This window comes from Hippoglossus hippoglossus, chromosome 1 (genome assembly GCF_009819705.1).
Source record: "Hippoglossus hippoglossus isolate fHipHip1 chromosome 1, fHipHip1.pri, whole genome shotgun sequence".
In the NCBI taxonomy this organism is placed as follows: domain Eukaryota; kingdom Metazoa; phylum Chordata; class Actinopteri; order Pleuronectiformes; family Pleuronectidae; genus Hippoglossus; species Hippoglossus hippoglossus.
The window spans coordinates 25,439,213-25,507,775 of NC_047151.1; the positions used below are offsets into that span (position 1 = coordinate 25,439,213).

The 68,563-nt window shown below is 43.5% G+C and overlaps 6 protein-coding genes and 2 long non-coding RNA genes across 18 annotated transcripts in view; 4 read left to right on the forward strand and 4 right to left on the reverse strand.

The window, feature by feature from the left end:
- The first annotated feature begins 2,513 nt into the window (after positions 1-2,513).
- Positions 2,514-9,231, forward strand: LOC117760873 (ubinuclein-1-like). Of its 4 annotated transcripts, none has more exons than XM_034584283.1 (13): positions 2,514-2,817; positions 3,585-3,689; positions 3,784-3,897; positions 4,152-4,280; positions 4,441-4,532; positions 5,153-5,720; positions 5,820-5,890; positions 6,266-6,395; positions 6,483-6,604; positions 7,053-7,160; positions 7,236-7,379; positions 7,476-7,526; positions 8,191-9,231. In XM_034584283.1, exons 1-13 carry the CDS (start codon positions 2,563-2,565, stop codon positions 8,276-8,278), a joined length of 1,977 nt encoding a protein of 658 aa, XP_034440174.1. In that variant the 5' UTR covers positions 2,514-2,562; the 3' UTR covers positions 8,279-9,231. The 4 variants fall into 4 exon arrangements, with proteins under 4 accessions (XP_034440174.1, XP_034440173.1, XP_034440182.1 ...); XM_034584282.1 differs by having other exon boundaries at positions 2,515-2,817; positions 6,480-6,604; XM_034584291.1 differs by having other exon boundaries at positions 2,515-2,817; positions 3,808-3,897.
- A 495-nt stretch (positions 9,232-9,726) lies between these two features.
- Positions 9,727-14,722, reverse strand: LOC117760945 (hemicentin-1-like). 2 transcript variants are annotated; one of them, XM_034584395.1, is made up of 8 exons: positions 14,581-14,722; positions 12,671-12,872; positions 12,356-12,446; positions 12,035-12,170; positions 10,792-11,121; positions 10,608-10,631; positions 10,401-10,492; positions 9,727-10,049 (listed from the first exon to the last, which is right to left on the reverse strand). In XM_034584395.1, exons 1-8 carry the CDS (start codon positions 14,636-14,638, stop codon positions 10,032-10,034), a joined length of 951 nt encoding a protein of 316 aa, XP_034440286.1. In that variant the 5' UTR covers positions 14,639-14,722; the 3' UTR covers positions 9,727-10,031. The 2 variants fall into 2 exon arrangements, with proteins under 2 accessions (XP_034440286.1, XP_034440275.1); XM_034584384.1 differs by having other exon boundaries at positions 10,401-10,631.
- Positions 14,723-19,801: 5,079 nt separating this feature from the next.
- LOC117760904 (protein GPR108-like) lies at positions 19,802-27,842 on the forward strand. 2 transcript variants are annotated; one of them, XM_034584305.1, is made up of 18 exons: positions 19,802-20,236; positions 20,543-20,665; positions 21,650-21,700; positions 21,847-21,941; positions 22,084-22,154; positions 22,269-22,561; positions 22,720-22,782; positions 22,865-22,966; positions 23,044-23,177; positions 23,506-23,581; positions 23,728-23,801; positions 23,879-23,996; positions 24,086-24,216; positions 24,363-24,406; positions 24,496-24,545; positions 24,795-24,878; positions 25,442-25,563; positions 26,271-27,842. In XM_034584305.1, the coding sequence occupies exons 1-18, from the start codon at positions 20,141-20,143 to the stop codon at positions 26,356-26,358; spliced, it is 1,815 nt and encodes a 604-aa protein (XP_034440196.1). In that variant the 5' UTR covers positions 19,802-20,140; the 3' UTR covers positions 26,359-27,842. The 2 variants fall into 2 exon arrangements, with proteins under 2 accessions (XP_034440196.1, XP_034440204.1); XM_034584313.1 differs by lacking the exons at positions 19,802-20,236; positions 20,543-20,665; positions 21,650-21,700 and having other exon boundaries at positions 21,877-21,941; positions 22,084-22,164; positions 22,274-22,561.
- A 1,071-nt stretch (positions 27,843-28,913) lies between these two features.
- soul5l (heme-binding protein soul5, like) lies at positions 28,914-34,897 on the forward strand. 2 transcript variants are annotated; one of them, XM_034584371.1, is made up of 8 exons: positions 28,914-29,272; positions 30,672-30,731; positions 31,547-31,628; positions 31,750-31,870; positions 31,970-32,109; positions 33,144-33,307; positions 33,486-33,765; positions 33,889-34,596. In XM_034584371.1, coding segments are annotated over exons 1-8 (1,050 nt in total). In that variant the 5' UTR covers positions 28,914-29,270; the 3' UTR covers positions 34,090-34,596. The 2 variants fall into 2 exon arrangements, with proteins under 2 accessions (XP_034440262.1, XP_034440254.1); XM_034584363.1 differs by having other exon boundaries at positions 33,486-34,897.
- Positions 34,898-35,824: 927 nt separating this feature from the next.
- Positions 35,825-54,589, reverse strand: LOC117760793 (calmodulin-regulated spectrin-associated protein 3-like). Of its 2 annotated transcripts, XM_034584099.1 has the most exons (19): positions 54,351-54,589; positions 47,876-48,153; positions 47,652-47,792; positions 46,925-47,011; positions 46,742-46,777; positions 46,188-46,235; positions 44,121-44,259; positions 43,476-43,615; positions 42,784-42,877; positions 42,641-42,692; positions 42,389-42,450; positions 42,266-42,296; positions 39,648-42,090; positions 39,439-39,560; positions 39,062-39,348; positions 38,869-38,968; positions 38,114-38,226; positions 37,908-38,026; positions 35,825-37,760 (listed from the first exon to the last, which is right to left on the reverse strand). In XM_034584099.1, the coding sequence occupies exons 1-19, from the start codon at positions 54,484-54,486 to the stop codon at positions 37,431-37,433; spliced, it is 4,758 nt and encodes a 1,585-aa protein (XP_034439990.1). In that variant the 5' UTR covers positions 54,487-54,589; the 3' UTR covers positions 35,825-37,430. The 2 variants fall into 2 exon arrangements, with proteins under 2 accessions (XP_034439990.1, XP_034440001.1); XM_034584110.1 differs by lacking the exon at positions 46,188-46,235 and having other exon boundaries at positions 36,084-37,760.
- A 1,384-nt stretch (positions 54,590-55,973) lies between these two features.
- Positions 55,974-57,790, forward strand: LOC117760981. Its single transcript, XR_004613770.1, has 2 exons — positions 55,974-56,055; positions 56,495-57,790. It is a non-coding gene; the product is annotated as an uncharacterized LOC117760981 (long non-coding RNA).
- lpar2b (lysophosphatidic acid receptor 2b) overlaps positions 57,068-68,563 on the reverse strand; it is an 18,280-nt gene continuing 6,784 nt past the window's right edge. Inside the window, exons 3-6 of one of the 3 annotated variants that reach the window (XM_034584417.1) lie at positions 66,882-67,376; positions 63,654-63,913; positions 59,881-60,010; positions 57,068-59,850 (exon numbers count right to left, since the gene is read on the reverse strand). In XM_034584417.1, coding sequence (XP_034440308.1) covers positions 59,906-60,010; positions 63,654-63,913; positions 66,882-67,376 — 860 coding nt within the window. In that variant the 3' untranslated portion in view covers positions 57,068-59,850; positions 59,881-59,905. Of the gene's footprint in view, positions 60,011-63,653; positions 63,914-66,881; positions 67,377-68,563 lie in introns of all 3 variants that reach the window. The other 2 variants (XM_034584427.1, XM_034584409.1) reach the window with 2 other exon arrangements.
- LOC117760975 overlaps positions 57,068-68,563 on the reverse strand; it is a 15,185-nt gene continuing 3,689 nt past the window's right edge. For both annotated transcript variants that reach the window (XR_004613769.1, XR_004613768.1), the window contains exon 2: positions 57,068-59,443. This is a non-coding gene — a long non-coding RNA (uncharacterized LOC117760975). The remainder of the gene's footprint in view (positions 59,444-68,563) is intronic.

The following is a 68,563-nucleotide window of genomic DNA, read 5'->3' on the forward strand; positions in this document are numbered from 1 at the left end:
CACTTGTAAACTTAGTTTCGCTCTCAACAGTTACAGCCTGGTAATCAGGCCTGGAGTAAAAGAACCTGAAAATGAACTAATAAGTATAAACACATGTACTGAGTTACTTTCCACCACAGATGATGATGATTTAAGTGCTGCTGGTTATTATTCTTCTTTACCTCGATGTAAAAGTACATCGCATTCAAAATACGTAAAATGTCCTTATCATCGTATCATAAAGTAAAATACTCATAATGCAGATTAACCCCTTTTCAAAGTGTTGTTGATATACTATATAAATACATTAATATCTTGTTTTGTGTGGAACAAAGTGACGAATGTTGTCAAATAAATGAGTGTAAAGTAAATTATTTGCCTCTGAATTGCAGCACAGTAGAAATACAAAGCAGCAGAACATGGATTTAAAGACTTGAACTACTCGAGAGCAAATGCTTTAATTATTATTTATCATTTATCAATTGAAAAGCTTTAAAAAAACACACTCAGATACACAATGACACCAGGTTTAACACCCCCCCCCACCCACCCTGAGGCCTGTCACCTCTGATTTTAAAGCCTTCACATCCAAGAAGCGTCATGGCCGATGGACAACAAAGCACCGGGCTTCTCGGGGGCGTCTCGGGCACGAGGAACGAGTTAATTAATATTGGCTCCTGTTTGGTGAAGTTAATGAATGAGTGAATTATGCACCTCTGGGACGCCGCCTCCCCAATCGCTTCAAATTATCCCCCAACACCCCTCTCTCGCCATTGTCCTCCAATTTCCCCTCTCTGATCCTGCACTGATGGGGACCCTGTCAGCAAGCAGGCCTCCACACACACACGCACACACACACACACACACACACGCACACACACACACACACACACACACACACACACACACACACACACACACACACACACACACACACACACACACACACACACTGAGGCTCCATCTGTCCGTCTTCGTCCTGCTCATGTGTATTTTACTTCATTGTCTCCAGCACATTTATTGACGCCTCTTTTTTCTTCTTTTTTTTTTTGATTCAATGCTTCTGTTCAACCTCACATTGAAAAAACCTCAGGGTGGCAAATAACTTCCATCCCATTAACTCATTTGAGAGAGGGGAGGCTACTCAAACAAAGCTTGGCTGCAATCTGATCCTCTCTCACACACACACACACACACACACACACACACACACACACACACACACACACACACACACACACACACACACACACACACACAGTCCTGTCAGTGAGAGAGGGAGGGGGGGATCCATATTATTTGCATTAAAAGCCTCATACCGTGAAATTCATTTCTAATTACAAAGCGGGGTGCTGTGTGTGTTATGCAGATCTGGAACATGTGTGTGTGTGTGTGTGTGTGTGTGTGTGTGTGTGTGTGTGTGTGTGTGTGTGTGTGTGTGGACTGTCTCACGCTCGAATTGGTTATTTTGTGATATGCTAACGCGGATGCATGGTGACAGATTGCAATTATCCCGTTATTGTAATTGTCAAAGTCAATTCAGTGCCGGCTGAGTGCAGGCGACATGTAAAAGATCAGGGTTTACACGTGACTCCGTGGATTCAATTGTCTCCTTGACCCCTCGGAGGGAAACGTTAATAAACACGCTGCTTGTCGAGCTGTCACCTCAGATGACAGCACCAGACCTGAGGATGGGGCCTCGACCACAGACCTGAGGATGGGGCCTCGACCACAGACCTGAGGATGGGGCCTCGACCACAGACCTGAGGATGGGGCCTCGACCACAGACCTGATCATCAAAGATATGTTGGGAATATATTCGATCTATTATAAACTGAGCGTAAAGTTTATATCGATCACATCCTCTGAGTCACTGTCGGAGCAAATATACCGAGTAGCCTGTCTATGTGTGAATTTAAGGTAAACTGTCTATTTATATTTCCACTTAGAGTAAGCTGTGCTAGTCCCCATGGATCTCCAGCGCCCCCTTGTGTTGAAGAAGACACTTTTCTTTACATCTCTACTTGTAGGCATCTGCAATCATGGAAAAAGCTCAATTATTAATTAGAAACAAATGAGGTTTTCACTCAAAACATTATTATTTGATTTATAGAAATTACATGTTTTATAATAATGATGGTGACTGTGTTAGTTTATTTTTTGATTATCTTGCTCACATGACCAAAACGACTAAAACACATTTTAAACAACATTTAACATTTGTTGCTTGAACAGATTTTTAACATTAATCTTATCTAATTCATAGTAAAAGTCCTGTTGACTCGATTTTGTCAGAACAGGAAATAAACAGACTGAAGCTGAAATGTCCCACGTGACCTGAACTCACCCGATTGACAGACATTTAAAGCGATGTATTAGTTGGACAAATAAACAGCAGAGTTTTATTTTCTATATTATAAACATGATATATATTATATACATGATCTATATCATATGTATTATATACATGTTGTATCCCCGGTGTTTAATTGGCTGGGCCCAGCACACCTGTATCTGGTTGCACTTGATGAAGGCCTCCATGTTTAAACCAAACCTCTCAGTCCTTCTCTGTCAGCTGCTGTCATGGCGGAGTCCCGGAGAGTTGAGTTCACCACTTTATCCTGTGATTCACCTTCTTCCTCCTCTTCCTCCTCCTCCTCCACCTCCTCCTCTTCCTCCTCCTCAGACCTTCAGGTCCAGAAGTCTCCCTCAGGTTCGGTCCTGCAGGCGGATGGAACCCGTCCGGACAGAACCACGGTTCGTCTGGTCCTCAGCTTGTTTGAGTCCGATGAGAGCAGGTTCCCAGAGTTCAGCTTCACTCAGCTCACACAGAACAAGGTGGGTTTAGTTCTGTCACTTTCACGTCCGACTGCTCCGCTTGGACTTCAGCTCGAAGTGTCACAAGTTTCATCCAACACCCTGTGTAGGTTTCAGGACATTGTACAAGTTCAGTGAGGAGGTGAAGGAAAGAAATGATCTGCCTCGGATTTGTAAAATGTTTTGCAGTTTTTCATTCTCTGCTTTTTAAGAAGAGTTTAAAACCACAAACTTCACTCAAACTTAAAATAAATGATCACGTTGAGCCTTGATTGTGATAATTATCAATATATACTGATCTGAAATGTTTTATCTTGATATAATTAAGCTACAATCTAAATATCCTGCATGTTTAGGAAAATCCAAACTGTTTGGAACCTGGCAGTGTAAATATGATGTTGGTCATTAGCTACTGGACTGTTTATTTTTTTACTGATCAGGAAATAGAATGAGGCTATTTTAAAAACATTTTAAGATTTGCTAATTGCAGTTGTAAAACATGCCGAGATGCATTTTTCTTTCCTGTACATCTACAGCAGAGTATTTGGACCAGACTTGAGGATATAGATTAGATCCCTTTCTTACTAACACCACTGTACAAGTCACATCAATATCATAGTGGTCGCTGTAAAGTTATTTTACTTTTAATTTAAATTTAAAACGTATTCCTGCCATTTAATTTATTCCTTGTGCTGTTTTAAACCTTTTTCTTCCAAAATCCCAGTTTTGTTTTGCACTATGTATAAATGTAGATAAACATGTGATGATGAATATTTATTGTTTTTTAGCTCAAACGCTCCAAAGTTGAAGGTCCACTCTTCACATCGGAACAGAAAGAAAAGAGAGAGACTGATGACGTCGCTGCCATTGCAAGAAAACTTGAGGAAAAATATGTGAGTTGAGTTTTTACAAAACTGAATCACTTGTAAATAGAAAAGTTATTTTTTCCACTGAGCAAAAAGTCTTCATAACATGCAAAAACAAAAGCTGTATTTTCTTTATTCTCCAAAGCCAAACAAAAAGGAGGATCGTATTCAGGACCTGATTGATATTGGATTCGGTTACGATGACGAAGATTCTTTCATCGACAACTCGGAGGCTGTGAGTCCAGTAGTCAATCACACATTTAAAATTCACCAGAATTCTTTTCATATTCATATCTCTCTACAATTTTATATCTGCATATTTGACTAACTACAAACGTTTGCGGGGGGGTCTGATCAAATTTACTTTCACTCTGATTCAGTTTCCCTTCAAGTATGATCTGGATTTTGACATTTAGTGAGCGACAACCTTCTACATGCTTTCTTTGAATTAACCTTATTGATTTAAAAACTATTTTGATTTGTCTGCAGTACGATGAATTTGTTCCAGCCTCCATCACAACAAAGTTTGGTGGATTCTATGTGAATTCGGGGGTGCTGCAGTTCCGCCCGGCCTCTGACACCGAGACCATCGACCTCACGACAGAGGACACCTCAAAGGTAAGAGAGCGCATCAACGTGGAGCGCTACAACACAGATTTCAATTTAAGTAGATATTCTTTAACACTGTTTCTAAAGTGAATTCTGAATTCTAAAACTGTCCTTTGCACTTAAAGTTTTCAATATTAATATGAATTACAACGTCTTATGACATTTGTAGAAACGTAAACTCCATGGCGGACAGGATAAGCCGAAGAAGAAGCCGTGTAGAGAAGACGGAGAGATGAAAAGTAACGTGGACTCCAAGTCGAGGTGGGAAAGTTAATTTACCTCTTGTTTCACACGGACGATGTTTACATGAACACCAATATTCTGACTATTGACCTTATTCAGAATAAGACGTTATGATGATTACATGAGAGGCTGATTGAATATTCAGTTTTCTGATTATGATTCATGGCGACATTACATCCACTACTTCCACCCAAAGGGCGGGGGGGAGGAACTGTCGATGTCGCAAAATGCTGTGAAATCTCAAATAGGACATTTTCCTAATTCCTTATTCAGGTTGAGGTAATCAGAAAATACAGTTTTCATGCCGTCTCTTAAAAGGTTTTACATCTAAGTTGATTAGTTTCAGAATTTTCTGTTTAGTCTGAACTAAAGTACCAGGTGTGAACGGTTCCTCAGACCAGGGTTCACACCAACAGACAAAATTTAGACCAAACGAGACGGCATTAAAAGAAGGGAATTATATTAGAGCGGCAACGAAATGAATGAAGTGAACCAATCAATTCAAACATGCTATTTTTTTTTATTCTATGCACTTCTGTCCTAATCAGGTTAATATCGGAATATTGCTTGTCCTGGAAACGTGTCTAATGATGCTGGAACATTTAATTTCATTTGGTTCTCTCTCTAACGTCTTGCAGCACTTTATCTGAAATTGGACCCGACAACGAGATGAAGCAGAGAAAGAAGAAAAAGGGCGTCTGCACTTTGAGCGTCACAAGCATGCTGAAGAAGTTTCAGAGGGAGAAGGAGAAGAAACGACAGAAACTGGTGAAGGGGAAACAGAGGGCAGCAGGGGTCACGGGTTTACCCACGATCCCTCGGTGCCCGGCAGATGCGGCCGGCGGTGGAGGCTCCGGACTCGCGGATCCCCTCCTCAGTTTAATCGGATCCACCAACGACCACGTCCTCATCCAAGCAGCCAGCACCGTGGACTTTGATATAGATTTGGTTTCTCTATTAGACAGTGAGGAGACTTTGTCTTCGGTTCCTCAACCGGCCACAGAAACGCAGCTTTTCCAACCCACAATAAACGATCATACCCAGTTCACTGTCCCTCAACCTCCAAACACAAAGACTCATTTTCAGCCAAAGACTCATCCAGAGCAAATCCAGCTCCTGTCAGAGGCCGGTTCATCACAGCTGTGCCCCCCCCTGCCGGAGGGGCTCCCCCCCGCACTGGAGGACAGTGTTAGGACACTCATGACGGTGAGGTTCAGTGTGTGTGTGGCATGGGCTGTCGGATGTAAATTTGAGTTCAGGATTGGCTCCACAGGTGATGGTCATTTTTTTTATTTTTATATCCAGGTTGTCAAGATCTCCGAGGGAGAATCGAAACTCAAGTTCTTCACTCCAGAGATCAACTCCATCCTGCTCGAGTGAGTAGAACAAGAACCTCACTGAGTAGAGCACAGATCTCCGCCGAGGCCCGACAGTCTCCTTTTTAATTAAACTGCACCAGATTACACATCATGATCTGTTTTGTCACATTTGTCATGAGTTTTAAAAGGAGACTGGCAGGAAAAGTTCTGCAAAATGTCAAATCAATGTCAAACAATCAATGGAAACAAAATGGAAAAACTTCAATACATTCACAAAAGGCCCCTCTGGTGCGTTCATACTTCAGTGAATCTGACCTGCTCGTTAGACGTGTTCTGCCCAAGGGCACTTGGGTAATAATCCAGCTGAGTGGTTGTGTTCTTTGTGTGAACAGTGATGTTGAACATGGTGTTAAACTCTCTGTCCTGGTCCAGGATTGAGCTGCAGTGCCGGGGACAGACCGGCCAGCTGCGTTCCAGGTTTGTACACACACCTGTCGTCTTCCTGCCCTGCAGCAGAGAAACGCTCCTCAAACGTGTGAAGAAACTGCTGCTCGCACACATGGTGAGTGCGTTTCCATGTTTGAGTTGTAACTTCAACTGTATTTTATATGAATGTAGTTAACTTCTGGAATCTTTCACTGACGAGGAGGAACCCCCTGACATGGACGATCCCCTCCAGAAACTGAAGGAGGCCATCGCCAAAGCTATGCCTGAGCAGATTGCCAGCTACCGCACGAACTGCCAAGCGTACGAACAAGTCAAGACGTCAAAGTCAGTTCATTAACATGTTGTCTTGTGTGATGCATGAAGGGGGAGTTCTTTAAAGATTATAAATATCATGAGTTTAAACAATTCCTCCTTTTTAAAACCAACAAACAATGCAGGGAAATAGTCAGCTCCAAACCTAAAGTGATGGTCGTAAAGGAAATTCTTAATTTAAAGGAGACATATTATTCTCATATTCAGGTTCATCCAGAACTAAAAGGAAAAGCAGCTAAAAATCTAAAAGCATCGTATGTCTCCTTTACACTTACTGACACAAAATGGCTGCTTATTAATGGCGACACTTATTCTTGTGATTTTTTTTTTTTTTTATTTGAAACTAAACTTCGCCCTGTGTGAAGTTAAGTACAGTAAATAACTGAAGATGTTTGTTTAATAATTAGAAATAAATCTGTTCTAATAGGAAATATTTGTTTGTGTTGCATGTGGATGTCAGGACAACAGAGGACGGGAGTGAGGTCAATCAGAGCGTTCACGTGGCCCCAGAGGACAGTGTGAAGAGAGGAGGTCCGAAGAAACTGTTCAAATGGAACGAGGAGATCAGGTCAGAAATAATAATCAGTCAATGTGAAGAATGAAGCTGGAAAAGATGAAGTAACAAATGTATTATTTTCTTGCAGGAGTGTCTGTGTCATGTGTTGAGGCTGAAAATGGACAGATATGAAAAGGAGAGGAACGGGAACCAGGAGGTGGAGGAGTTCCTCAAGACACTGCTGGACAATGAGGTGAAACCGCTCTGGCCGAAGGGTTGGATGCAAACTAGGTACGAGATATCGGAGCAAATTCACCTTTTTTATTCCTAAATGTCTTTCACCTGATTCCACATGCAGACATAACCGTCCTGTACATGTTGTTTCAGGGCACTGATACGGGAGAGCAGGAAACTATTGGGCTTCTTTCCCTCATTGCCGTAAGTTGAATAAATCTGTGGAGTTCCAGCTGCAAGTTTAATTTTTGTAAGGGACGCTGCACACTAGAGGATAATCAGGCCAAGTTTTGGGATTACAAAATAATCTTTATACTACAGATTGAAAAGGAGCCTCCCTGATCTCGAATGTTTGATATATATATATATATATATATATATATGATAATTGGCTCCGACAGAAACCCACAATAGCCAATGAGAGCGAGCTGATCGAGAAGCGTCACCAACCAGGTGTTGCGTACTTGAACAGCTGCGACTTAAAAAAAAAATACCTTTGCAACTCGTTTCCTGCTCAAGCGAGCTGATGACCTTGAGTCACTCGTCGAGTCTTTCTCCTGAAGTCACGTTAATTACCCAAGTCTTACCTCACATCCAGTTCAGAGGTGTTCTAAAAGTAGTTTGAAGAATCGCGTGTTTCTCTAAGATCACAAGTCTAAGAAAATGTAGTCTTGCGGTTCTGGCAAATCGTCTGTGTTGCGTTCTGACGATTAGAAAATTAGAAATCGGTTAAATCTGTCATATCTGAGGTCTCTCGTTTTTTTAAATCGTTAAGAGTTGAAATCCTCCAGCGTGCCACCAGGCCTAAATATAAATATGAATTTCCAAACAAATGTCACAAAATAAAAAGTTTATTCTAACTGCCCAGAGGAAAGAAGACCAGACCAGATAAGAAGCAGTCGTCCACGGCGGTGCCTCCACAGTGTCGGACGTTCTCCAGGGAGCTCCATCACTGAAGAACTTCCCCAAGACCCGGAGGTCTTTCCTGTCGCCTCAAATATTTCCAACTCTATCCCACTTGATGTTGGGAAGAAGGAAGCTGCTCCCTTGAAAAGTATGGAGGCTAAAAAAGGAGGAGGGGTGTGACTGTGGTTGCTGGTTCCTCTACACCTGCAGAGTTCGGCGAACCTCTGGTCAGCGCCGCCTCTGCTGCTCCGGCTCAGTCGCTTCTGGATCTCCTTGCCGATCAGGCCTTGGCTCGAGAGCAGCTCTCGCGATCTCCCAGGAGAATCCTGGCAGCGGCCATCGCAAAATACCAACGCTCGGGTCAGCACTGGAGCTACGCCGTGGACACCAAGAGACCGCCTCCACCCCCCCAGTCCAGCCCGGTGAATTTCCCGTGTGAGCAGGGTGTGTCAGGTGGTTCTGCCCCAGCCAGGAGACTTCACAGGAATTTGGATGTGCAGATAATTTCCGATGATTCTTGCATCACCATACAATGACTCCTCCCACTGCTGATTTACTCACAGTAAGTTAAGTCATTTTCAATCTGTAGTTCTCAGTTGAAGAGTTGTCGTCGTGTTGTATTTAAATTGTGTTTTGGAATAAAATAATAATCATGTTTTTTTTTTTTTTTTCTTACCTTAAAGAGATTAGTTGCACTTTTACCAGTAAAAACACAAATGAACTCTAAAGACTTGATGTTTGCTCAGTGAACCTCTGACGGTAAATCAGCCGTAACTCTGACTTGTGTTTGAAATGTAAATGATTTACTTTGAAATAATAATAAAGAGATGCATATATAACTACATTAAGCCTGATTGTGTTAACATGAGGTAAGGAAATTTTCAACAATAAGTTTAAATATTGGGCAGAATGTGGTGCAGCAAGGAAGGTTCTTGGTTCAGTTCCTGGTCTTTCTGTGCGACCTCTCCAGCATGTACCCACCTCATCCCCCCCCCCCCCCCCCCCCCCCCCCCCCCCCCCCCCCCCATGACCCATAAAGAATAAGAGATATAGATATTTGATGGGTGGCAGTTTGAGAATTCATGCACGATACCCAAAAGTATTTTTTTTTATTTTTATTTTTTTATTAAAAGTGATGAATTGTGAATGTTTGCTAAACCTTACGTGAGTATTGTCCACATTTTATTCTCTATTTCTGAAGAGCAACTTGTTAAATGAAGGTTGTGTTTTGGTGTGAGCTCCGTCCAACAGCACCAAGTTTCAGTCGTATACTTTTTACACATTTATACAAGATTCTCACACACGTGGAGCTAAGGGAAAAGATCATGTTTGTTAATTCTAAAGCAAGAACGCAGGCCCAGCGCTGCTCTGCATTGGATAGTTCATTTTAATGCACAGCAGAGAAGTAAGACCTGTGGACACTAACATTTAGCAAATGTGGAAACTGAACTGTCTGTGATTTGTGATGAAGTTGTACACGACAAGAAAGTGAGTCTTTCTGCATGACTTGAAATGTAGCTGTTGTGCGTGATATGGAGGCTTCAGTGTAATAACAGAAGAAAATGTACCTTGAACATAAAGAAGCATAAAAAGACATGAATTTAAAGAGAGATCCATTGGGACAAAAGAGGGAAAAACTCTGAATCTCTTCACTGACTCCAGCTCTGAAAATATTCCTTGTATTAAGGCAGTTCATTCAAGTGATGGGGGGGGGGGGGTCACAGATGGAGCTGGGTTCTGTTTTTTGTTTTTACAGCCACGTAATCATCTGGATTAAGACGACGCCCAAAAGGAAATATCCATTCAAGATGTTTGTAGTTCCTGGAAAGAGGAGGAGACAAGTTATTACAGGCTGACCTTAAACTTTTAGCTCTGTTTAATTTGTCGTGGTAATTGAAACGGCTCGATGTGGGAGTTTAGAATCTAGATAGAAGGCTTTGTGTGTGTGGTGGTTTACTTTTGTTACCAAGGAGGTTCTGTTATCGTCTGCTTTTGTCTGTTTGTAGGATTACGCAGAAACTTCTGGACCGATTAACATGTAATATGTTGAGATCTTCAACATTTTCATTGAAATGTTTAGAAGATTGATATTTACAATTGTTTGCAATTTGTTGCAGTTTGATGGAGATTCCGTACTTTAATTCTCTAACTGTACAGATGGCACAAACCTACCTCTGCCACCGAGGACCTCCACCTCCACTGTAAAGTTTTTCTGTCCAAGATGTCCTGTTGTCCAGGCCGTGTATTTCCCAGCATGCTCTCTGCTCGAGTGAGCGGGCAGGGCGACCTTCTGTCCGTCCCTGAACCAGGTGACTGACGGCTGAGGGTTCCCTCTCACCTCACAGGCCAGACTCTCTCCCTCTCTCACCTGCAGCTTCGGTGGACAGACGAGGTTCGGACCAACTGGGAGAGACGAGAAGTGAGAGCAGGAAAAGATGGTGCAGAGAAGCGGCATAATGGGAAAAAGAGGAGGGGAGGAAGAGGGTTGAGAATATAAATCGTGTAGATAAAAAAAATAATCCACTTTAAATCTGTAATAAATTTTGCTGGCAGCTTCTCTCACAGAGGATCGTGGCATTCAGTTTTTCTGACGTCACCACTGGAGGGTGCTGTGGTCCGTCTGGTCCCAGTTCCAGCTTAGCTTCACACCAGTACTGAGCTCCATTATCTTCTTTACTGGGGATAATATCCAGAGTGAAGACCTCAGTCACTGGCTCCTTCTCCATGTTGTTGGACTGCAGTTGACGCAGAGCCGACTGTCCCTTGTAGAAGGTCACGGCGAGGTGTCCCACAGGAGCCACGTCCTGCACCTCGCACTGCAGAGTGTACTCACGACCCTCCAACATCGGCCCAGAGTGATCGGCAACGCTGATGGAGACGAAGTCTGGAGGCTCTGTGGAGGCAGGTGAACAGATCAACCACAAAGAAAAGATTCGTATAATTTAACATGTCAGAGAGATAAATTACTTAAAGGTTCAGTGTGTAGAATGTAGTGACATCTAGTGGTGAAGTCGCATGTTGCATCGGACAAACATGAAACAGAACCTGTGGAAACCTTCAGTTGTCATAAAAACTCAAAAGGTTTTTAGTTTGTCCAGTCTGGGCTACTGTAAAAAACATGGCGGTCTCCATATAGAGGACCCGCTCCAGATGTAGATATAAAGTATTTAAATATAAAGTATTTAAATATATAGGGACCATTCTAGGGTATAGAAAACATCAATTTGTACAATTTAGATGAAATGGAATCTATCGGGGGGGTGGATCCATTTTCAAAGTTAACCCAGGAAATCACTCGGGGATTGTGATGGAAAAATCTGTCATTTTGGGGGGGGGGCTTGTATATCACTATGTGGACGTTGGTGTAGCTTCATCGAATTGAAGGAGACCTTCACAGAGGTATACATTCTATTGAGAGCCTTTCTAGCTGGTTTGTTTGTTGGCAGGATTACGCAGAAACTATCGCACATATTTCCCCCAAAACTTGGAAGGATTGTGGAAGGATTTGACCTCGGCCAGGAGAGAATGAGTTGAACATTTGGGCTGGATCCATTTTCCTTTCACTTTCTTTAACATTGTGAGATGGGGAAAAATAGTTTTCCTAGTGATTAATTCATGGATCTTGATTTTAAAAGATCTGACATGTTTAGGGGACTGATAACTATGAGACAAGTCTAGTAGATTTAAATGGATATATTTCCATTTCAGTTTGTGCATATGTGCAAAAATATGTAACATTAATGATGTTAATGAGTTAAAATGTCTTAATATTGTCACTAAAAGCTGTTATAGTGAAGAAAACTCACTGTAGACGATCACAGGGAGGTCGATGTGGCACTGTCCCTGCTCCAACAGAGCGAAGCACATGGGTTCGATGCTCCACTCGGTCATCCTGTCCACACTCCAGACCAGGAAACGACCCTGAGTGGCCTCGGGAATCGGCTGGAGTCACAAGACGTCACAAATCAAATTAAAACTATTAAGATACAATAGATCATTACTATCTGTGTGGTGCTCGTTTATTAGGAGCATGTTTACAGTATAACAGAAGATGCTTTTATGAATCCTATCTTTGGTGCTGTTGGCTGATTAAAGGGATGATCAGTGATGCATTTCTCTTTAGCTACCATGGCGGTTGTCCCCGGTTTGAATTCCCAGCCCAGGACAGGGAATCCCATCACTGGTATAGAGCAGTTGACTGTGAACGGATCAGCAAACCTGTGATGGGAGGTTTCACACAATTAGTCGTCACAATTTTACCGAAAACGTGCACTTTTCAAACATTTCAGTGGGAACACTGACACAGGAAAGAACCGTAAAGCTACTCGAGCAAAAACGTTAAATGTTTGTGAGAAAACTTTTTTTAAATTGGGTGAACGGACCCTTTTATAACTGAACCAGTGTGCCGCTCTGAAAGTTAATATCAGTTATTCCTTCCATACCTGACGACCACAGTGGAGGGCGACGTGGTCAGGGGGCATCGAGCTGTTGTGGCCGACTCTCCGCCGCTGCTGATGGAGGGAGGGGTGGAGGGTGGGACGCTGACAGACGAGGGGAAAGACGGGACATCTGACGGGACGGGTGAGGGTGGGGAGACTTGGGACGGAATGGGTGGAGCAGGTGTCTGAATGGAAAGTGATGTAACTGAGGTCCCGGGAGTGGTCGGGAGAGGAAGAGGAGAAAGATATCGTAAGTCAGTTAAATATGTAAACATAGAAATCAAACAGTCTCAAATATATATTTTATTCTTTTTAATCTTGAACATTGAATTCAGAAGAATAAAATACAAGGATTTATGCCCTTTTAGAGACCAATTAACTTTAGAAATCACTGGCGCAATGCTTCTAATAATGTTTATCCTGGAGCTGTGAGTCAAATGAACTTATGAGTCATTTCCCACTGTCTTATCATAATACACTCAGCGGTCAGTTGAATTTTGCCATCTCGTGGAATAATACTCTTTCTAGCTGATCTATTGTGAACCATTGTTTCTCGTGGCGCGCTGAATACACCCAGTGTGTTCCTCTGAGGAAGGAAGGACACCCTGCCCAAGTCGAAAGAACTCCCTTCTCTTTTTCTGTGGTCATTGTTCCACTGGATCCTGGGGTTGTTCTCCTGCCTATCAGGGGATCGCGCTCGCAGTAGCTCAATGATGCTCGTCAGCGGAGCAGCTGTCACACTAAGTTATGTTTCCCACGTGCCACTCTTCAAAAACACAGGGCGACGCAGGTTCTGTCTGTTGAGCACAGGGTCATCACTGGGTCATAACTTCTGCCGCTAGGGGGTCTCTCAATCAAAATAATAACCACCAAGTTTGATGACGTTGTTAATCAGCGTCGGATCATGGGAGTTTTTGTCTCCAACACCATTGCCGATGAAAATCTGCTGGACACGTTTTCACGTTACGCAGGAAACTCAATGAATAATCAGTGGAAGGCAAAAACAGCCGACTGGCTAACGGGCTAGCTGTGTGGTTGTCTTTCGTTTGCCACAGAAGTTTTCGCAGAGACGGGCAAAGTCTCGGGTAAAGTGGATATGATGCAAGTAAAAGGCGACTGAAATGAAACGTCCTGTTACCTTGAATAAAATTGGGGGTTTCTCTGGGTGTGAATTTTAATGTAAATACAGAAGTCAACGAAATATATATCGTAGGTCTCGTGGTTTTCAGAAGAATGGTTAGATATCATTTCTTCAAAGGATAAGCAGCATAGATAGTGGATGGGTAGATTATTAGTGTTGATGCATTAACATGTAACAAGATTTTTAATTCTGTCGCCGGTTGGCAGTTATTTTATCTTCCAAATGTACATACATGAAGATTTTCAATTCATTTTTAGAACTTAATCATCTTTAATTAGTTAGTTTATATGTTATGGGCAGAAGATAAAGAAATATCACTTGTAATGAGTGAAGTAGAGACAGAAGTTTGAAACACTCAAGTGTAAGTTCACCTCAAAATCGTACTTAAAGAAATTATTCAATATAGGATTTTAATTTAATGTCATTTTTGTGATGTATATGTCTTTAGGATCATTCATTGTCCAGCTTGAGAGAACTGATAAGGTTTATATGATAAACGACAGGTATTATAAGATGTGGCCAGATCATGAAAAAAGAAGAAAAAACATATTACTGCCCCTCAAAAGAAATCAAATTCTCTCTTTCCAGTTAAGATTTATTCATAAGCCCAGAATAACAATTACTTCAATTCCTCTCTGAGTGTTTTACAAACTCCAGAACCTGCTCTGTCCACACACCCTCGACCTCTGCTCATCTCTCTACTCACTCTTTCTCGTTTCACGTTTGACCTCTTTAGTCTTCTCGTACCCCATCAAGGTGTCATCTCACTCACCTGAGCCGAGCAGGTGAAGCAGCAGCAGCAGCGTGATTGGCCGAGCGGAAGCAAACATCCTTCATCAGTTTCCCTGGCTCAGAATACCGGCTGCTGATGGGACGTCTCCCTCAAACACACGCTACAGGCCGTGTGATGCCGGCCGGGACACTGTCCGAGACTTATGAGGGAAACTCTGAGTACTTCTGTTTTTTATTGAGGCATGGGTGTGTATGCATGTCTCTTTGTGTGTGTGTGTGTGTGTGTGCACTCGTGTGTCTGAAAGTAATAATCAGGCGATTCCTTTGCTTTGGCCTCTGAAACCCACCCTGGGCGTTCTCTGTTGGTATATCAAGAGAGGAAGGAAGGGCGGGTCAAGAATAATGCAGTGTAGTGCTGAAGCAAGGAGGGCAAAAGAGTGTGTGTGTCTGTGTGTGTGTGTGTGTGTGTGTGTGTGTGTGTGTGTGTGTGTTACTTAAGCAGCAATGGGCCACTGTGGAGCTATTGAAAATAACAACCAATGAATTCAAAGTTGTATTGTCTCAGAAAACCCACAAAACTCCGCACAATGACAGCTGTAATTTCTTTTGAGCGTTACCTCAACCTTAAAAAAAACTATGTTTCATTGTACATTTTCCTCTTGTATTTCCATAAATATGCTATAGTCAATATTTTTATAATACAATATAAAAAAGTGTTGGTGAAGGATGGATTTAACTCACTTTATATCCTTCTCCCCTTGATAATAATAATAATAATAATAATACATATGTGAATCGTCCGTGGCCCCCTTGAAATGTGAGTTATTGTTATAATTAAAATAATTATTTATTTAACTAATTATTATTATTATTATTGTTAATTATTCAACCTGCCAACAGCTGTCGAGCACAGAGTTAATAACCAATAGATTCTGTCTCTTATATTGTTTGGACGATACAATCTGCAGATATGAGCTTTTCACAGACACATATCTATGTTTATGTGTATTTTCTATATATTGGCTCGTATTTGTGTTGAATTTTTTATTCATAACAGAATTTACTGTCACTTCTTGGTGGTGTGATGTTGCCTTTTTATGTTTTATAGTGTGTGTTCTTTTAATTTGTATTTATTCGCTTTAATGTAAAGTTGTCTTCTTCTTTTTATTGATCCTATTCCTTTTCGTTTGTAATTCCAGGTTTCACGGGATTTCCTTTTCTTATTCCTTTTATCAATGAATTGTTTTTATTAGTGCGACTGCATTATTTTGTAACTACCCCAGAGTGTGAAGTCTGTCAGGGCACTTTGTAAACCCTGTTTTTAAAGCTCCTTAGTTATTATAAGTATTATTATTATTGTTAATATTATTATAAGGGTTTGATGATGACATCTTAGGAATCATATTGCCAATTTATATATATATATATATATATATGTTTTACTTTTAATCATCTGTATCAGCCGGAGCAGAGGAGTTGACTTTGTTCTCATTTCCACTTTAGTCTCGAAATGCCAACTGGTAGAGAAAAGGACTTTTCACTTTCATTTCACTTTCAGGTGAAAGCATTTTTTTCTCCCCAGCTTCCTGCTCGTCTCTCTCTGTACTGTGGTTTGTGAACTTCCTGTTTGACCCGGGTTTGTGCCATTTTATTCACAGCAGCTGTCAGTGTTGCGTCGTATCTGAGGCCGGTGGCACAGTAAGTTCTTCTGGATCACACACACACACACACACACACACACACACACACACACACACACACACACACACACACACACACACACACTGGAGTTACACATGCAGTGAGCAGACTCTATTGTCTCTGATGTTTAAAGTTTGACTAACTGTTTTCCTCAGAGAATCATATGTGTTACTTTCAGCTGCCGTCATTTTACATCCTGTGTTAACTCTAAAAGAGACAGTGTACGGATCAAACATCACCATTAGATACACTGGACTCGATCATAGCTTCATTCTCTTTTACATCTGATCAGAACAACAAAATGATAAACAATACAGGTCCTGAAACACACACACACACACACACAGTTACACACAGAAGAACACAAAACACAGATCTGCACTAAACAGCATATAACAGGGACCGTAAGCATGAAACTTATTATATCATTCAGAATTTAGAAACTGTGTAACTGCTGCATAAGAAACTTTAACTTATGATTCATAAATGTGGACGGATGTGTAACATTTGTTGATTGTTCATTATTAAGAGAGAAACCAACACCACTAAAACTCGTTTGGATTTCTTAACTTATAAATGATTTACTAACATTTGTAGCTGCAAAGATCACGACCATTTATTAATGATTTACAAACGTTTATAACCACAGATTTAACGTTTCATTCGAGAGACAACAGACTTGCAGTCAAGGGTTTTCCACATCCTGTTTATTCTTACAACTGATCAGCATTATTTAATTTGAATCAGTAGTAAAAGGTGCAGTTTGTAAACTTTTTATAAAAGTGGTGCCTGGTTTTTTAACATTGTGATTGGAACAAAAATCCTGACACATGTAGATTTGCCTCTATAGATTCTGATGTTGCACTGGATTAATTGAATTATTTTAGTGTTTACTCTATTGTATTTTGTAAACATTTGTTTATTTTCAGAATTAGAGAAATATTTTATATTTAAAAAGTTTTCAGACTTGCACGACCTGAGCTTTAATGAGGATAAACTCAAAAGGCGTTGTTGATTAAGGATTAATCTGTTAATTTGAATGAATCCACCTTTATAGCCACTCTGCTCACGATGCTTGTTCCCAGCCAAGTATTAGGAGCGGGCCCAGTTTCACAAAATCCACTGAACTAACATCTTAGCTTCATAATTGAATCAGTGTCGCTATGACAAGTGACATCCTGGACGTCACAAGATCATTTTCAGACATTATATAGATAAAATAATAAATTAATGAAATTGGCAGATTGTTGTAATAAATGAAGAATTGTTAGTGGCAGCCCTGGTCCAACATGAACTCTTATAAAACCCCAAATACAGAGAGGTAGGAGAGTGGTATCGTTCTTATTTATCTTCCTAAACAAAGCAAACGAGTGTTGTTGAACTTTTGATCTAAAACTACTGTTCCACGTTCTGTCTGTGCAGTGAGCAGAGATGCTGGTTCCAGAGCTGCTCTTACACACTCTGGAGGAGCTGCTCGATGACGACTTCAAAACGTTTCAGTGGTATCTCTCCAACGACGTCTTGGACGGCTGCAAACCAGTTGCCAAGTCCCGTCTGGAGAAGGCGTCCCGGATAAAAACTGTCAGCGAGATGACTGGCAGCTACGGCGAAGAGTCGGCCGTGAACATCTCCACTGCGATCCTGAGGAAGATGAACTTTAACAGCGAGGCGGTGAAGTTACAGGACGCTCACTCAGGTGCAGTGGACAGTTCATTCCATAAACTCACCTTCAGTCCAAGTTACCAACAACAACCAGCTTCTCTCCAGTGTCTTTATCGATTCTCTACATCTGTATCTTTTCATCCTCAGAGAGAAAAACAGCCGCACCCTCCACTTCCTCCTCCGCTTCGACTCCTGCTGCTGCTCCTGCCTCAATTTCCGCTCAGCAGGGAAGTGTGATCATCGCTCCGAGTGTCATCGGTGGCACCTCTGGATCGTGGAATATAACCATCAACAAATCATGATTGGCAGAAATTGAATATTCATATTTGTTTTCATTAGTGTTTAATAGCCTGAGAAGAGGCATCCTCGTGTTGTTGTTACCGTAGAATGAAACCTTTAAGTCCTCTTCCACTGTTGCACCGCCATGTCGCACAGAACAGACAGATCAACCATGCCTTATAACATCAGTGTTATAAGAACTAACCAAAATGACCAAAACCATCTTTCAGAAAATATAATTTATCGTGTAGATTGACTCTTTAGTCCCATCTGCCAACATGGAGGAGGCAGGATTTATGACCTGTACTGCATCTAGCCACCAGTTGGCAAACGAGAGGCTTTGGCTTCACTTCCGAGCTGAGATGTCGTCCATCTTTGTACACAATGTATGGTTACTCAGATGGGTGCACTTTGCAAACTCACCACTAGATGCCACTAAATCTTACAGAAATTAATACAAAAGAACAGAAACTGGATTATTATTATTTCCCCGAGGCGTCACTGTAAATGTTTTTATACTAACTGTGCCGATTAAAGATTAACGATCTTTTATATTTCATATCTTTGTACATTTCTTCTTTTTCACATCTGAAGCTGTTTTTAGACTAAATATCCTCAGGACATTTTAATATAATTTTTAAATACCTGATGCTGAATAAACAACAGCTCAACAGGAAGTGTAGCCTGTAACTTTTATGAAGTATATACTTGTTAAACATTGAGTAAGAGTGCCTTATTTATTATAGTTCTTTTCTTTTTTGTTTTTTATATTGGAGGATATTGGGTCTGTGGCATGTTTGTATTCAGAGCCTCTGGTCATAATGATCCCTCCATGATTATAACTGAGCCATAAAGCAGCAGTAAATGTTTTATTCACCAATTTAGGGAGATTTAAAAAGCTCTGTGGTCCAAAGTGATGCTGAATATGAGAAGTCAGATCTGCAGCTTTTGTCAACATCTTCCTTTAATCCAAGAATCAACAAAGTGATCAGTGAGTAACACGAAAACAAACAAGTTCCACGTGTCAAACATGATCGCTCTGTGAAAGAAGATTTTTCTATGACGTGGAGGTTCAGTCACGTGAGCACTTTTATCCGGAAGCTTTACAACAACCCACGTGACCAAAGCTACAAGCACAAGGTGCAGACAGGACGGCGGATGTTTTTATTATTATTCAACTTGACATATATTAAAAACAATAAAGGCACGTCAGACAAAAAAAATTATACATAAGACCGGAAAAAAGAGTGGATAACGAAATAAACCAATAAGAAACATGATGAAAGGATAAACACACAAGTGGTCGATCTAGAATTAAAGAGCAACGTTTAAAGTTTTTAAGTTTCAGATATTTATTGTATCGTCTTATCTCTTTCAAACAATAATCTTACAGTAAACTTATAAGTAATAATACAGTGTACAAAAGGTTATATTTATGTTTTAATGAAAGTATTTTTAAAAAGTTAACTATGGATTTGAGAAGAAAATATTCTATGTTTTTTATTAGAAAGTATTGTATGGATAATGATGTAATTTGCAATAAAAAATAATAATAATAACACCGTAGAAACTACAACTTTCTTCTACTTGTGTAGTTTCTGCTGATGAATCCGTGGCAGTGACGTCAGCACGCGGCCCGTGACGTGTCCGTCCGCACCTCGGCTCAGTGTTTTGTTCTTGATTGGAGACCCGGAAGTGAGCTAGCGCCCCCTCTGAGCTAGCGGTTAGCTGTGGCTGTTTCCCTGCGCGATGAAAACACGGAGGAACCGGGAAACACGACGTTAACTGTTATGGTCCAGTAACCAACACGGGAGCCGGCGAACCTCAGTGAAACAACCCGCCCGCCTCGGCTGCTGTTGAGGCCGCTAGCCAGCTCGCTCGTCAGCCATCTGGCAGGAACTGTCGCTAGCATTAGCTTTAGCCGCAGGTGAACGTTAGCAGGCAGTGCCCCGGTGGTGATGGCCGCGGCCCGGAGAGGATGTGCGGTGGCCGGGCTTCTCCTCCTGCTGCTGCTGGCTGGATGCAACGCGAGGATACACAGGCTCACCCTCCGGGTAGGTCGAGGGCACGGCGGGTATCATGACTCGAGCTGGGTCGGTGTTAGCTCGGGAGGCTAACGCGGAGGGGGCTAGCTGGTTGTAGTCGCTCTTATTAGCCCGCTGGTTCGCTGGAATTAGCTGCAGCGGCGGACCGGGGGGGGTCGCGATGTGTGGAACCGAATCAGAAGTGAGGTGGTGGGGAAGGGAGTCGTGTAAATGACGGGGACATGTTGGTTGTAGAGCATCTGGTTCCGTGTCCAGTCACTGAAGTGTGCTGCCGCAGCTCTTCCTGTGTTAATCCTCCATTCTGCTTCCTCTCAGAATGAAAGTCGTTCCGCTGTCGACCTCAACAACTTCGGCTTCTTTGCCAACGGGACTCTGGACGTGAACCTGATTTCCCTGCGCCTCCCCACCGACCAGCTGGTGAACTACAGCACCCACCCGGTAAGCAGTGTGCGTGTGTTTGTAAGAGTTCACTTCACCATTGCATGTTCAAATCACGTGTTTTTTTGGGGGTGAAACGTGTTAACACCGCTCCTGCATCGAGCTGAACACCGGACTGGCACTTTGTGCTCACCGCTGTGCAGATGGAGGGTCCACCAAACACTTGTGGGGTTTCAGGGGTGAACAGTGTTGCAGCCACATCCAAAACAATTTAATTAACTGGTGAACGATTCTTCAAACGTAGAAAACCAACAACAAACGACATCCAAGTGTCTGTAAGCCCAGACATTCAAATTGGACTGGAAACGCTTATTTACACCATGTTTTAGCCTCAATGTTGCAGGTGATCCATGTGGAACGCGGCTGCCAGATGATCACAAGGACATTTAGGCTCAAAACGTGGTGTAAGTGACCCCGTTACAAGTCACATTTAAATGTCAGGGCTTACGACACTTGGATGATGCCACACGAGCAGAATAGAGGCTGTATTGGATTTGGCTGCTACGCTGTTTGACCCCTGCACTTCACCCCCCCCCCCCCCCCCCCCCCCCCCCCCCCCCCCCCCCCCCCCCCCCCCCCCCCCCCCCCCCTGCACAGTGGTCAGTAGATAATAGAACAAGATCCCATGAATTATTCTGTCTATATTCTTATTTTTACATTGGTTTTGAACCTGTATTGGGGTTTTTTGACAGTAAGGGAAAAACTATCAGAGAAACTATAATTTTATCATTTAAAAAACCCCACAGGATCCTTATGAGTTGGTTTAGTGTAAGACTGAATATGCTGTTGAATAGATTAGTCAGTCAGTCCCTTAGTGGATGTTGGATCGGTGCAGCGATTCATCTTTCTAGCTCGTGGGGTTGATGGTATTTTTACGTCTAATTCCGATTTGACCAAGAGATGAATGACACAGAGTGAAATGTACAATATGTTTACTGAAAATCATGTGCTCCTGACTGACCACATTCATCGCACTGTGTTTAGGTGGGTTTCACCCTCTCCAGGTCCCGTGTGAATGGAGTCCTGTCCTACACAGTGAGTACATCCAATTCATTACAGATAACTAAAACCAGTTGTTCATCTGAGTCGTGCAATTTTGCTTTCAAGGACAATTTCTGCCGTGTGTTGCATGACACTGACGCATCAGATTTTTTATGTTATTTGTTAATTTTTTTCTTCAGGCAGAGGAGACAGAGAGATGCCCGCTCACTACAGAAGAGTTGCCCAATAATGAGGAGCCTCTTATTATTTTCCTCATCAATATCCACACCCTCAGGTTTGTAAAGATACTCTCTGTCTTTGAGAAAGCAAATGTCAGAGTCAGTTTCAGCACCGGTATTCAGAAGTGTTTCTTTCAGTGCACTGACTCCCTGATGTGATTGTTGAATGTCTAATGTGTGTGTTGTGTGTTTGTGTAGTGTCACAGTGAAAGCTATAGGTGAACAAGACAACATCTTGACAGCCAGGCTAAAGTCTCCTGAGCCTAAAGGTCAGTGTCGGTCCTACTTTACACCTTTAACCTCCTGTTGCAGCCACATGCCACCGCAATGAATGAGAGAATAAATTTATACCAACTGTACTTGGAACATTTAATGTCCTGTAGATCAGAGGAAGACCAGGCAGGCTCCTGAACCAGATGTACCTGCAATGAATCCAGATGAAACTGCAAAGAAACCAGATGAAACTGCAAAGAAACCAGATGAAATTGCAAAGAAACCAGATGAAACTGCAAAGAAACCAGATGAAACTGCAAAGAAACCAGATGAAACTGCAAAGAAGCCAGATGACAAGACATCTCAGGACAAAATGGACAAGTCTGTGGATCAGGAGAAGGAGGAGCAGACCGACTTGAAAGCACCAGAAGAAGCTCCAAAAGAGGAGGAAACTGGAATCAATGTGAGAAGTGTGTGTGTGTGTGTGTGTGTGTGTGTGTGTGTGTGTGTGTGTGTGTGTGTGTGTGTGTGTGTGTGTGTGTGTGTGTGTGTGTGTGTGTGTGTGTGTGTGTGTGTGATCGCTTCATGAACTCAACGTCTAATCTTGTTTGTTTGTTTCAGCTGGGGAAGACCAAGCTACTGACTTTAGCTTTGGACAAAATCAACGGCTCCTATAACTTCAGTGTGAGTACAACCTTCTCAATGATGAGAAGAGAAATTGTATCTGTTCTGCTGTTGAGTGAAAGTCTCCCTCCCTCCTCCACAGTTCCACATGGTGATTGGCCCGCTGGCGCAGGGGCTCTACAGCCTCAAATTCCACTACTGCCAGAACAAGATACCTGGGATTAAACTGCCCTACTCATTCACTGTAAGTAGAGTGTCCTGAAGTCGGGGGGGTGTTTGGCCACGTCTGTGCACGTGTTAACGTGAACGTATCCTCTGCAGGTGGAAGTGAAGGAGAAGAACCCCAGCGGCTACCTGTCGGCAGCAGAAATCCCCCTGTCCCGTCTGTACATCTGTATGGCTGGAGTGTTCTTCACCGCTGCCATGGTCTGGGTGTACACACTCATGAAGCACAGGTACGCAGAACTGACATGAGTTCAGTGTCACAGAATCTTGCAGCTTCCTCATTTACAGTTACCACATGACTTTGCGGGCTGCGTGGTCAGACCATTTACAGTCATGTTTTTGCATCTACTGTAGAGATGTTCAAATGCAGATTCTGATACCTGGTACTTTGTGTGTCGGCCAATACCAGTTAAAAGAAACCACTTACAACAGATTTTAACAGCTGTATGATACTAATCATGTATGTGTTTTGGATGCTGGTATCAGAACATCTCTAATATACTGAGAAGTGAATTTGTGTGGTTGTCTAAGCGTCTCTCCCTGTGCACATATTTACAGGTACAGCGTGTTTAAGATACACTGGCTGATGGCAGCACTGGCCTTCACCAAGTCCACGTCATTGGTTTTCCATAGTGTGAGTAACTCTCTCTCCTCTTGTATCGTTATTCTGATTTTTTATATTGTGACGTCTGTTAATTCTGTCTGAATGGCTCGTGGCGCTCACCACCCATCAGGACTCTTTGTCTGTTTGTAAAAAACGAATCTCTCCTCATGTCGCAGATCAACTATCACTTCATCAACACTGAGGGGCATCCAATCGAAGGCTGGGCTGTCATGTATTACATCACACACCTGTAAGTACACTCTCTCCAAGGTGTGAAGTCTTTTTGTTAAATAGATCTAACCACTGACCCCATCGATGTGTCTCCAGGCTCAAAGGGGCTCTCCTCTTCATCACACTGGCACTGATCGGCACCGGCTGGGCCTTCGTGAAATACATCCTGTCCGACAAGGAGAAGAAGATCTTCATGATCGTCATCCCCCTGCAGGTGCGTGTGCTTGAGAAACCGTAGCTGTGTGGAGTTGTGTAACATTCAGTGGGTTTGTTTCGGTGACCGACTCGTCTGTCGTCCTCCAGGTTCTGGCTAACGTTGCCTACATCATCATCGAGTCGACAGAGGAAGGCTCCAGTGAATACTACCTGTGGAAGGAGATCCTCTTTCTTGTTGACCTCATCTGCTGTGGAGCCATTCTCTTCCCCGTTGTCTGGTCAGTGTGTGTGTGCATGGTATCAGTTTCCATAGTAAAAGTCCATTGCCTAATTTTGAGATTAGTGTACAAGCATCTGGCTGTTTCCATGGAAGCTGTTTACAGACATGAACCTCAGTAACCGTCCAAAATATTTGTCTTTACAGGTCGATCCGTCATCTCCAGGAAGCTTCTAGCATCGACGGCAAAGGTAAGAGTCTCGATCGTCAACAGCCATCAGTCAACAATCATCTGGTTTTATGTGGAGCTGGTCATTTACTTCTTTAACTTCTTTTTCAGCTGCCATGAATTTGGAGAAGCTCAAGCTCTTCCGGCATTACTATGTGATGGTAAGAGGAAGTTCAACCCGGCGGTGGTTTCATTCTGTCATCCCCCCTCCCCACATCCGTCCATCAGCTGTCAAACAACTGTCAACAACACCATAAGCTGACGCTTGTTGTGCACTATACTGAATACTGAAGCTTTTTGTGGTGTTGCAGATCAAAGAAAGAATTCAGTTTAGATCAAAGTTATATTGGTTTAAGCATTAGACTACCAACTATGTACAGTTTCTGAAAACCCAGTTCTCTTCTTTTTAGATCGTGTGTTACATCTACTTTACGAGGATCATAGCGATTCTGCTCAAGGTCACCATGCCTTTCCAGTGGCAGTGGTGCTACGAGGTAAGACGATCATCTACAATAAAACTGACTTTATTACTTTATTAGACTTTAAGCTGCCATCAGGCTGCTAAATGCTTCAAGCTGTCTGTTTGCTTTTGTGGTTGATTTGTGCATTGGTCACATGTTGATGTCTGATTGTGGTTGGACAAGCTACCAAAGTTGAGGCTTCAAAACAAGTTCACAAACCACTGGGTGTCGGTGGGTTGACACTTGTGTGTGTGGCCCAGTTCCATGTCTGCAAACACGTGACATACTCGTTAAATCGTCAATGACATCATTCCTCCCCTCGGACATCTGATTGGATGTCGGCGTTGGTGGAAGTAGAAAATGCTGCAGGACACACAAACCTTTCGTATATCCACACTGCCAGAGATTTGTGTCTGATTCCAGTTATATGAAGTTCACCTGCATATTTGTTGTGTAGAAGCTGGTTAATTCTGATAACAAATTGGCAGCTGTACTCGGACTGTGAGCAGTGTTAATCTTTTCGATACTGGCGCACACATCTTATACAACAGTCCTACCATCTGTCATTAAACACCCACTCTCTTGTGTTTCTCCAGTTTCTGGTAGAAGTGTCCACTCTGATCTTTTTCGTGTTGACGGGCTACAAGTTCCGACCGGCATCCAACAACCCGTACCTCCAGCTTCCCCAGGACGAGGAGGACAACGAGATGGATGAAGTGTAAGTGCATGAGTCCTTCCCTCCACTTAATCCTCTGAACTCCTATTCTTCCTCTGTCCCTCCTTTTAATCTGTAGCTGTCTGACTGCAACAGTAACCAGGTTTCCATCCAAATGTTTTAACAGAAAACCAGCAAACACAAATGAACCGTGACCGTGTTGAGTATTAGAAGCTGGTGCACTTCGGACAAACAGCAGATGGAGCCAATTCTCCAGTTAGGTGTCACAGGACCAGTACAGAACAAGATGACGTGATTAAAAGCAGGAGTCAGACGTGGAAGACACGACAGAAATACAACATTTATGTTTTATCAAATATTAATTTCCTCTGTCCAGTTTAACATTTAATAAGTGAAATGCTTCATATGCATCATGATTTAATGCAAAGCCTGTTTTCGCTGCACTTTGTCAAATGTTGCTTTTGTTGTCTTCATTGATTCACTGAAGTTTGTAAAAAAAAAAAAACTCATTCTGAATAGTTATCTTACTATTGTGATCAAAAACTTGATCGGAAGCTCAATTCTAAGGCTGTTCTGTAAATAGACCCATATCCATGTCAGGCTTAAAACGCCGGCTTCCTGTGTAAGCCCCGCCCACTTCCGGTTTAAGTCCTCGTACGGATACGGATCATTTCGCTGGTTGACCACACACAGATACTGGTGTCCTCACTCATCCCTAGTTGCTGCTCTCTGCTTTTCTCCCTGTGCAGAGTGACTGAGTCTGGGGCTCTGGAGGGGATTTCCAAAGTGAAGAAGACGTCGAACGGGCGCGAACGCCAGAGAGAGTCCACCTTGTGAGCGGGACGCCGCATCTGTTGGATGGACCCACTGAACACATCCCCCCCGGCCAGCCTGGTTTGAAGGGATGCACATGGACTAAGGCGCTCCACCCACGTTGACAGCGATCACTTTGAAACTCCTGCGGTGTGGCAAGAGTTTTTAAATTTAAAAAAGGGGCCGTGCTTCCAGAGAGGAGACGAGTCCACTGTCACTGGCTATGCAAAGAAAAGAAAAAAAATCATACAAAACAAACAAAAAAAGACTTAACTCTCTGAACGGTTTCATGAGGAGACGAGCTCCTGCCACATGAGGAGATATGGAAATGAGCTGTGATGTTATTTACTGTTTCCATCTCTCTTCCTCGCCTTTCTCTCTGTATTCCCCCCCCCCCCTCCCCCTTTCTCTATCTCTCCCCAAAGATAACTATCATTTTAGAGAGAGACTTGCTTTCAGGTGTGTTTGTATTGGCTATTTAAACGGTACTTTACCTGTTCGTGTGTGCTGTGAGTTCACGTGTGTGACTGTGGGACGACGCAGGATTTGAACACAACCATTCTTTTTGGAGACAATAGCCCGAAACTCAGGTAACAGGCTAATCGGTATATAGTTAAAACATACACCTTTTCCCCCACATATCCACACACTCCGTAGTGTCCCATCAGTCATTATACGGCTTCACCACCACACTACAGTATGTTACGTTTTTATATATTTGATTTGTATATTGAAATATATATTGAAGGATGAAAGATGTTGTATATTTCAATATATGGACTTATTGCCTATTGAAAGGTTCTGTTTCAGTATTATTGTTTAAGTCCTTCACGTGGACCGCTGCTGTAAATTAGTGCTTTAGTGGTTGAGGTCGACTGGACGTGTGTGGACCTTGGATCAGTTTCTTAAATAACCAGAGCAGTGGCCCTTCCTCTGTTCAGCCACAGCCTTGTTTTCTTTTAATGTTTGGCCGTTCTGTGCCGATCTGGGCAGAGAGGGGACCTAACTGATCATTTTTGATTTGATTTTTATTTTTTATTTTTTTTTGCTCTTGATGTGAAGCTTGTTTTATTAATTATTGACGACTTATTGGTTCGTGAAAGATCAGAAAACGTGTGCAGCCGGGGGAGGGTAGATGGCCATGTGTAAATAATTTACAAGAGACTTGTTGATACAAAAGCAGGCACATAACACTTTGGTAAGAACTGCATAGACGCTTTATAGACAGAGTTTTTGATTCCTTTTAACAGACGGCGGGGCGGGGGGGGGTGGGTAGGGAACTGGAGGAATCTATGAAAGACTACTGAGATTTAACCACACTCACTCACTCCTGAACAGGGGCGGGCGAGCTGCACAGTGCTCGCAGACTGTTCTCGTGTCTCCAGGCTCCCGATGATGAGACGTAACAAACCAAATGAGACAAGGAGGTGTTGTGCTTGTACAGGAAGCTGTTTGTGTGAACTGTCACAATAAAGCTGGTGTTCTGGAAAGATCTCAAATCAAGCCGTTACAGGCACGTGTGTCTCGAAGCTCTGTTTTTATTTAACCTTGTTAATGCATTTGTGAATTCACTCTGACGCTTGGAACTGATACCACTCCTTTGCATTAAATGTGAATCAACTGTCAGGAGGCAGTTAGCTTAGCATAAAGACTGGAAACGGGGGGAAATGGTTAGCTGAAGATTGTCAAAAGGTCACAAAATTACAGTTTTATTATTTAATATTTAGTTTGCTTCATCCGTTTACAGAAGTGTAAATATGTCTCCTCCGTGTTAATGTATAGGACAAGGGCCAAACTAAGATGTTTGGTCATATTTTTTATATACGACTATTAAATTAATTGTTAAGTCAATCAACATGACATTTAAATAGAAGTTTAATGAGATGTAAATCATCTCATGTAATTCTTAAAGCAAAAATGTTAAAAAGTTAAGTTCAAGGTCAATGTTCCCAATAGAATACTTCATTTTTATAAACTCTTTTATTCCATCATGATTTTAATATGTTGAGGTTCTGGATTTAACGACGTCACATTGGGTCCCTTACATGCTGATATTCTACTGTCCACACAGCTAATTCATTTATTGAGGAAATAAGTGGTTGATCAATAGATAATTAAAACCATTGATCGCTGGCAGCTCTGCTCCGCCCTCTACTGATAATTAAACTAAACCAAAGGCTTCTTAAAATGATGCAGACAACCTGGAAACCCTCAGAGAAAATACTTTTTAATTAATGAAGAATTCACCTGAAAATGTCGATAATGAATAATTACAAATACAGAGATAGTAAACTTGCAATTATAACTTAAAGTACAGCTCATATTTTGTAATGTATTGACTATATACATACTGTACATGGTGAAGTGCTGATTACAAGTAAACCACATGAGGAGAATTAAACCTGGGACCTCTTCATCTTCCTCTTCCTCTGTCTGATGGATCATCAGATCCCTGGTGTCAGTGCTGCACATCTGTAGAGGTAAAAATCAACAGACTCGTTCATATGGTCCAGTCCAGTCTGTGGTGTCAGTGCTGCACATCTGTGAAGTTAAGCATCACCAGACTCATTGATATGGTCCAGTCCAGTCTGTGATGTCAGTGCTGCACATCTGTAGAGGTAAAAATCATCAGACTCATTCATATGGTCCAGTCCAGTCTGTGGTGTCAGTGCTGCACATCTGTGGAGGTAAGCATCACCAGACTCATTCATATGGTCCAGTCCAGTCTGTGGTGTCAGTGCTGCACATCTGTGGAGGTAAGCATCACCAGACTCATTCATATGGTCCAGTCCAGTCGGTGATGTCAGTGCTGGTGCCGGCTCAGCCCCTCCCTCCTCCTGTGCTCTCCGCAGTCCGCAGTAACCGAGCCCCGGAGCAGACTGCAGTCTCCATCCAGCCCGCTCCTCCTCCTCTTCCTCCTCTTCCTCCCTGCGCTCATGTGAGTACCACTGCTTATTTCTTCTGCTTTGAATTAATATCACACACGTAACCTGATCATTTTCTTTATAGCAGAAATATTTGATCAGCGCTGCTGCGACTTTTCTGCAGCGTCATGGACAATAAAGTTCATTTTTGCGTCATCGTCCATCCCCCTCGTACGCGTGCATGGCAATCTTGACCCTTTAATGAGATTATTAAATGTGGATGTTCCACATGCAAAAGATAAAACTGCGCGTACAGACTCTGTGTGAACGCGTCCTGGTGATTGGAGCATTTCATTCAGTCATAAATCACCTGAATCCCTCCTCCGCGGTCCTGGGGTTTAATCGGGTGTTTGTTGGGAGTTAATCCGCCTCGAAGGCTCTGATCTGGGGGGTGAGATGAGACCTTGAACGCGGTTCCTCCGTGACCTCAAAACGCCTTTGGACGAGAGGAGACATGAGGCTGATGATGCAGCAGATCTGTGCCTGACTGAGTCTCCTCTGTGCGGCGCAGCGCGAGCAGGAGGACGTGTCCCGTTTCATGTCCGCAGCACGGACACCTCCTTGAGAAGCTCTGTCTGATCACAGCTCGTCTACTGCGGGTGTTTTTCACATTAAAAGATTTCCATCCTTATCGTTCTACAATAAACCCTCTAATAGTTCCTTTATTTAGAAGGAGAACAGGTTCAGATTGTAAAGCCTTTGATCACAGAATAAGGCTTGAATAAGAATAAGAATAAGAATAAGAATTAGAATTATCATTGGAATCATAGCTATAATAATAATCATAATCATAATAAAAGGTATAATAATAATAATGATAATCATAGTGATGATAATAGCTATAATAATCATAATGATGATGACAATATGCCATTTTAAAAACACATACATTACAAACATACAGGTTAAACACAGACATATCCCCTCAAGCTCTCATTCATCCCAACGTCTATCGACTCAATAAGGAAACATTTTGCTTTCGGCCATGTTTCTAAATAACCTTTGAATTTTCTCTGGTTTTCAGGTTTTAATGCCAGTTTTTTTTGTTAGTTTTTTTAAGGCAGGTGAAATATTCACAATATATTGTCATTTTTTCACAAACCACAAACAAACCACAGCTTCTGCAGATTTGATGGAAAGAGGAAAAACTGTTTTTCCAACTTTGAGAGCTTCCTCCTTTCAGCTTGATGGCCTCTGGATTCTCAACCGGAACAGATTAACAGACCATAAATAATGTATCCGCCACTGGAGCCTCTCAACTGAAAAGTGACGTTTTTTCCCTTGTGTTCAATCGATTTGCCTGAGCTTCAGTTCGTCAATCGCCTCATTTCTCATTCATTGTTTTTAAAACTTTACTGGATAAGCAGTTTAAATGAAAGTGTGTGATTTCTCCGTGTGTGTGTTCTTCCTCAGGACTTTCACCCCAGTGTTAGGGTTTCTGGCCCTCGTGGCTTCGGCTGGAGGAAGTGTTGGGTAAGTTTATACTGCAAAGCCCAAACGTATGTGGATCCCCGTTATTCACGTAATCGCTGAAAACATTCGGTGTGAATCTGATGCTATAACAGCCTCCGCACTCTTGTTTGTGAGATCAAGAACAAGTACAGTTACCATGCGTTACTTAAATATAATGTCACGCCCCTCTGTGTTTAAAGGAGTTAGTGCAAGCCTCTGGCCACTAGGTGGAGCCTCCAGCCTTCGGGACAAAGACCTGTGGTTGTTCCAAGGTCAAAGCTGAAATCTGAAAACTGTGTTCAGTCATTAAATATGCTGATGACACTTCAATGTTTGGTGACATTTAAAAAAAAAATTAAATTCTAAACTAAATTCCCCAATTCAGTTAAAAAACAAACAAAGTGTGTCCACATACTTTTGGCCTAGTTGGTCTTTGGTACAGGGATGAAACCTTTTGATACAAAATTTGTAGTTATGATATTAGGAAAATATATATTGTACATTACACTTTTAATGTGGCTTAATTATTTTAGCTGTTGCCTATTTGAGAGTCTGTATCTCACGAGGATAACTAACTCACAGTGCATCTGTCCCCTCCGGTTTGGTATTATACTGAAATGCTTCTGTTGTACTTTGAAGTATCTTTTTGGTTGGAGCCTTAGACCAAGAATCTCCTCTGTTAACAGATCCATGTTGTAATAAACTCATACATGTACATTCAAGTAAGAACTGAGGCTCCATCTTCATCTAACATCTGCGCAGAAGATCAATTTAGTCCGTAACAGACGCTAATAGGGATCTGAATTTTAAAATACAGAATCCTCACTCTGTTACAGGCCGAGCACCAACAGCAGCTTCTGCACAGAGTCAAAGGAATGTCTCCAGTTTGAGCTCGTCTGCAAAACAGATGAATATGAGGTGAGTGAAGCCCTTCGTGTCAACCGGCTCATATACACACACATTCCCTGTCCATCAAGCTCTTCTCACACAGCTTTGTTCTGTCTTTTCCCATCTTTAACATGTGTGTGTGTGTGTTCAGGTGCGACACTACAGCCCCACACGCTGGGTGTCCACTGATGCCGAAGCGTATTTCATGGGAGTGGGCGCCGCCATGGCTTTCAGGAGACTTTTCCAGTACATCACTGGAGCCAATGATGGAGGTAAGGACATCACCGGAGAGGAAAACCAGCCTCAGTGGAGCGTGTGTGTCTCATGTGTGTCTCATGTGTGTCTCATGTGTGTCTCATGTGTGTTTACAGGCGTCCAGATGGACATGACTGCTCCCGTCCTGGTCAAGATCCCAGAGGAGACCAGGATGTGGGAGCCGGCGATCTACACGCTGAACTTCCCGCTGCCGGCCGCCTATCAGGACAAACCCCCCGCACCCACCTGTGACAAGGTGAGCTGAGCCCAGCAGCTACCGAGGGATGAGGAGGGATGAGGAGGGATGAGGAGGGATGAGGAGGGATGAGGAGTCAAATGCTTTTATCCTCCTTTTATCCGGGTGTAATCTGACCAGTGCTTTTTGTTTGCCGATCAATGGAGAGCATTGATGAGTGCACAGTATTTAGTTCTGCCTGCTCTGCTCCTCTCACTCAGCAGAACAGAAATAAATAATGATGCATCGTTAATGCATCAGAGCTGTTTTATGATTTCATAATCTATAGTCTGTGCTGAATCTGTTTTATTCATCTGACACGGTGCAGAAACGTCCTTCCTCTCCAGTTATTATCCAGCATCACGTCTTGTTTCGTTTCCTGTGACTGATTCATTATTACAGAATGTTTTCCCAAATACTACTATGTAAAATTAATTAAAAGTACATTACATGCTGTAAATTTATATTTTACTTCATTTCCTTTTACAAAGATAAAAGAAAATGTTTTTTAAGGTACATAAAGAACCAAAGCTGAATCAATACATAAGTAAATAAAATGTTCAAAATAATATAGAAACACAGACTTGAATAAATGAATCTAAAATTAATTAATTAAATTAATCTAAAATTTATTTTTCCATGTGAAGAGTTTATTTTTATTTACAGCAATTCCCCAAAAGGTCTCTTACACTATTCTATTCATAATTATATATATTTTATATAAAAAATATGTATAAGTCTGCATAATAACATGTATAAGTATGTATAAATAATAAAATTAACACCCAACCCTTCATTCAGCCCATTTACAGTCTGTTTAATTTAATAAGTGTCCGTTAACTTTAAATTTGGATTGATTTGTAGTTTAAAAATCTCTCAGTCACTGAGTCAATATACTTTCCTACAATATTTATGGTTTGATAGTTCATAAATGTCCTGTTTTCGTGTCTTTTTGTCTTCACATTCTGCACGAGGACGAATATTAGCGTGGTTTTATTTCTCTGTCGACGTGACGCTTGTTGTCTGCTGATGTTGCGTCTGTGTTTCTATGGCAGCTGTATTTCACGGAGATGCCGGAGATGGACGTGTACGTGAGGAGCTACGGAGGCTGGATGCTGTCGGTCACCTCCAGGCTTCACTCCCACATGCTGACCAAAGAGCTGCAGAGGGTTCGAGCCTCGTACAACCACAGCTACCACTACGGAGTCGGCTACGACAGGTTTTTACTGCATCCTTCCTCACCTTTACTCTCGTTCCTTGGGAATCAGTTATGACTATTTCACATTCTTGTCCTCATCTTCCTCCCTCTTTCCGTGTGTGTGTGTGTGTGTGTGTGTGTGTGTGTGTGTCTGTCTGTGTGTCTGTGTGTGTGTGTGTCCGTGTGTGTGTGTGTCCAGTCCCTTGAAGCTGTTGAACAGGCACAACGAGGTGTGGTATGTGGCCGAGGGGGAGCCAGTTTGCACAGATCCAAAGGAACCGACCCCCGCTCACACACCCAGGCCGACTCTGACCGACTCGCCCACGTACCCTCCGTCCGACCCTCTCCCTCACACACTCTCTGACTCCCCCGCACTCACCCCCTCCAACTTCTCCTCCTACACAGCAGCCAACTCCTCGTCACCAACGCCGTCTGACCCCCCTGCTCTCACCCCATCCGACGCTCCTCCCAGTCCCTCATCCCACCTGCCCACAGACGCCGGCCATCCTCCCAGTCCCTCATCCCACCTGCCCACAGACGCCAGGCATCCTCCCAGTCCCTCATCCCACCTGCCCACAGACGCCGGCCATCCTCCCAGTCCCTCATCCTACCTGCCCACAGACGCCGGCCATCCTCCCACCACCGTCCAGATCCCACTGGACCCAACGACCAACTCCTCCGACGCCGCGAGCCCTTCCCTGGAGCCCCTGTCGGACGCTGCCCTGTGGAACAGCACGGCCCACAGCTCAGTGGACCCACAGACTGACAGCAGCCCTGCGGTGGAGCCAGAAAACGCTCATTAACAACCTCCATGTCGTCTGTAAGCTGCCACCAGGTATATTAACATGGAGTCTAAGTAGAAAAAGAAACCGTGGAGGTGCGGACGTGCTCTTCCTCCTCATATCTCTATTCCTGTGTGTCGCACTAACTCCTCTTTGCGTGTTTCACTATATGTTCTATCACAGCTTTGCACCTGCAGCTTCCTGCATCAGCAAACACAAGCCTGCACACGATCTGATCACACAGCTGCATTTAGGATCAAGTAAGTGTTAGTCAGAAAGTTAGAGAGTTCCTGTGTGAAGTGTGAGGGCAGGAGAGAGAGAGAGAGACGCCTGCTCATCATCCGTTTAAAACCCAACTCCACTATTAGAACTTTAATGGAAACCTGTGTGTAATAATATCATGATAAATAAAATGGGACAAACCACGTTAGGTCATTTTACCAGAGTAAACTTTACTGTGTTTCTATGCTGTTATTAACTATTATCGTTATTTAGCTTCAATTCTCCATTGAGCTTCTCGTCAGTTGTTTTCATGATACGTGGCAACATCATTATAAATCATTACATTCATTGGGATCTTTGGTGCAGACGTAAACAAAAGTACTAAAACTGTACGGCTCTATTTAATACTAGATAGTTTCCAAAAAATAATTATAATTATTATTTATTTTTAAATTTACTTCTATATTATTGTTAACTTCGTGTTTTGAAATTTGAAGTTTTCAGATCAGATTTTTTGGGCCCCGAGAATTTAATAAATATATATAAATATAAAAGTATTACTTTGTATCTTCATCCAGAGACACTGATTTGAATGTTTGATTAAAACTGAATTCAAATCGCTTCCCAGTATTATCACCAAGCGACGGTTAAACCCTGACTCTGCTCTGACTGAGGTTGAACTGATCCAAAGATCCCAAAGAATCACAGCTGATAGAACCAATGCAATAAAAGTCATATGAGTTCAATTCTGTACAAACTGCTGCGCAAGATAAACACTGTATGTTCTGAGGAAGGTGCAATAAAAACACATAACAAACTCCTGTTGGGCTCATTGTGTTATTTGTGACTTTAGCCTTGATTTACCAAGAGAATCCTTAATTAATAACACTTTTGTTCATCTGTGCATCAAACGTTCTCCTGTTTTGTGAAATCACCTCGTTCGTAGTGACCCTCCTCAGATTCTTCTGTCGTTCTTGGTTGGTGGTTCCAGGATCTTTGTGTTACTAGAACACTTCCTCACAAAATCTGTGAAAATGTCCAAAAACATCCTTCCTCACGATAGTTTAAAATAAACGTCCCTGACCCACCCCTTTGGTTGGATGTGCCTGAAACTTTAAGGAGTTCTTCCTTGAGCCCCGTCCCATCGTTTCATCCAATCTTGTGGAAATCGGTTTAATAGTTTTTGCGTAATCCGAACAAACAAACGGAGAGGGGTGTCAGAGTTGTGTTGTGTCAGTGTTGTAATTATTCAGCTTGTTGTGCTGCCCCCAAGAGGCCAAAGAAATGAATTCATCAAGATTTACAGACTGTATTTGCATATTCTTGTTTTCTAAAAGTGACACATCGCTTCTCAGCTCATCTGCAGTGAAAATAGTGACAACGCTGATTCTGCTGCTGTGACCTGCTGTTCTCAGGTCAGTCATGAGTTTGAGCAGCTGAGTGACTGCTGCTACCAGACGGTGGTGGCAGGTTTCGATTCCGCAGTACGAGGAGAAGACGTGGACAATAAAGAGAAATAAGAATGAACGAGAGAAACAGTTTCATCTGTGGAGTTTAATCTGTTTTTTCATACATGAATGCTGGTTTGAAACACACACCGATTTAATTGTTTGCACTCTGCTGAGACCGGGGCTCCGGTTCTGTCCCATTTCAATGAATCCAAATCATTAGGAATCCTTTATCGAATCTTCTTGGGTAGTTTTCGTTTGTTAAGAAATGAAGACATCTTAAATTTCACTAAAACGTAAACAAATAAATGACAGATTTCTCTACGTGCACAAAGTTAGCAGACAGTTGCTCTTTCTACACGTCACGGAATAAAGCGTAACACCAGCTCGTTATCAAAACAATGAAGAGACAGGAGCTAAAACCAAGTGTTTTCAGACAGAGGCTGAAAAGAGGAGCTGCAGCGATGGAGGAAAGTGATGTGTTTTCTGAACATTAGAACATTTAAACCTTTTCCAGTAATAACACAAATTAAAATGATGAACCTGAATATGAGCGGAATATGTCTCCTTTAACATGATATATGAATATTTAAGGCAGGGATTTGTCATTTTCCCTTTATCGCACATTTTCCATCCAACGAATCCACAAAGACGAAGCGAGATTGTGAACGAGAGATTCGATAAAGGATCCTTAGAGCTGAACAAATACAGGAATTCTACCAACTTAGAACCAGATGCAAAAGTGGATCAGAACCCGTCCCTGACCCAGAGAGCAACAATCCACGTATTTCTAAATGTAATGTTGACACATCATCCTCGTTACACTCTCAGCTCAGCGTATAAAAGTTGTTTCGATTGGCATCTGTTGCTCACACGTATATATACTCATAATCAACATCATCAAACCACAAGCTCTTACTTTGATATCACTTTAAGCTTATATCACGGACAGTGAATAACCATTCATGCTGTGGTAACCATCGCTGAAAACCCCCGACACGTTTACAGATCTTTGACTCGGTCCCAAAAAAACCAAAACAAAGTTCACCTCTGCTCCTCTGCGTGGTAAACTTATGGCTTTCGCAATTCTGCAGAATCAAATGTGCTCTGATCGACCTGCTGACAAACGTTGGGTAGAAATAAACTCGAGGGTTTGTACAAAATGAAAGTCCAGTCACTCTGACACGAGAAGGCTTTTTCTCCGTTGTTTGGCTCAATGTATAAAACTGATGTCATCTGATGTCTCGTGAAAGTCCGGGTTTTTCCAGTAAACAAACTGAATAAAGTTTCCATTTCTTCTAAACGAAAAAAAAAAAGTTTTCAAGTTTGTACTTTAAACAATGAAAGTATAAGTAACGAGACTTTTTAAAAGTAACTCTCCGTTGTGCAATTTACCGTTAACATTTAAAAAACACCTTCCTCTGGAGTGGCTCTGTATTCTCTGTGTTGGGGAAACAAAGTTGTGCTGTTGATGTTTTCATGCACATAACGGGGCGGGGGGGGGGGGTAGAAATATTTTTTTTACATATTTTGTATTTCTAGTAAAGTCCGGGGGCAACACAGGTGTTTGCACACACATTCCTAAAAGCTTATCCGTGTGCATGTGACCTTTTTTAAATGTTTCACTATATTTAGTGAGATTAAAGTGTTTGCTTCAGTCACATGTCACTGTGATGTCGTGTGTTAAATTCCTCACTTAGAAATAACCGCCTTCTTAGTAATGCTCGCTCTCCTGTTCCCTCCTCCTCCTCCCGCTCCTCCTCCGTGCCAAAGATGGCCGGGGATGGTGAAGGCATCGACGCTCATGCCCATGGTTTTAGAGGGGATGGCGCTGAACTGCTTCCTGTCTGAGCTGTACTTGTAGATGGACTCCACCTGGGCGGAGCTCATCGCCCGGGGACCCACGCCGGCCAATCGCACCAGCTCCTGGGAGTCGGGGTTCATGGTGTAAACGCCCCTGAACTGGCAGCTGGTGTCGCGGAAGAGGATGAGGAAGTGGTTGGCCGGACTCTTCTCCATCTCCTGAGGTTGAGAGAAAGAGAACAAATCATATTGGCCTTCTAGTTTTCATCTGCATCGTCAAACATGAAAATAAATCATGAAACAATTTACTTTATCAGTTTAATAAATGTTAATAAAAGGCTCAATGATGAAAAATGAATCCTCTACCTCAACTATCTTGTTTTTCTGTGCCTCGTTGACCTTTCCCGCCAAGCAGCAGCGAGACAGAGCGTTGTGAATGATGAATTTGTTGGACTTGAAGCTCGGTTCTTTGAAGAGCTTTGGACCTGAAAACACAAACGTGTTTTTATAGCACTTTGTAAATGCGTAGGAGTAATGAAGAACCGCGATACTCCACCGCTGTAGCACTGTACCTGTGTATTCTGGGGCGGGCGAGGTTCCATTGGACCCACTCTCCAAGTCCTTGTCTCTGTTCTGATTGGCCAGTCGACTCGGTGTCACACAGGCCAAAGGCGACTCGGGGCGGCTGCTGGAGAGAAGCCAAACAATGAGCTGATAGACTCTCACCTCATGTCTGTGCTACACTCGATAAGAGAACGATTCATACATGGATCAGTGATTGCATAACAACAAGTCATTTGTTTCTTTGTAAGAAATGAGTCAAGTATAAGCACTTGTACTGGGGAAGAGGTCGTTAGAACTAATTAGCATAGAAGCCCATGTTTTTAGCTTCTGGATGTTAGCATGGTGAAGTTAAATTGATGATGATGATGATGATGATGATGATGATGATGATGATGATGGTGAAATGAAGCCGTTTTTTAGACATGAACTCCAGGAAAGGTCCAGACAAAAGGGTCCGGGCATTATTCACACATTAACAACACAGCAGGAGTTTGTCAGGTCTGAAATCTATCCGAAACATTAGGGTGTTTAATGGGGGCTGGCAGGAAAAACAAATATCCGTATCGACTGATTTCTGTTCTCACAATGTCCCTCTGGAAAATTTCAGGAAACTGTCAGGACTCCAGTGTGTGTCTGGAAGCAGCTTTACTGTTATGCTAATGTTAGGAATTGAGTATTAACAATGATGCCTCTTAAGTCATGCTAGCATCGTGGCTACAACCTGCGTGAATGAGGCATCAAGATGTCCTGTGCAGGAGTTTACCTGTGGGGTTTCTTCGTGGGGTCACTACCAGGTTTCCTTGGCTCGTCCGTGGCTGCCAGGTTGAGGGAGGAGTGAGAGTAGACTTTGGTCAATTTAGAGCCTAAACAAAAAGACACAAAAGAGTTCAGTCAGTTAAATCATCTTCTGTAGATGTGTTTACTTTGTTGACGTCTCTCAGTGTTTTTACTTTTACCAGTTGCTCCCTTGGCGGGACTCAAAGACTTGTGTGTTTCCTCTCTGGTCATGCTGCGAGGCCGAGAGCGTGTTTTCTTTGCAGAAGATCGTCCTTGATTGGATGATTTTTGCTGCCGCAGCATTTTGTCCAGATCATCCATGATCTTGAGCTGGTGCCGCAGTGCGTGCTCCCCTCGCGTGAAATCTCCCCAACGGGCCGGAGTAGCGGGAGGTGTGGGGGAAGGGGAGGTGGTGCCTGCAGGAGGTGTATTGCAGGGAGACGCTCTCTTGTCAGAAGCCCCTGGTCTGAGAACAGGAGAATAGGTTATTTTGACCAATTTAAAAGAATCACAAACTCGGTGTCAGGCTGCTAAGATGCATGTGGTTGTGTTTCACCTGTTTTCTCTTTCTTGCTCAAGCCACTGTCTCCTCTTCTTTATCTCCTCTGTTCTCTTCTGCTGTCTTTCCAACAGGAGAGCTTTCTTCTGGGCCATCTCCCCCTCACCAAGTACCTCCTCCTACAACAACACAGGCACATGATCATACACCCAAACTGTCGTGACAGAATTAACGTGCATGCAAAACAAACTCCTATTCGTTCTCACCTTAAAGAAGAATCCAATTCCTCCTCTGGTTTCCAGCTCATTCAGTTCTCCACTTGGCTCCAAGGTCTCTGTCTGTCTTGTGTCCTCTTTGGTTTCCGTTTGTTCTTCTGGCAAATCCGTGGCTTCTGTTGCGCAATTCAGTTGCTCTAAAGGATCGAAGGGTTCTGGGACGGGTCCTCTTGCAGGTTCTGCAGCAGATTCTGTTTGATCGCTCATAGAATCAGAGGAAAACTCATGCCCTTCGTCGGTTGGTACATTGCTGCCTCCCTCTGGCTCTTCAAGAGATGACAGTGACGCAATCAGGCTGCAGCGTTTCCCTGCACCTGCAATGCTGTACGCAGCCGAGAGGGACAACGTCTCGCTCTCAAATGAGCACTCTGAAGGAGCTCCAGAGCTGCTGCCACCCGCAGTCCTAGGATGCTCTCGTCTGGACTGTGAAGCGACTGGAAGTCCTCCGACAGCCTCTAGGTCCTCCAGCTCCAGCTCCAGGCTGAACTGGGTGGGTGTCTCGCTGGAGCCTGTTTCTGATGTGCTCTCATCAGGCTGTGGCTGCTGGGCAGGCTGAGGGAATTCCTGAGGAGTCTTTGGACCACCGATACGGAAGGAAGAGGACGTTTGATCCCGACACTTGCTGGGGGATACACGGCGCAAGTGGGGGAGGGTGTCGACAGTCTGGGTCGTCGTCAAGACGCGATTGAGTGGAGGGAACTTGAGTTCGGAAGGCCGTGGATGGGGGCGTTGATGTTGGGGGCGCTGCTGGTGTTTGGGGCTGCGAGGTGTGGAGGAGGAGTGAATCTTGGTGCGAGGAGCAGGGCAGGAGGAGGAGATGATCGTTTTTGGCGAGGTGGAAAGAGCGTGAGAACGTCGTGACGGAGAGGAGGCAGAGGGGAGAGTGGGAGCAGCAGGGATCACCCAAGCTTTAGTGTTGGTCTTGGTAGAAGTCTTTGTCGGGGTTCTTGGTGGTGTCTTGGTTGGTGTGTGGGGGGGAGTTCTGGGTGGTGTCTTGAGGTTGCTTCTAGCTGTTGACTTTGCAATGGTCTTGGATGCATTTCTGGGTCTTTGGTTGCTCATGAGCTGCTGTTGCTGTTCTGTAAGTTTCTGCATGTCCTTCTGTAGCGACTGCAGAGCTTCACTCAGTTTCTGCACCACCTCGTTATATTCCACAATGACAGCTTCACCGGCTTTCTCCTTTTCTGCCCCTTTCTTGCTTTCAATAGAGAATGTGACCTGCTTCTCTAACCGAGGAGGGTTAGAAACAGATGGCTTCTCTTTCTCCTTATCTCCATCTTTTTCTTTCTCTGTCTTTTCTTTCTCCTCCTTCTCCTCCTCCTTTTGCAGTTGCTCCTCCATGCATGTGAGGCGCTCCTCCAGGGTGAAAGTATCCTCCCCTGCTCCCTCCCCTCCTCCTTGCTCTTTTTTTAGTTTGAGGAAAGCAGTTTTTCCAAGCCTCTGTCTGTGTTTGGCAAAGATGGCTTCAATGCGTCTTTTTTGGGCTTCAATGCTTTTCCGTTTTTCCTCCAGACGAGCCCCCAACTCCCAGGCCTCAGAGCCTGGCTCGGGGCCTCTGGGGCCGGGGCTGTCCAGGGGGCCAGGTGCCCCCGCTGGGGTTGAAGGCGTATGTGGAGTTCCTGGGGTTGTTGGTGTCGTGGCAGAGGCAGACTCCTCTCCAGAAGCAGCAGGATGTCTTCTTCTGCTGTCTCGCCGCTCAGCAAAGCTTGTCATTCGTGGACTATTGCTGTTGCTGTGGTTTCCCTGGCGACCATTACTGGGTCGAATGTTACCAGGCGCATTTCTCGGGCCATCGTCCGATGCTTCAGAGGAGTCGACGCTGCCGTCTCGTAGAACAGAATCGTCATCACGTGACATATCGGAGCTCCGCCCTGATCTCTCCCTCCTCTCTCCCCTTCCTTGCCTTTCAGTGTCACCTGCCTCTCCACCGGCCGGCCGGTAGAGGATCCCCGATCGACAGGGAGCCGAGCTACTGAGCTGAGGATTATTTTCCTCAGGGCAGTGCAGGAAAAAACCAGCAGGAGCTCCCTCGGGACGCAACCTGGGCTCTGCCCTTCCTCCCAACACCCCTCTTCCAACTTTCTCGGGCGTCCTTCCCTTCTTCCGATCTTTGCTGTTGGGAGTATGAACCGCCTGTAGCGCCTCCTCGATAGTCGGCAGCTCCCCTAGTGGTGCCGTGTGAGCGTACGGTCCCCAGGACGAGCGCTGCGATGGGGCCGAGGCGCTGACCAGGTGGCTGAGGTCCTCCGGAGGGCTGTACGGGACCCGAGTCATCCCTGCCGCAGTCACCGGCGAGGTCATTGCAGGGATGCCGGTGGTGAGGCTGTCAGTGCTGACGGAGCGAAAGACAGAATCTATTGGGTTTCCCATGACAATGTCAACATCACTGTCCAGCCCAAATGGGATGCTGAAAGTCACTGCTGAGAGAGGACGACTGCGGAGAGTTGGGTGATGATGGAGGGATGGACCAATGGATGGATTCACGAGGCAATATGGAAAAAGCAGAAACCACAGAAGCCAAAGTAAGAAGATTTAGAAATTAAGATAAAACATGAAAGCAGCACAACATTTACCATAGAAATAACACAGAAGCTTTTTAATGCATCTACCTGATTTGTTTCTTTGTCCAACTTTTGTTTTCTGAAAAGACATAAAAAAAGTAAAGTAGAAATAAAAGTTTATTTTGGTTTATTGACTTTAAAGGAAACAATCTCGTGCTCTGTTTCTCTTACCGGGCGACACTGGAGAGGAGATGGGCACAAAGGGTTGTTTGAAGATAAAGGAAGGAGAGCCACTGAAACCCAGGACAATCAAAACAAACCTCCAATGTAAGTTCCTGATAACAATGTGTTACAGGTTTGATTCTAAGCATTAAACAGTATATCTAGTAACTCTATAAAATCAGACTTTATTGTTTTTTTTATTTTATTAGGGTTTTATTTGGGTTTGCTGCAGGATTTCATGTTCAACCTTTTTTCTCGTACCTGTTGCTGTTTCCACTGACAGGACTTGTACAGTCCAGGAACCCTGAGATGTCTGAAAGACACAGAGGAGCTGCACATTCAGAATCTGATATTTACACCAACAGCCAGTGCAACAATATGACAGAAGAGCATCAGTCAGAGACCTGTGAGGTCGATGGGTTGAATGGGCTGAACGAAATCAGGCTTCTTGACCTCGAACCAGTCCAACAGCTCTGCTATGAAGCTCATGATGTTCAGCTGCGAGAAAGAGAAAAAAGAGACGGACGCACACGTGAGATGAGATTTCAGAGGCAGGACAGCAGCAGCTCCCAGTCTGTTAATGCAGCTGAAAACATGAGTGAACTACAACATCACAGATTTCTAACAGACAGATGTTAACACAGTCAACAGCTGTGTGCACGTCTGTAACTCCATAACCAGGCTGATTAACCTCCTTTTTACTTCGTCACTTGTAAATCCCAGCACATATTACCTTCTGTACTTTATACAAAATAATAAACAAATTCATCATCAAGGTTATAATCACAAGGTTTATAATAAATTAAACTAATCAAACTGGTTGTCTTATTACTTACCCACTATAACACCCACCCCCCTTTTGAAAAAAACCTGTCCCCAACCTAAACATAACCTTCACATAACCTTCACCTAACCCTACTCTCACCCTTTGTCGCTGATTGAAAGACGAACTTTATTTGGTGCAATCATTTATTTCCACAGATTAACCAGAATCTGACGACAGTTGCAGGGTTGAAGGTTGACACAACATTTTTAAATGTTTAATTATTTTCAGTGTTAAAAAACAGAATTTAAGTGAGAATATCCTGATGCTTACATGAAGAACAGGAGGAGCGTAGAGCAGGTCCTCCACAGCCAGGGGGCAGCAGCTCTGTAAACTGCTCTCACTAAGCTCTCTGATCAGCTGCAGGTTGTAGAGACTGTCCGCCACTGACATGGTGTCCTTCAGACACACGTCTGGAAGAGAACAGGAAGTTTACACATGTTGATATTTACTGTGTAACATCTGTGTGCGTTTGTGGGTCAGAAGGTTAAATCGAATATAATTTCTTCAACTCAAACAAAGTCTATCAATGTGTCGTCCCGCTCACTGAACTGAAACACAGCTGCACGCCGGACATTACCCATGATTAAAGTTTCCTGCTGACTATTGGAGATAAACGCTGGTTTTTAATAACTTATTATTATTTCATTCTATTTACATCTTATTTCCTTTTCAAGTTAATTTGCCTTTTTGAATATTTTGATTCTACCATTTCACGTCTTATCCTTTTAATTGTATTTCTTTTCTTTGCAATGATTTTAAAACACTTTGGCTCAACTCTGACTTGACTTGTTCCTTTTTTTGAATGATGGGTCTGTCATTTACACTGTTGAGGGTTTGGAAGCATCCAGATATTAATAATGAACATGTGAGTGTGTGTTATCATGTGTGTTATCGTGTGTGTTTGTGTGTGTGTACCCTCTAGAGGCAGCAGGCTGGGGCAGTAGTAGTGCAGCACAGCAGCTATAGCGCAGCCATTAGACAGATCCTTGACCGCAGAGACCAGAGGGAAAGTGGGAGTCAGCTTAGACTGCACTTTGTCCTTCCTGTAACGGATCTAGAGACGAGAGAGAGAGAGAGAGAGAGAGAGAGAGAGAGAGAGAGAGAGAGAGAGAGAGAGAGAGAGAGAGAGAGAGACAGAGGAAAGGGAAAGAGGGAGATGAGAGAGAGAAGAGTGGAACAAGAGAAAGAGTTGTGCAACCACAAGGAAAGAAGGAGAAATCATGAAGAAGATGCAGAAAAAGACCACAGATATGAAGATAGATAAAAAAAGCTCAGAAAGTTAGAAATAAACGTAAAACCAGAAACTATCGTCCAAGTGCAGCCAAACTCCAGGAAAACCGCAAATATAAGGAAACCCACAGAAACAAAGCGCAAGACCAGTGATGCCTGAGGTAAGAAACATTTGCGCACACACAGACACACACACACACACACACACACACACACACACACACACACACACACACACACACACACACACACACACACACACACACACACCAACCAGAAGGTGCAGTGCAAAGGTAAAAAAGAGGCGATACAAAAAAACTGGATTAAAAAACGAGAAAAATGTCAGTGATTATAAGTGAAAATGAAAGTTTCCTCCGGTGTCCATGCAGCAGAAACAGGCACTGACGACACTGTGATCCCTCACTTCTACTTTTGCTCTTTTACACACAAACAGTGCATGAACACAACTTGTGATGTTGTGCAGCCTTGTTGCAGGAGTACGATGATGAAGAGTTCCGTATCAAAGATTAACACCGGGTCTCGTGACGCCTCCTATAACATGGCTTTGTAGCACACACTTAAAGAAAAGTAGTGAAACATAAATATGGATAAATAGTGTCACAATCTGATGAGTTTTTAATGATCCATCCAAACCTCGGGGTTGGACTGGCAACTAGTTAGCCGTCGGTTAGTCGGTCGTTAGACAACAGCGTGGGGGAGGTGTGGCGATTGGTCAGTCTGTCATACCCCTTTTCCACCAAGGCAGTTCAAGGGTCTGTGCCTCGTCAGGAACCAGCTCTTTGTGTTTCGACAGGCAAACAACGAGCTCAGGGCCAAAGACCTGCTACAACACCGCCACCTACACTTCGCTGGTCTCAAGGAAGGAATGTCAGGGGCTGGAGGTGGGATTATTGAGACCAACAAGACCAATAGAGGTCTTTCAACATGGTTCCGAAAGTAAAAATCCCATCTTAATTAGATCTTAATGATCAGCCATAATATTTTAACCATCCAAGGTAGACTTACCAAAAGCTACGAGATTGTGAAACCACGATTTACGCTCCTGTAGAAGCCACAAGTCAGAATGATATCAACTCTGTTTTAAGAAAAACGTGTTTTCAAAGAGAAGCACTACACTACCCACAATCCTCAGATGTAATGGCGACGTCTAAACCATAGGTAAAGTCAGGTTAAATTTAAGATGAAGTTGGTGGAAAGGGATAATTTGCAATGGCTTGTGGGATGTGTAGTTTCCTTCACTCTCAAAATAATGTGCCTTTGCCTTATTTTCCATTTTCCAATCTAAACGAATCAAAAGTTTTAACGATCCATCACGTAGCCGGTCGGCCTGGTTCCAGGTTTAGGTGGGAATGGGAAATTTACTTCCGGAAACCAAAGCTGTTCTAAAAGTAGGTGGTGGAGGTTTTTAATAAACAAAGCTTATGTCGTGTGTCGTCTGCAAAGAATATTTCCAACTGTTCGGATGCCAGTGGATGTTTGCAAAGCCACGAGCAGCGACGCCATTGTTGATGTTGTGCATGAGTTGTGTTGCTGGGAAATCAGAGGCGTACACAGTATAGTGACGTATACAGTGACGTAATGATGTGGTTCTATCAGGATCTTTCCTACAATGATGGTTTTGCCCGAGCACCAGGTTCACGTTGGAGGAAAAGGGGCATCCGTCAGTCGAGTGTGTTGCTACGGGAGACGTGGAGGATGAGGGTGAGATAAGAGCGAGGTGTTATACGTTACCACTGGCGGCTTATTCCCCGACTCCTTCAAACAAAAAGCGATAGCATGCTGGATGGGGGGGATGGCAGAGAGAGGGAAACAAGCATAAATGACAAGGGGGCTCGGTCATCATGGGAACCGCCACACCCACAGAGTCACATGGTACTGCTCAGGAAGAGAGGAGCGACGGAGGGAGGAGGAGGAGGAGGCAGAGGAGAGGAAGGGGGGCAAACAAAGGGGGACGCAGATGTAGTTAAATAACCAGCGAGGAAGGAAATTCACCTCCCTCCCTCGCTCTTCTCCAACATCTCCTCCTCCCTCCTCCGCTCTCTGGGCAGTTTGAGATGAAACTGATGACTGAACGTGACAAAGTCAGACAAAGCCTCAGTGTCCACGACAGCATCAGTTGGTAACAATAATAGAAATCATCATTAATAGGACACTTAAAGGTCGTACACCTAACGGCACAGACACAGATACAGAGTGTGGCATTTCCAGCAGGCACAGTAATGTCAGCCGCAGCCGATGGACACACTCAGAGAGGAGGACAGACGGGAGGCGAGGAGGACACTTACTGGGACTAGTTTCCAGTACCAGCGGTTGGATGGACACTGGCCGAGAGCACGACAGAGAAAAAAAACCAGTTGGGAGGAAACAGAGAAGCAGAGCGAGGTCGATGTTAGCAGCTCGAGCAACAGAAGCAATGAGAGACATGTGCTGAATGGAAAATCCTCATGCATGTGTGTGTGTGTGTTTACCGTGTCCTGAACAGACTGCAGGTCCGTGCACGTCTGGGATTTGAGCGGCTCCTCTTCTTCTGTGCTTTCCCTCAACTTCTGGTTCAGCTGTAAGAACAAGATGGCGGCTGTTAAAGGATGAATTCAATTAAAATATAGGACGAAAGAATCTGAAGTGGCAGCGTTTCGTTAAAATACAAAAATGAACTGGAACGTCAACAGTCTCCTCATGAAACCACGTTTAAATTCATTCAGATTTGGATTTGGATCTGCACCAAATTGCAAAAACATCATATCTCGCAGAGTTAAGGAAAGTGAAAAAAGAATCCTGTCCCCTCATCCACATCTGCACTAAAATGTTATGGGTTTCTTCTCTGACCCATAATGCATCATCATCACAAGTTTCGTGATAATCTGTCAAGTAGTTTTTTCAAAATCCTGCTGACAAACAAACAAACACAGACAAAGACAGAACTTCTTTGGCAATAAGAAAACACATAAATTAAAATGTTAGGAACTACACCAAACAAACTAAACTAATACACTAAGATAAGATAAGATAATAAATTATTAGTCCCACGCCGTGAAATTTCCATTGTTCCACAGCAGCATTCCACAGCAGAATAGAAAGTAATAATGAATAAACATGTAATACTTACAAATGTAAAGAAACATTAAAAAACCTGAATAGAATAAAAACTAATAAATAGGAACAGGATATAGAATCAGGACAGAAAGCGGGTCTCACCCTGTTGACCCAGAAGAGCAGCGCGTTCTCCCACGGAGCCCCGACGCCCATCTGCCCCGCCTCCACCGCCATCTTAACCCGGCCCACCGTCTCTTCAGCAGCCAGTGACATCAGAGAGTCAATCAGGGCCAGGTGGGACTTCTGCACCAATCAGAGACAAGATTTAACCACCTTGAGCCTCTTTAACAATGAGGACACGAGCAGTTGAACTACAGAACACGCACCGTCTTGATGGGGACGCTGCTGAGGTCCTCCTCGGTGACGTCTACTTCCTGGACCCTGGGAGCGAAACCTTTCTTGATGAGGTGCTGCAGCAGGGCGGCGTTGTCGGCGGGTGACCCCTGCACCGCGGGCACAGAGACCCCGTGTGCCTGGGCGAGCAGGGCCTGAGCTCGGCAGTAGATCTCCGGGGACAGGAGCAGCTTGGAGACGGCCGGCTTCAGGTGCTCCTGCTTGTACTGGTCCTTGTAGAGCGGCTCCCGAAACTCCACAGGGACGTTTTCTGCAGAGAGAAGACGACGCAGTGACGACTTTATTCATGAAGCGTGACTGGTTCATTGTTTCAGTCTGAACTACAATAACACGCAGACATTCAGGATCCCCAGAGGATGAATCCTACTGACTTCACTGATCCTGACTTTTTCCTACAGGGACAAAACGAGGTTGATGTTTCTGGACTTATCTCAGACCACCAGGACATTTGTTTCACATATTCATGATCCTCAGAGGATGAATCCTATGACCTTTGACCTTTACTGGACCTTTACTTGAGCTTTACCTGCAGGTTTTCACTTTTTTCATTTAGTGAAGTCTTTCAACAGCTACTTTTGAACGGCCACAAAATTTTATACGGACACAATTTTGTTCATACATTGATGGTTCCCACATGATGAATCATACCGACTTTACTGACCCCCAACTTTTCCTTTCACAATATCCTGTTGTTCCCATTTGTGATTTGAATTTTGTTTTTTAAGATTTATTCAGGATGAAATGCATCGATGGTCAAACTTTCAATTTGTTCAATAATTAACTTAATGGCCAAGTAGCTGTAAAACTAATAATTAAAAACTAAAGAAGAGATTTCCTGGGACACAGAGGTGACCCAGGAAAAAATTCTTTATCATTGTGAGAAAGTGATTTATAACATGTTCACTGTTTCACCAGGTAAATAATTCATGGATCTTGATGAAAATAATCAGGCATAAGGAGCTGATATCTGTGAGTTTGGTTTTAATTCAAGTGGGAATAGACTTCTACTGAGTTTGTATAATTTGTTTACAGACGTCGAAGTAAACTAGAATTGAATTTGAAGTCTCAGCTGATTTACCTGAGAGTCCGGCTGCACGTTAAGAGTTAAGTGTTTGTCGGTGTTTTTGTTTTCTTTTGTCTGTTTTGTATTTGTCAATTTCACATGATTTTACTTTATTATCTTGACGCTGTGTTTTTAAATTCAGAGAAAAACATTCAAACAAACCGGTAGTTTGAAAAAAAACCCTCGAGTCTGCCTGTGCCTCGGGGGAGTTAGAGATGCAGTTATCTTAAGTCGGGAAGTGAGAGCTGCGTGCATGCAGAGGAACCGCCGTGTTTTCATGCTCCAGCTGAGAATGAATATTTCAGTGGATGGACGGTGCGAGTCGAGAGAATCCAAACAATCATTATGAGGAGAAACACAACCATGAAGCAGTTCAAGAGATCTCCTGCAGATACAGGAGGTGGGAAGAGTGAGTCAGCTCCTCTGCATTGTTCCCTGAGAAGGAGAGAAACGCCTTCTCCAACTCCAGAGCACAGAAACGCTTCGTCGAGGCCTCGTGTCCCGTGTGGAGAAGGTCACGGAGGTCACACGGGCTCCACTGCTCTGACGGAGAAACCTCAGAAAGCAAAGTGAAGAAGTTTCCTCACAGTGGAGAACGGGCGACGAGGAGAAGGGACAGCGGCTGACTGCAGGAGAGGATAATACAATCATCTGCATGAACAGCTCAGCTCAGAGAGGTCACTCATACAAGAGTGTGTGTGTGTGTGTGTGTGTGTGTGTGTGTGTGTGTGTGTGTGTGTGTGTGTGTGTGTGTGTGTGTGTGTGTGTGTGTGTGTGTGTGTGTGCGTGTGTGTGTGCGTGTGTGTGTGCGCGCATGTCAAGACATCTATGAAGCTCAGTAACACACACTCTCCTCACTGACCCATATTCCAGCTCTGCAGCCCCTGGACGACCACTGGAGATTGAAGTGGATTTATTAAAGTGGGTATCAGAGTCTCTTCCTGCAGTCGAGCTTCTTTTCCTCTCTTAGTCGTTTCTTTTCTCCTCCTTTTCCTCCTTCATCGTTCTGCCCATAAACATCTCTGACTCACACAGAATCTGTGAAACCTCCCTTCTTTTCATTTCACCTACACTAACGAGGTAATGTTTTAGGAACCGAATTTTCACTTTCGTTGCAATTAGTGGTTTTTCAACGATTTCAGAGATTTCTCAGAGAATAAAATCTGTCATATTTAGGGGACAGATATTTATGAGAGTGTGAAATTTGGTGCAGATCCAAATAGATCTGGATCAGTTGGCCTCTCAGCTCCTGGTGGTTTTCTTTGGTGTGATAAGAGTCTGAAGAATCATCGTCACCAAACATCTCTGTTTCTGCCCGCTGGAGTTTTCAAACTAAAAAGGGGCGTTTCCTCACTTCTCTGTAACTCCGGTCAAAAAGAAGTTCAGTATTTAAATCGATCTTTTCCAGTTTGACTCGACCACTCAAAGCACTTCACAGAACAGTTTTCACACAGTGCATCTATGTGCAGCACTTTTTATCCATGAGATCTATCAGTATCTTGCTCGAAGAAAACTTCAGCATCCGGAGTGGGAAAGACTGGGATCGAACCACTGACATTCTGTTCAGAGGATAACCGCTCTCCCCCCTCAGCCACAGACACAGTTGTAGTAACGACAGATGATTCAGTTTTCAAAGGAACACGTAGGATGTAGTTTCATTCTAGTTTCGTAATGAAACTGGAACACCTCTGCTCGTCCTTTCTTTCTTCTGCCAGAGAGACGTTGTGTATCTGTGTCACCACACAAACATCAGGGTGAGCACACACTCCTCTGCAGTGTGACACACACTGTTAAAGGGGCTGAAGCGTCGTCGTTGTTCACACTCGGCAGCGCTGGCAGGAAGTAGGACTGCCGTCACTATGGGAACGGTGGGAATGGAAAGCCGGCGCTCTGAGACCGGACTGCAGAGAAGGACTAACCCACTTAGTGTCATTTCATCTGGAGGCAGCAGAACCAGGCCTGTGCAGCTGGAGCAACACAACAGCTTTACCTTGTATGGATCTCTTTCATGATCATGATCCGAAAATCACCAGAAACAAACAAGACACCACCTCTCGTCTAAATCTCCCTGTCACAACAACACATAGAAACACATGTTCAGGAGCTTAACGTTCCTCATTATGTGCTGCTTTCTTTCCCCATTAGGCCACTTGATGAAGTGTTTCATCAATAACATGTCACAGGACGCTGGAAAGGGCCGTGATGAATGTCCAGAGGAAAAGCTTTTTAAATGATCGTCAGTCTGAAACACAAAGATTCTACATTCACGCACAGAGGAAAACGACCAGGCCTCGTAATCCTGAGGTGGAAATCAGCGTTTGACATTTCAACTTGATTAAAAAGCGTCAGAGAGGTCGATACGCAGGCTTTATATAACTCAATCGTGCACATAGCTTTCTACAGCCTATTGTATTTATGCCATTTCATCATGATGCCGTTGAGATGTCATCTACAAGTTAGATTTCAATATGAGATTAACTGTGTTCTTTTGTTCTAGGATGTTAACCTAGTTTGTTTGTTAATCAGTTTGCAGGATGAAAGAAAGACGACTAAACACGTCACCTCAAAACTTGGTGGAAGGATGAAGAACGTGTCAGGGACGAATCCTCAGTGACGTCATTTCCTGGTTAAATAAAGTTTTACGATACAGAGAAGCCTGATTGGTTCATTTATTCCTCTGTGTTTATTAGTGACTTGGACAAATCGAACAGCAAGAAAGCAGGAAGAAGTTATTAATTTTTGGCCGTTCATCCAACCATCCATTATCTGTACCATCTGGGGGAGGCGACCCCCCACTGAGATTGGGCGAGTGGTGGGGGTGGGGGGGGGTCACCAGCCAATCCCAGGGCCAACATACAAACACCAACAACCATTCAGGCTCACATTCACATCCAGAGTCAACATGGAATCTACTGCAGATAACCCGAGCCGCTGGTCTTCGGACTGTGGGAGGAAGAACTCCACTGAGACGAACTGGAATTCAAACCAGGAACCTTCCAGTGCCACCCACTTGTCCACTGTGCCGCCCCTCCCCTGCTCGTGTCAAGTATAATCAATCAGTGCTTTCTCCCCTCTGTGCCTCCATTAAAATTGTATGAGGCAGCCGCTCTGACCAGTTGACAGCGATGAAGACGAGGAAGGCTCCCTGCTGAGAGGAGGTCTCCAGCTCGTCTTCTCCTCTCGTGTCTCAGACTCGTCCACTGGACACAAACACAACGTGAAACTCTGGAACCGTCACGACAGCAGAACACGACGGGGATCGTTACATAAACTGGGTTTAGTGAGGAGTTTCAGAGTGACATCACAGCGTGAGTCAGCAGAGCCTGAACCTGCAGACCTGCTGTTTCATCATCCTTCATCCATCATTCAGCCATCATACAGCATCCATCCTTCATCCATTCATCATTCAGCCATCATACAGCATCCATCCTTCATCATTCATCCATCATACAGCATCCATCCTTCATCCATTCATCATTCATACAGCATCCATCATCCTCTCATCCATCATTCATCCATCCATCCATCCTTCATCCAGTCATCATTCATCCTTCATCCTTCATCCATCATACATCATCCATCCTTCATCCATTCATCATTCATCCTTCATCCTTCATCCTTCATCCATCATACATCATCCATTCATCCATCATCCTCTCATTCATCCTTCATCCATCATTCATCCATCATCCTCTCATCCATCATGCATCCATCCATCCATATATCATCATCCTTCATCCATCATACAGCATCCATCCTTCATCCATTCATCATTCATCCTTCATCCTTCATCCATCATACATCATCCATTCATCCATCATCCTCTCATTCATCCTTCATCCATCATTCATCCATCATCCTCTCATCCATCATGCATCCATCCATCCATATATCATCATCCTTCATCCATCATACAGCATCCATCCTTCATCCATCCATCCTTCATCCTTCATCCTTAATCCATTCTTCATCCATTCATCCTTCATCCATAATCCATTCTTCATCCATCCTTCATCCATCCATCATTCATCCATCATACAGCATCCATCCTTCATCCATTCATCCTTCATCCATAATCCATCCTTCATCCATTCATCATTCATACATCATCCATCCATTCATCCTTCATCCTTCATCCATCATCCATCATTCATAGATCATCCATCCATCATCTCAAACTGGATTTTCTCGGTTTTATATCATTAGAATAAAATTTAAATCAGGTTTTGATGCATTTGGTTGAAAGGGGAGGAACCATCATTTATTTCCTTCTCTCTTTCCTCCCTCCTTCCTGTCTTTCTTTCTTTCTTTCCTTCCTTCCTTTCTCCCTTTCCTGTTTCTTTCTTTCCTTCCTCTTTCTTAAATACTTTCTTTCTTTCCTTCCTCCCTTTCCTCTTTCTTAACTCCGTCCTTCCTTCTTTCTTAATATATTTCTCTCTCTCTCTCTCTCTCTCTCTTCATTTCACTCCATATCATACTGATGAATAAACTGATCAATAACGATAATAACCATTGACTGGAGGACTTTGAAGTGATGTCATCCAACACAACACAACCACAGACTGAAGGAAGAGACTCACACACATGGATCAGAATCTGACACAACAATAACATCTCCACACACACACACACACACACATCTACACACGAGTGAATTATCTCAGTGAGAATAAACTGCTTGACATTTAAACTTCTGCAGGTTTTCTTGAATCCGTCCTGCCTGTTTCTCACGTTGACCTCTGACCTCTGACCTCCCATTGAATTTGATGCATTTGCAGTTTTCAGCACAGAAGAACTCTCCATTGTCTCACGTGTCACCTTCACTTCACTGCCACGCGCCGCAGCCCAACGTGCGTGCCTGCGTAACACTGACACAAATATTATGCTGTGCTCTGACCCATTTACACCACACATCACCTATAGATGCAAACATTGGTTATAATTAATTGAGAGTGTGTGTGTGTGTGTGTGTGTGTGTGTGTGTGTGTGTGTGTGTGTGTGTGTGTGTGTGTGTTAGATGTTGGATGGAGAATCCCTCCACAGGCCCGAGGAAGCGGATCTCTTTGTTGCAGTGCGGTGATGACAGACTCCTCCATCCCGCACCATCAGGAGAATCCTCCGGGGGGACGAGCCGCACATTCGCGTCAGTAATTAGCCGAGGATCGTCCTCATGGTGCGGGAACAATGACGCTGCATGGGCCGGGCAGGTGGAGCACGCGCACCCGGGATGAGGATGGATGAGGAGCGGCTGGATGCTGGAGGTTTCATCCCCAAATAAAACCGAGAAACCTCCAGCTCCGAGCCCCGGGGGTGAATTATTAAGCGCCCCGCCCAAGCGGCAGCAGCAGCGGCTGTGATGTGAGCAGGCTCCGGGGTGTGTGTACCTGCAGAGCCGTACGACTTCGACAGCAGCCACCGGACACTGGCGCAGATCTTGGCCCGGCTGATGTCGTACTGGTCCAGGGGTTTGATCTCCGGCACCGGGCAGGTCCTCTTCATCGCGCCGGGAGAGTCCTCCATGGCGCACGGACAGAGGAGGAGCGCGCGGAGGAGGAGAGGCGGCAGCACCGGGGAAATGCGAGGAGAAGGAGGAGGGAGGATGGAGGAGGAGGGAGGATGGAGGAGGGATGGAGGATGGAGGAAGAGGAGAAGGAGGAGGATCCTGTGATGCAGACGCACAGTCACAATTTAATGATGACCAGGCTGAGCCACAGAAAAATACACATTTAGTTTTAAATCATTCATACTTGGAAATAAAATATAAAATCTGTTATTTCTGAATGAGAATAAATGTCCTCACCCACGTCGTCAGTCCGCTCCACGCCCCCCCTACACGTCACATGTGGACCAATGAGGATGTGACCGAAATTAAAAATCCTCATCTTCACGTTTATCAGGGATGACGTGACACCTCGTTCAGTTTAAGGTTCATTCCGGGGATGGATAGTTTTTGCAGTGGAGAGAGGAACTTGAAATGGGGAAACAAACTGTTTCTGTCCACTTCCTCCACATGGAGGTGCCCTCGAGCAAGGCACAGACTTCACCTCACAGCTGCAACAGCAGAGGATTGTGGGTATAATGCACAAAGAGTTAAAAACATATGTAAACTAAAACACACCAGGTTGATCCAAGGGTCCAAACAGGATCCAGGCTAAAGAGTTTTATATTCTATATACTGTGATTGTGATTTTGAAATAGTTGCATGATTATAACAAAATAAAACATCAGATTAAATCATATATATAAATTACACATTGCATTAACACTGTATCTGATACTTCCTGTCCTGTCTAACAACTGTAATTTCAAAGAGGTAAATGCTGCATGTTTGTAGATTTCAAATATCGTGATAATCCGTTCATGAATATCAAGAGTATCACGTTTACTCCATTTTCTACTTTGTGCTCGGACTGAAACTGAACTTGATCACTAAGAGAACATTGTTTTAAATAAAGATAAAACTTTACTGTTCAAGCCCAGATCCACAGTTTTAAAGTCTGATAAAACACAGATGCAGGTTTTGCTCGGAAGCTTCAGAAGTTTCTCTCAAAGTTACATCATTTTCAGCCTTTTTAATAAAATGCTTCGATTGGATTTGAACTGGAAATACAGACTCTGAAAGAAACCAGTTGATTCAGTCTAATTGCTGAACCCTTGAGCACTGGTTGATAGACATGCACCAACAGCTCCCTCTAGTTTGGCTGTATACAAGTTTTTCTCCAGGCCGCCAAAGTTTCTATTGTAATAATCTTGTTTAACTCACTCATGATACTTTCAAGGGTCATAAGAGAATACTTTAGGAGCCAAACACTGTTGGAGCTTTTCAAAGAGGAGCAGCTTCAGTCTCTGAGAATGTGACTCAGCCGGTTTGTTGTCTCCCTGTGGACGAGTGGAAGATGAATCCGGAAATGAAGGAGGCCTGAGTTCAGTATCTGGTGTTTCTCCTGGAGTCGGGGCAGGTTTGGACTGAGGCTTTGATCTGGTTCATCAGATAAGAGACGACACAAAGAGACGTTGTATTAATACTCCAGCTCAAAGAGGAGTCGTGACAACTGAGTTCAACTGTGACCGACCGTGGGAAGAGATAAGGTGTGTTACTGCGTTTGTGTGTGTAGGCCTAGATGTGTTTGTGTCTCTACGTGTTGTGTTCACATTTAGACCTGTGACCTTCTGAGATTATACATTATCTTTAGAGATAACTCTTGGTTTAATTAGAACTAGAAAATTCAAATTCTAAAATATTCTCTTTCTTTAACAGCAGTAAGTTTTTATTTTTACCTTGAAAACTATTAACTTGATTTCTTTCAAATGTTTAATTGGTTTATTTAAAGTATTGCAATTTGAATTTTTTTTATAAAACACTAAAGTTTATAAAACAACCTCATCCTTAGTCATTTAATTATTAATAAAGAAAGAACTTAAAACTACAAATATAATAAGTATTTGTCATATGAAACATTTGTTTAGTTTCTTTAGAACTAAACCTTCACGTTAAGAGTGGATCACGTGTTTAATCCTGTTGTTACAGGTCAGCTGACGATGGGTGGCTCCTCCTCCAAAACAACCTTTGTCTGGAAAAAGAAGAAGAAATCACCTCTGGAAAAAGCCTGGAGCGACCTGAAGGGGGCGCTGCCCGATAAGAAACGCAAAAAGAAGAGTTCTCGGTCCCTAAACAAACTGAACTTGGATAACCTGAGGAAGGGGAAGTCTTCCCAGAGGAGATTCTCGCTGCCAACAGACAAGAAAGAGCCGAAGCAAAGGTTTTCTCTGGGTAACATGAGTAAGACGCCGACGAAGAAGGAGAAGGAGAGGAACGGAGGAGGGCTGGCAAAAGTGGGAGAGCAGATAAAAAGGGCATTTTCTCAGGAACAAAAGAAAGAGCTCAGGACTCGTCAAGATGTTTCTCCCTCTGTGAAGTTAAAGACAGAGGAGAGGAAAGAGGCAAACGTTCAGAAAAGTGGCACGAAAGCGTCTAAAATAAACTTCAGGTTTCCACGAGATCCATTCATTTGACAGGAATCAACGCAAAAGGACAATTTCAGACGAAGAGACTCGTGACTTTTGTTTTGGAGATGAAAGAAAAGACGACAGGAGAGTCTGAGACATTCAAGGTTTTTTAATGACGTCACTGTCGGGTTGTCTCGGTGCAGCGTGAGACTACAGACTGTAAATAAAGATGGACGACATGACGGATTCCTCAAAAGTGAATCTTGATCGCCCCCTTGTGGCTGGTTGCAGTATCCGTCACCAACCCTTTCTCCTCCATGTTAGCGGGTGATCAGTTGACCATTTAAAATAAACGGGATTAAACATTGTGATTGACAGACGTGTATTGGCACTCGGGATGTTTTAGCTTCATGTTTCTACAACAGCGCGGATGTGCAGAGGCGTCGTCCATCTTTATAAATCAGTCTATGAACGAGACACAGGAAACTGAAACACAACATCAACATCTAAAATTTGTCAGTTTACGCGACATTAATCAGCTGCAGCACATTTTAACGTGAAGCGTCACATCGCTGCTGTTTACTCAGTCGTACGTTACAAAAAGGAAATGATTGTAGCTGGTAAATGAAAAATTAAAAAAAAAAGTTTTTCCTTTAAAAAGGTGTTAATCTGTTTAAGTGCAGAAAATATCCACAGAATGAGCATAAATACAGTTTTACATCACAAACATTTAACAAAGGCGTTTTGTGTCATTCCAGCTCAGAGGCGATTTACAGGACAGAGCGAAAACACTACAATAAAAATGTGAGGACGGAACAGTTTATAAACACATTGTGTATAAATGGCACAAACACAATCTCATTCGACAGAGTAAAATCTAAAGTAAAATTAAAAAAATAAATCATTGATAATAACATCAGGAGATTTGTCTCTCCCCCTTTTTTTGAGGGTAAAACCAACATAAGTGCCAAACTCTTAAATTACAATTAAGCCAGAAATCATAAGACAGAGAAGATTTATCTGATTTGTTAGAGAAGAAATGACCAGTGGGCTCCAGGAACCACTTTCTGAAAAAGACAAGTTTAAACTTTACAAGACAAATCATGTTATGATGCTCTTAGATTTGTTATAAAACGTGAATATGTTTTGTTTCCAGGCTGTACATTTTCATAATTCTTTAACTAACTTTTAGAGGTCTTCAATTTAACAGTTTTAACAATGAAACTGAATAATGCAGTTTATGTAATAACATTAATGCCACTGCTGATAGTTTACTTTCGCAAAACAAAGAAAATCCAATTTGGACGAAGCAGAACTCGGGCCTGAAGTCAGACCGACCGAGAGAAACAAGGTCTTAAAAAGGCGATTGGAACATTTTCTAGATTAAAACAAGAGCAGCAGTAGATATTATGTTCTTTGTTAAGACGGGTTTTCCTGCACGAATGTAGGAGGTTTGGTTGGAAACACTGAGCAAGCTACACAACCTGGAAACCCACATGTTCTATGACACTATGAGAAAGTGAAGTCAAGGCTTTAATCAACCGTTAACAAATCCGCCTGTTAACTCCCTTTATAAAATCCCCTTTATAAAAGTACTGTGTATATAGAGCATCTCTTCTATGAGCCTCAGTGACTTTGTGCACATGAAACCTGATTTCCACTGATTCTATACACACACTCCGGTTTCAGTTTATAAGCAAACAGATAAATTCTCCTGCACGAAGGTTACAAAGGTCAGATTTAGTTTGTATTAACTTTATAACCGTGTAATCGTTCTGGAGACTGAAGTTCATTTATTGCATTATACTGCAGTGGGATTTCTATCAATTATAGATAGAATAGATTATAGATTAACTCCCTTTAAATCAACGAGGGCAGGACAACTAAAAAACACCTCCCTGTGCAACGCAGCAACACAAACTGCAGCCGCCAAAATTATGATAAAGATGAACCAACATCACCTTTAAATATTTACCACTAAAATGATTGGTTATGTCTCCGCCAACCAGTGCAGCTCCAGGTGTTAACTTTCACCACTGAAACCTGATCAGTTCACCTTCGAGTCCAAGTGACAACTGGGGACAATATGAAGAAATCCCCTCGGAAAAAAACATGTTTGGTGAGGCCCTGACCTTTGACCTTTGAGCATCCAAACCTAATCAGTTATTCTGTGAGTCAAAGTGAATGTTTGTGTACAATTTTACAAGATTCTCTCAAGGCTTTATTACGATATTGTGTTCACAAGGCAAAAAGAAAATGGTTTTGTGAGGTCACAGTGACCTTGACCTGTGACCACCAACATCTACACCAGTTGATCCTCAGGGCGGTCTTGAAATATCATGTTCACACAAGACTTGGACGGTGGGACAGCACAAAAAACAAACGTCTCCAACCACTGGGCGTCGCCAGCGCCGGGGCAGGACTGCAGGAGTTTTAGTCAGGTGTACCTAATAAACTGGTAACTGACATTAAACATGACGCCGCCTGCAGCTGGCCTTGTAACTCCACATTCTTCTGCTGTGAGATGTTTCTTCTGTGCCGACATGTTCCAGTTGTTCAGCGGATGTTAGCGTCGTCTTCTACCGCCGTCCGGTCGGGGGGGGGGGGGGGGGGGGGGGGGGGGGGGGAACCTGGCAGGTTGTTTACGTCCAAACAGGAAATGTCAGTTTCCCCCATGTTGTGTAAAAGCTTCAGCAACGAGAGCAGGAATGAGCCACTCGCTTCAAACGTCTGATATTAGAAAGCTGATCCATTTTCTTTTGTCTTTAACAAAGACATTAACCAAACAAGTCTTCTCCGCCAGCAGACGTAAAGATCCAATACACAGAATAAACAGCCTGTCGACTGAGGACGAACAGACTTTGAGGTTTGTTTATGTGAGCACACACAGATCGGCAGATTTGCTGGTACACGTCCTCTCTCTCTCTCTCTCTCTCTCTCTCTCTCTCTCGCTCTCTCTCTCTCTCTGTTGAAAGTTCACCGTTGTTTAAGTTTAACTCCAGTTGTCCGAGGAGGTAGGTGCGTCTTCCGAGCCTTTCTGGATGAGACGCGTCCCGTTGCCCCTCTGTATCGGCATCTCAGAACGAGACCTATAGGTCTACAGACAAGATGTGGGGAGACAGATGGAGAGAGTGAGGCCGAGGTTGGAATGAGGCGAAGGTGAAGCAGCAGCAGAGGAGAGGAACAGCAAGTGGCAAAGGAAGAAAGATGAGAAAATGGGTTAGTTGTGTTTTGTTAGTGGCAAAAAGATACAAAAGCGGCGGACACACACGACCAGACACGTCACAGCTGTTGGCACATTGATGCATTTATTCAGACGAGTTTGAACAATGTTTGTACAAAAATAAAAACACGGGATAATATGAAGATGCTCCTGAACTGTAAAAACAATACCAACAGTTAAAGGCCTATGATATAAAAGTAAGTATCCACATGTTGATTTATCTGAATAAAGAATATAGTTCTTTGAATATAGTGATTTCCCTTTAAAAGCTCCCTGTGATGAGATTCCCCTCCAGAGTACTTAAGAGTTATTAATCTGACATGATTCATAAATGTGTTAACTTTTAATCCACCGCTTCTGACAAATGAAAATGTTAAACGTCTTCTCAAACATACACGTGAACACACAAAACCACACACTCGTGACTGCACTTCCTGTTAGGGACAGTAACAGGCTGCATGGGTGCGTGCGTGTGTGCGTGCGTGCGTGTGCGTGTGTGTGCGTGTGTGTGCGTGTGTGTGCGTGTGTGTGTGTGTGTGTGTGTGTGTGTCTCCAACATACACGCATGCCAGAGCCACAAGTCAGAGGAAATGTGGCAAGCAGCATGTTCCACTCTAACCACCAGCGCACATCTGGACTGGTTTAAAACACTGTACAACTCGAACACACACGCGCACATGAGCAAACTGCAGCAGAGAGAACACACAAATCCCGCGCTTAGTACAAAACCCTGTGTAAACGACTGCATGAGGCAACGTGGGATGAAACCTGATTATAGAACGAGGCAGTGCGAGCGATTAAAGGCCTTGTTTTATGAGATGTGAGTTTGACAGAGACACAAACACAAAAAACATCCCGCCTGAGTGAATGCACATAATGTGTGTAGGGAATCTGTAAACGTGCCACGTTTAGAGTACAAACGAGGATCCGCACACACAAAACCTTTGTTCGCCTCTGACAAGGTCGTGATTTCAGCAGGATTTGGCAAACACAACTAAGCCGATTTCCACAAACCTTAGAGGAAGGATGGGACAAGACAGGTACTGTTTACAGACGGCGATGCTCTTTGTAGGTGTTTCAGGTCCACGTGACCATTTGGCTAATCTGTATATGAATGCAGATAAGCTACCAAATCCTGCTGATTGATCAAGCAAGAAACGTAAACCAGTAAACTGCTGAGCATTGTCCCTCACCCACAGATTCTGAAAAATCACACATAGAATATGATATGTGTGAGTGTGTTGAGCCTTGTCGGAGGTATGCGGTCATTCAAGTTACATGCATGCCTCAGTTCTGGATGGGAGCACAAACAAGGGCAGACACGGACGATTTGCACACAAAACGTACATTTTGTGGGGAAATGCTCCTGAAGCAGCAGCCGAAGAACTCCAGCTAGTGGCTGAAACTGTGGCTCATTCTGCTGCGTAGAGCAAAAGAGGTGGAGAGCCCACAAGGCAACGCTGAGCGAGGGCACACGAGCACAACTGAGTGAGGGGGGGGGGGGGTTAGTATTGTGTCCTCGTGTGAACCAAAGCAAACAAATCAATACATTTGTTTCGGCCCAGAGGTTCAGTTTCTCCACAAAAACAAAACTAGTTGGTCCCCAATGTCCCACCCAGTGCTCTGAGCAGATATAACATTCAGAATCTCAAATATAGTTTAATCAGTCTGAATACGGCTTTAATTCAGTCCCAGTTTCAACGTTCAGAACCAGCGAGTCATAGATGTTGGGGTTGGGCCTTTGTCTCTATATCACCTTGTTGATATCATCAGAAATCGATGATAAGAGGATCTGATCTCCTTCACATTGTTCATCAACGGTTTCGCTGAGAGGCGACGTGTCTGCAGCTGTGTACGTGACTGGAACTGAAAATACTGAACTGAGAAAGCAGAATTGAGTTTGCAGACTCTCTGTTCTCGGGGGGGGCTCAATGTACGTGTAAATGCTGCATCACCACTGTGACACTACGCAGTCCTACCTCCTGTCCACATGACTTTATCATCGTGTAAGTCATTACCTCCGCTAAGCAGGTTAGGTTACATTGTGGAATGGGGCCAATCCAGGAAACAAATATTTAACGTGGCGAGATAGAACATTAGACTTAGAAAATATGCGCTCTCCAGAGGCGTCCTTTTAGTTATGAGTGTTTATTAACTATTTAAAGTGTGTTAAAGTCTTCTTCGCAGTATTTGAGAACTCTTTAAGAGCTGCATAAGCTGCTATCGGACATGCACCGAACTCCAGATAATCTCCTGAGATCATCCAGAGGAGCGGTCTGTGAGAACTGGATAATGTCGGAGTGAGCCCATGTGCAGCGGGAGATTACCCGGAGTTCCCCTCTGCAAACTGTCAAACTGTGTGTTTCTCTGCTTCTGCATGAATCGTTGATTAATGAATGTGGCAGAACGTTGACAGAGTGCTGTGCAGCTCGTGTGGTTCGTTCTCCAGGCAGCGCTGTCAAACTGCACTTGTTTGTTGCCCATGTGACTTCCTCACATGTGCCACACAGTGACACTGCGGGACGTTGGTTTGAGGTTTTGTTCTGAGCATTGTCAGATTCTCGGAAAAGCCGTTCACCGAACAGAGGAGACAAAAAGCAGAAGTGCGGTGGTTTATATTTGCTCAAGCACAAAAATGGAAAGGAGAATCAACATTTTACTATAATATACAAACCAGACATTTGACTTTAATATGTCGTCAGCAGTGGATCAGCTTGTTGTTGATTATATAACCAGGTGAAAGCTTTTTGGATATTTTTCTAGGTTCATACATTTTTTTGTTAACGAAAAAAGAGGAATGTTTGGTTTGAACTTATTTTTTGGAGATTTATCAGCTAAATGTTGTTGCTTTTCCATCTGCAAAAAAACACGCTGACTACTGCAACTTAGGAATAAATGAGATACTCCACCAGACAATAAGACGAGGAGGAAATCAGCCTCTGATTGGGTGGTTTTCTCTAAACGATACGATAACTGACTCTTTTGACGTCTTGTGAAGCAAACACAAGTTTTGAATCTTAAACTTTCCAGCTGATACGAGGAACTTATTAGCAAACGGCTGCTTATTTACACATCTAGCTTGTACCAAATAAAAAGTGAGGTCTTTTATCTCTGTTTTTGGTCTCTACCAACTTCTCATTGTAAAAATATTAAATAAACCCACTCAAGGGAACTGAACTTTAAAGAAAGACCTGCTGAGTTTGTAAATCTGTTTACAGAATCTGATTTGCACCTGATTTTGTTTTCATAAATCTGATTATATTATAAAAATATATATTTTTGCGTTACACTGTAAAATATTACGAGCAACACTTAAGCAGAATATTAAGTTGTCAAGTCGGCCTGGTTGTCGTTGTGTCGTTCAAACTGTTTGGTTGTCACGCTCGTACTGTACGTGGTGATTGGATAACCTCTGTCTACAGTCAGCGTGGTTTCAAGGGTTTATTATTTACAGTCCACAGCGAGAGTTGCTTTGTTTGTGATTGTTGTCGTCGACTCCGGTGCTCTCAGACAGTACCTCGTGGTCCAGGGTGTTAAAGTGAGTCCCAGCGGCGTCCTGGGGATTCCTGCCACGCCGACACGGGAAGCACAGGATCTCCTTGAAGGTCCTCCGCATGTCCTTGTCCCTGAAGCAGTAGATGATGGGGTTGACGAAGGAGTTGCACTCGGCCAGCACCAGGAAGTACTTCTCGAAGCGCAGCACCTCACACTTATCGCAGCCCAAGCCGTCGAGCAGCAGCACCACCAGGCCGGGCGTCCAGCAGATCACAAAACAGCCTGGAGAGGGAGGATGGGAGGAGCGTCATGGAGGGCACATAAGGTCATTACAAGACTGGTGATAACACTGGAAATCAACGAGAAAAGTTGAAGGAGTTTCACAGATAAAGAAGGAGAGGAAAGAAAATGAACAGAGTTGTAAAGAATGTGGAGAAGTAAGGGGGGGGGGGGGGGGGGGGGGGGATAGGCAACAGAGAGAGAGGGAATGTACTGTAAATTCCTCTGAAGACAATGTGCCTGTGCGCACACACACACACACACACACACACACACACACACACACACACACACACACACACACACACACACACACACACACACACACACACACACACACACACACACACACACACACACACACACACACACACACACACACACACAACTAAGGCAACATCCACACTGACAATCTCTGTCCACACAAGCATTATCTTAATCCTTGTCTACACTAACGCGCATATCACATGACCACTAATGTTTCCTGGGCATGTGCGTGTCGGCGTTAACGGGAACTGTCGCAGATCGCTCGAATAACAGCTTCACACATGCTAACAGTTGTATCATTGTAAAATCAAGGATTTAACTGCACTGCAGCTGTGAGCGAAGACAACAACACTTTTACTGGATTCCTGTGTCGTGCACTGGCAGCCAAGGGATAGGGATAGGGGTCATGTGATCAAATCAAAACATAGCAGTGTGGCTGTAGCTCACATGCTCAACCCTTACACTGACCTAATACCAACACTAACCATGAGGAAAAACCACAATGTCCTCACCCTGCAAGGTCTATAGGCTCAAAATGGTCCTCACAAAGATATACAAGTACAAGTACACAAGAACACACAGTCACACATGCATGTGGACTGAGTATAGTCTGTATGATCATGTTCCATTATGATAATACCGTATTAGGCAGCAGAGGAATTCATTATGTACACACATTCTCAGCAGGTCCAGCATAGGTACGAGCATGTGGAAGCTGAAGCTAAAAGATGGAGATGTGACGATACTGTGATAACACACACACACACACACACACACACACACACACACACACACACACACACACACACACACACACACACACACACACACACACACACACACACACACACACACACACACACACACACACACACACACACACACACACACACACACACACACACACGTGTGCGTTCCTTAGCTCCGGACCCAATATTTAACTGTTGCTTTCACGTTTAACTTCTAGTCTTTACACCAAAATAGCAATTTGAAGACGTGGTTATCGGACAAAATGTTCCCTCTTTGCTAAAATGTCCCGTGCGCTCAAGGTCAAACCGTCAAGCTGGTCCTCACAACCATACAAGTACATGACTCCACACCCGCTGTGTGGTGTCTTACTCCTACAGGAGAGGAGCTGTTTTCTGTCACAGTAACACAACTATGCAGCTCCCTGTCAGGACATGCTCACGCTTCTCCTCACCCTCCTCACATGCCGGAGGTGCTGAACCCTGGCTGCTGAGCGACGGCAGAAAGACGTGTAACATTTTAAAAAACTGTTGAGGAATTTAATCAAAAGTTCAAAATGCGAGTGCAGCAGCAGCAGAGGAGGCCGGGAAGAAGAGGAGAGAGGAGAGAACGGCCAGTTCGGCAAACAATGAGGAATCGGTGGGAGAAAGAGGGAAGCAGCGAATGTGTGTTGGGGGAGTTGAACAAGTAAAGACAAGCTGAGAGGAGCCTGAACGGCGGTGGAGTCAGTCAGAGGTGGAGGAGGTGGAGGAGGAGGAGGAGGCTCTGGGTATTTTCTGCAGATTTATTCTGGGAAGATTCAAGGGAGGATTTCCCTGGAAGTCGCTCGAATCTCTTGTGAAATGAGCAAAATGAATAAAATGTACAAGAAGCATCACACTGGACCCGAAATGTTTTCTCTATTATTTATCAGTTGGCCGATAAAAATCTGCCGATAGGAGCCTTTCACAAACACATGAGTGTTGACATTCACTGCTCGCAGATATGAAACCTTTTGTTTATATGATACATAAAAAAGGATTTTCTTGATTTAGGTTTTTGCTTGTATTTGTGTTTTCTTACTCCACCAAGGACGTAAACAGACACGTGTTTGTTTGTCAGCAAGATTGGGCCAATTATTCATTTTAAAAATATATGCTTTCAAGTGGACTGCTGCCAAACAACATTTTATTGTGTTAGAAAGATGCACAGTGACAATAAACCTGAAAACCCACTGGCCAGAATTCAACTAAACTGGGTGGAAGGATGGAACATGGGCCAAGATAGAACCCATTAAATGTTGACGTTGATTTCCAGGGGAATTATTCATGGTTCATGAATCGTAGAAGACCAAAAAAACAAAACCATCAGGCACATTGAGTGAACTGATATCTGGGAACGTGTGAACTTTAGGGAGGCTTGATTAAAGTTACTGCTGGGTCCTGGGGGAGGAATGCACTCTACTGAGCACCATTCTAGTTTTGTTTGTGCATCTCTTGCAGGTTTTAAAGGGGGAGAGAGCTCTGCTGGTATTTCCATGCACCACTGAGACACATTAACTCAGTCAGAGTCAATGAATGAAGATGTTTTTCTAACTTTTTCCAACACATTTTTTAAATCCCCCACCCCCCCGAGCTCTACGGAATTCCATTCATTTTTCACATTTTTACTGACTAACAAAGAAAATTCATGACTAACATTTCCCTTTTTCAGTTTGTTTACTTAAACAGGAAACTGTGTCCCCACACAGATTGAAAACACAGTCTGACAGTTGACAGCAGAGAAAACAGATGTTGTCATTTCAAACGTACTGAAGGAGTAGAAAGAAATAACGGCTGATTAGAATTTCCCAGAAGTTTGGTTGATTAGAAATTCTTGACGTCAGTTTTGGTAACTTTCCTTTTTACCACCAACTCCTTGATGTGTGCATGCAGTGTGTGTGCGTGTGTGCGTGCGTGTGTGTGTGCGTGTCCCTCACCCAGGATCATGGAGACGGTCTTCATCAGGTTGAACACCGTCTCTCGGTGTCTCATCTGGGACGTGTGCTGTGACATCTGCTTGCTCTTGTGCCTGACGTAGAGAAAGATGCGGGTGTAGACGGCCACCATGATGGAGAAGGTCAGGAGATTGAGGACGCCCCAGAAGACCAGGTAGCTGCGGCTGTACAGCGGCGCCATGGTGGAGCAGTTGGGCAGGTCGCAGAGGCAGTGCCAGCCCATGGTGGGGACCAGGCCCATGATTATCGCCACCAGCCATATGAACACCATGATGATGAAGACCCGCCGCTTGCTCATCTTGCTGTGCAGCTGCATGTTGAAGATGGTTTGGTGACGCTCCACGGCCACGGCCAGCAGGTTGAGGACCGAGGCCGTCAGACTGGTGTCGATCAGCCCCTGTCGCACAAACCACTGGTACTTGGACAGTTTGATGGTCCAGGGACCAGTGTGAAACATCAGGTGGAGGTAGGAGATACCTGCGAGGAGAAGAGGGACGACTCCATTACAGAGAAATCTTACACAGAGCGACAAGTCCTTGCAACATAAACCTTTTCCTCTGCGTTTGGGCCTCTCGCCTTTTTAATGCAAGTCATTAAATAACAGCTGACTGGCTATCGGAAGTTTTCTGGATAAATCAAGAGTGCAAGACGTTCGGAGCCGGGTCCTTTCCCAGCTGGCCAGTGGGCTTCTTTGTTTGCCATTCGAGATGAGAGATTGTTAATCTTTTGGATGATAACATTGTTTGGTGACACCTAGAGTTTGCTGAAAGAAGAGGCAGCTTGTTTTTTTAGTTTTTTTTTTAAACTTAGATAAATGTAACTCTGTTTTTCTTTGTTCAATTTATTTGTTTGATTTAAAAAACAGCATCCACTCGCCCTGTTTCCTCTCCTCATTTAACCTCCTCACAATAAATATCTTTATCTTAACCAACATCTGGTTTTTATGTTGCTTCGCTTACAATCTGCATCTTAAGAGAAGTAACAGAATTTGCTGCTTCACTAATTTAATAATGAAGAAACCAGAAAAAGTAGTTCCAAGTGCCAATATAGTTATAACAATATATATTTATACTGTATAGGATATAATATACATTGTGCAGGTTATGAATATAATATTTATTTAGTATTAAAACTGTGTTTCCCTCTAAACAGGACCTGACCTTCACTCGCGCACACACGCGCACACGCACACGCACACACACACACACACACACACACACACACACACAACCACCCCCCCAGTGGAAGATGGTGTGACTCAAAACACTCGCTGTTTTCTAAACCCACATATCTGCAGCATCGTGACTTGCGTCATTTCGCCGTGATAATTCAAAGCATCCACACTCATAAACGTCTCACAGAGGAAGTATTTATAACATAGGGAGGTTCATACTTTCCTGTGTCTGTCAAACAACATTTCAACAAGTCCTCTATCACTAAACACCTTTATTAGGAATGTATTATAAAAAGCCCTGAGGCCTGATTTAAAAAGCAGCCTCACTGTAAAACGTTACCACAGTATGGAGTCAGAAAGTGCAGAAACAAAAAAACTGTTTCTAGATGTTTCATATGCGAGTCTGCAGTTAATAAGAGGTCTAAGGCATTTTCTCAATTATCTTCTTTAACTTTTATGATATCCACATGTGTCGTTGATTCCCACGGGT

Coding starts and splice junctions, on each gene's coding strand:
- LOC117760873 (XM_034584282.1), top strand. CDS start 2,563: ATGGCGGAGTCCCGGAGAGTTGAGTTCACCACTTTATCCTGTGATTCA. Junction 4,533..5,152: donor AACGTGGACTCCAAGTCGAG/GTGGGAAAGTTA, acceptor AACGTCTTGCAG/CACTTTATCTGAAATTGGAC. Junction 5,891..6,265: donor ATCAACTCCATCCTGCTCGA/GTGAGTAGAACA, acceptor GTCCTGGTCCAG/GATTGAGCTGCAGTGCCGGG.
- LOC117760945 (XM_034584384.1), bottom strand. CDS start 14,638: ATGTTTGCTTCCGCTCGGCCAATCACGCTGCTGCTGCTGCTTCACCTG. Junction 12,873..14,580: donor GCTTCACCTGCTCGGCTCAG/GTGAGTGAGATG, acceptor CCGGGACCTCAG/TTACATCACTTTCCATTCAG. Junction 11,122..12,034: donor CCTCCCTGTGATCGTCTACA/GTGAGTTTTCTT, acceptor CTGCCTCCACAG/AGCCTCCAGACTTCGTCTCC.
- LOC117760904 (XM_034584305.1), top strand. CDS start 20,141: ATGGCCGCGGCCCGGAGAGGATGTGCGGTGGCCGGGCTTCTCCTCCTG. Junction 20,666..21,649: donor TGAACTACAGCACCCACCCG/GTAAGCAGTGTG, acceptor CACTGTGTTTAG/GTGGGTTTCACCCTCTCCAG. Junction 23,802..23,878: donor ATGTATTACATCACACACCT/GTAAGTACACTC, acceptor ATGTGTCTCCAG/GCTCAAAGGGGCTCTCCTCT.
- soul5l (XM_034584363.1), top strand. Junction 31,629..31,749: donor GCAAAACAGATGAATATGAG/GTGAGTGAAGCC, acceptor GTGTGTGTTCAG/GTGCGACACTACAGCCCCAC. Junction 31,871..31,969: donor CACTGGAGCCAATGATGGAG/GTAAGGACATCA, acceptor GTGTGTTTACAG/GCGTCCAGATGGACATGACT.
- LOC117760793 (XM_034584099.1), bottom strand. CDS start 54,486: ATGGAGGACTCTCCCGGCGCGATGAAGAGGACCTGCCCGGTGCCGGAG. Junction 38,227..38,868: donor CCCACGAAGAAACCCCACAG/GTAAACTCCTGC, acceptor TCTCTCCAGCAG/CCGCCCCGAGTCGCCTTTGG. Junction 38,027..38,113: donor GCCCGCCCCAGAATACACAG/GTACAGTGCTAC, acceptor TTGTGTTTTCAG/GTCCAAAGCTCTTCAAAGAA.